The sequence below is a fragment of the Vitis riparia genome, chromosome 6 (assembly GCF_004353265.1).
Source record: "Vitis riparia cultivar Riparia Gloire de Montpellier isolate 1030 chromosome 6, EGFV_Vit.rip_1.0, whole genome shotgun sequence".
In the NCBI taxonomy this organism is placed as follows: Eukaryota; Viridiplantae; Streptophyta; class Magnoliopsida; order Vitales; family Vitaceae; genus Vitis; species Vitis riparia.
Window position 1 is genome coordinate 988,831 of NC_048436.1, and position 71,600 is coordinate 1,060,430.

Here is a 71,600-nt window from a genome sequence, read left to right on the forward strand (position 1 = left end):
TAAAACTTGTAGAAATTTAGATTTATAGTTTAAGGTGCTTTATCTTAAATCTAGATGTTCCCAAATCAAATTTTGTTAGAGAAGATGTATCATATGCATGGTAGATCTTGCAAACCAATAACTTTCCACCTGATGACTTTCTATTTGAATCTTGATATACTTTACAATGAGATTTTTTTATCTACCCAAAGCTAACTTTTGAGTTTGAAAGGAGCCAAAAAACATCAGTGCTCTTACACGAGCATGGTTATTGATATCGGTCTAACTTGGTTCTTACATTAGGAATTCAAATAAGAAACAATTTTCATAACTTATTCTTGATGAAAATATTATACATTTATGTATAATATAAATTTAAAAAAAATATTTTTCATCTCTTTAATTATTTCTTTTAACATTCTATAAAAAATACGTAAAAGTACTTCAAATTGATTCCACAAAAAAGTCATTTTCAGTCTAATTATCAAAAGATGCATCTCCGAATATGTCATAATTTCTTATTTCAACTTTTAAATGGCATATCAAAACAAAACAAATGGACTCGATGTGGGATTAAGTCCAGCTCCATGTTACATTAGATCTAATAAAAAAGGCGATTCACTGTTTAAACCGACCACATATAGAATTTAGAGGCCTACAAACGTTGTGATCTAAGTAAATTTTCTCATATTAGTAGATTCCCCGCTACCACCGGATTCCCCCATGGAATCTCAAAATTTGAAGAGGAGGCGGCTCAAAAACTAAATCTTATGTCGGCACACAGAAAAAGGGGGTGATATCCCATATCTGATATGATCCACGTTTTCTTTGATATTATAATTTATATAAAGTAAATTTTAATGTTTGTTACCAGTCGCTAATTATTTTTTTATATATTTTTATATTTTATATATATATATATATATATATATATATATATATATATTTTATTTTTTTTTATTTTTTTTCGGGCTATTGACTTTCTTCTGGAAAGTGGAAAGTGGGTTGAAGTTATCCAGTTTGGGGATATTATTTTAATGAAAGGTGACAAAATATAATATTGGATTTGGGAGGGGGGGAGGGCCCACCGGAGTAGTCGGCCCAAAAGTTTGAAAAGCAGTCCAACTTCCAACTTTGATTTTGGATAAGGTTTACCTTGTCAGCCTCCCCTCCATCTCCGTGATGCCATCTCTCTTCGTTCCTTTTATTTTTTTTCATTTATAGGAGGAATATGCTAAAACAAAGGATATGTGTCAAAATATATGCTTTTCATCACAAATATATATATATATTTAAGAATTGCTTTTAACAATGGGAATTAGAGTAAAATTTTAATTAAAAATAATTACCACCCTTACTTTCAATCTAATTCGGTAAAGCAGAATTCAGAACTACTAGTAAGCTAATATGGAATCTACCCACTTTGTTGAACCATAGGACAAACGGAAAACAAACTGGAAATCAGTTTGATTTTTTTTTTTTTTTCTTCTTTTGGATTTTAATCTTCTTGCAAGCCAATTTTTAAATGGCAAATTTCATATTAGTGGTTCAATATGTTAACGTTGAATTTATCTTTTTAAAGGACGGGTTTTACATAAAAATTTCAATTTGCTTTGGATATTGAAATTATTTATTGAAAAGGGACAAATTCTTTGTTAAAAAAAACCCAATGTTAAGGCTCACTATTTTAGAGGATAATTTTACCCTTAAATATATTTTCTATATTATTTATAAATAAATTGAGATTGTCAATGATGTGGGACCCATACATGATGATAAGTACATGTTGATAAATGATGTGAGACTCATTCATGATGATAAGTATAGGTTGATAGGTAATCAACGATACATTTCTCAACTAATTGTTGTCACTTTTGAATAATTGACTGTTTAAAAATTTGCTATTTTTTTTTTCAAAAAAATTGAGATTTTTTAAAGAACTTTGTAAAAAAAATAATTTTTAATATCTCATAAATAAAAATCATATCCTAAAGTTATTATATCGTTTTATATATAAAAGATACAATTAAAAACTTTGTTATCATAATATAATGAATAATTATTTTTTTAGGAGCACTCGTCAATTGAATAATATATAAATATTCAATTGACTAACACACACCTATTAAATGGAATAACCCACAATTATTTATTGGGTAATATAGTACGTGAAAAAATTAAATAAAAATAAATTAAATTATGTTGTAATATATTGTAATGATAGTATATTTATATTGTAAGTATAATGCATTTATGTCGTATTTTTAATTACAAAAGTAATAATTCTAAAAATATTTATTCATACCCTATTGGTATTAACACATCGTATTAATATATTAACAACATTTATTTAGTGTTTTGAAATTATTTAATAATTTTTGTATATATATATAATCTACATGAATTTAAATTAGTATTTCATTTTATTTCAGAAATTATTTATGATACAGGTTTGTTGTGAAATATGATATAATCATACAAAATTACGATTTTAATAAAAAATTTCATAAATTTCTTAATTAGGTTTTATTGTAATGTAAGTGTATTTATATTGTAATTATAACATATTTTTGTTATGCCTGTATTTTATAATAAAAGTAATAATCTTGAGGATCACCAATTATATCTTATTAATATTCAACATATCAAATATATTAACATCATCCACTCGATGCATTGAGAAAAAAAAATTTATATGAAAATTAAAAAAAAAAATACTATGCAAAGGAAAAAAAGTTAATATAAAATTTTTAAAATTATTTTATTATAAAAATAAAAAATGATTAAACATTATCTATCATTTTCTTATTCTTTTTAGATAATCTGAATGAAAAATTAAACATTTTATCTTCCTTAAATTTAATACAAAAACATAATTTATCAATTTAAAATTAATATATATATATATATATATATATATATATATATATGAGAAAATCATCATTTTTATTATATAATTATAAAACTTATTTTTTTCTTCATAAAATTAAAAATTAGAATAAAAATAAAAAAAAGGTAAAAAAACAATAAATGATATTTTGAAAATATTTTTTAAAAGTATTTTTGTTTTAAATAACAAATTATATATAATTGTAAAGGTTAAACCCAAAATTTTGATTTAAAATTTAATTATCAATAATTACAATAAATATGGGACCCATGTACCATAAATGTATTGACAAATCAAGTGAAGTGCTTTAAATGCTTTGAATTTTAAAAGTTTTAGTTAAAGGGTAGTTTTGGTATATTAAGTCTATTAAAGTCCTCTTCAAGAATTATTAAAAGATACCACCATTTCTAGTAATTGTTCTGCCCTGTCCACCCTTTTGGGTAATTTTCCCAAAAATAAGTTGAATTTTTTTTACATGAAACTTGTCTTTTTAAAAGATGAATTTAACATTAAGATTTTAAACTATTTCTTACAATAAATTCATCTTTTCAAAAGATAAATTTTATAAAGTTTTTAATATTTTGAAAGTTACTATATTTATAAATAAATAAATAATCTTTTTTTTTACACCAATGAGCACAAAAATGTCAACATATAAAAGATGTACAATTTACAATCTCACAAACTATATTCATATAAAAATGTTTATAATTGAAAAAAAAAATATTATTTTGACTTGTTGCCATAAATTATTTTTAATTTTAAAAGATAATTTAGATTATTTTACTAAATATACTTAAAATTAGAAAAACAATCATTGTCCCCATTTGTAAAAGTTTTCTCGTACTATTGTATTTGTCAAAAAACTAATTAATAATAAAAATATCGAATGTTGCATTTGTAAACATTCGTCTAATCATAGACAATTATTATTATTATTATTATATTTTATTTTGGAAGTACCATTATATACATATAAAAGTTAAAAAATTATATAAAAGATATATCCTCATCTCCTTTTATTCTTTCTTCCTTCACCGTTAAAAAAATACATTTTTTTTATACAAAAAGTTCAAAACATCATGTTGAACTAAAAGGTAAAAGGAATAGACAACAATAAATAAAAAATCTCTCAATTGAATAGAAAATAAGAGTAAGTACAAAGTGTGATATTCTTATCTGAATATACGGTACGATACACTACCTGAAACAACCCGATCTTTTGGGTTGTTTTAGGTTTTGGGAGACAATCTATAATGTTGTTATGTTGACGCATCGCCCTAACCCCTCATGGTGACCTCTCGTGTTAGCTCACTTGGTCTGTCATACCAATGCACTTGACCTATTTAAATATTAATTTTTTGATTTTTTTCACTTTTTTCTCTTTATCTTTTTCATATAATTTGTTGAAATATTGAATAAAAGAATTATATTTTCTCTATTTCATTTTTTTTTTATATTCCAATATTTTAAGTTTATTGTTATTTGATAAAAAATATTCAAATATGATTTTTTTTTCCTATTTTTACAAAATAAAATTTTAAAACGTTTATAAATTACAATTACAAACTTGATAAATATAAAAAATAAAAAACATAATTATTTAAAATATTTGAAGTAACAAAAAAGAAATTATAAGACCAAATAATTTGAAAAATCAAATTAAATATTAACAAAGTAAGTAGCCCATCAACATGATTCATTGGTAGGAATGACCTACATGTTTATAAATCATATTATGCCACTTTTTTGGTTTACATGAGTATGACTTCATGAAGAAACTTTTACAAACAACACAAAATTTCAACAAATCCAACAAACCCCATAAGAGAATGGCCAAAAATTCAAAATTTCAACAAATCTAAGCCATCCCCATAAGAGAAATGGTAGAAAGGATATCGTTTGGGTCTTCTCTTTGTTTTTTTTCTTTTTTTTTACCCGGGGGAACATAGAAATAGGAGGGACCATGTCGATGATGTCTCCTAGTCTTTGGCAAAAAAGGCTAAAAAATAACATAATTCTATAATGTTGTTATGTTGACCCATCGCCCTAACCCCATGGCAACCTCTCATATTGGCTCATTTATTCTGTCATGCCAACACATTTGACCTATTCAAATATTCATTTTTTGATTTTTTTTTTTTTCACTTTTTTCTCTTTATCTTTTTCATATAATTTATAGAAATATTGAATAAAAGAATTATATTTTTTCTATTTCATTTTTTTTTATATTTCAATATTTTAAGGTTATTGTTATTTGATAAAAAAATATATTCAAATATGATTTTTTTTTTCCTATTTTTAGAAACAAAAAGTTAAAACATTTATAAATTACAATTACAAATTTGATAAATATAAAAAAAATAAAAACCATAATTATTTAAAATATTTGAAGTAACAAAAAGAAAAAATTATAAGACCAAATGATTTGAAAAATCAAATTAAATATTAACAAAGTAAGTAGCCCATCAACATGATTTATTGATATTAATGACCTACGGGTTTATAAATCATATTGTGCCACTTATTTGGTTTACATAAGTATGACTTCATGAAGAAACTTTTACAAATAGTACAAAATTTCAACAAATCCAACAAACCCCGTGAGAGAATGGCCAAAAATTCAAAATTTCAACAAATCTAAGCCATCCCCGTAAGAGAAATGGTAGAAAGTATATCGCTTGGGTCTTCTCTTTGTTTTTTTTCTTTTTTTTCCCGGGGGAACATAGAAATAGGAGGGACCATGTTGTCGATGATGTCTCCTAGTCTTGGGCAAAAAAGGCTAAAAAATAACATAATTCTATAATGTTGTTATGTTGACCCATCGCCCTAACCCCATGGCAACCTCTTATGTTGGCTCATTTATTCTGTCATGCCAACACATTTGACCTATTCAAATATTCATTTTTTGATTTTTTTTTTCACTTTTTTCTCTTTATCTTTTTCATATAATTTATAGAAATATTGAATAAAAGAATTATATTTTTTCTATTTCATTTTTTTTATATTTCAATATTTTAAGGTTATTGTTATTTGATAAAAAAATATATTCAAATACGATTTTTTTTTCCTATTTTTAGAAACAAAAACTTTAAACATTTATAAATTACAATTACAAATTTGATAAATATAAAAAAAATAAAAAACATAATTATTTAAAATATTTGAAGTAACAAAAAAAAAAAATTATAAGACCAAATGATTTGAAAAATCAAATTAAATATTAACAAAGTAAGTAGCCCATCAACATGATTCATTGATATGAATGACCTACGGGTTTATAAATCATATTGTTGTGCCACTTATTTGATTTAAATAAGTATGACTTTATGAAGAAACTTTTACAAACAGGACAAAATTTCAACAAATCCAACAAACCGAATGGCCAAAAATTCAAAATTTCAACAAATCTAAGCAATCCCATAAGAGAAATGGTAGAAAGTATAACGCTTGTGTCTTCTCTTTGTTTTTTTTTTTTTGTTTGGAACACACAAGAACATAGACATAGGAGGGACCATGTCGGTGATGTCTCCTGGTCTTGGGCAAAAGAGGCTAAAAAACAAGGAAAGAGAAGGACGCGTGTCCCATTGTGTTGGGGCATGATGAACAAAGGACACTGTACCCTGAAGTTCTCCTGTCTTCCGTGCAAAATGCTACGTGGAAAAATGTCAAAAAAAAAAAAAAAAAACAACCATTCAGGGGGAAAAATGGCGAAGTCTCTGGAAGGACGGTGTGAACCGTACATTTGAAGTTCCAATTTTCATGTTATCCCATAAATCAAAGTAATTCCTTTTGTTATTTTAATATGTGTTTTTTGAAAGTGTTTTTAAAGAGAATCTCCTATTAAAAATGTTCTAGGCAATATTTTTACTTGAACATTTTTTAGGACATCAATTATAAATGTTTTTAAAAAAAACACCGTAATGATTTTCTAGATTTTAAAGCATGTTTTCCTACATTTTGTCAAATATTTAAATTTTTTAAAAATCATTTTAAGATTAAAAATATTTTTTAAAATTATTATAAGTTTTAAGTATTTTATTAATTTTATAATATTATAAATATTATTGATCATTTGATTTTTTTTTAAATACTTTTTAATTTAAAAATATTTTCTAAAATCATTAACACAGAAACTCTAATAATTTGGATGTAAAAAAACAAATATAAAATCAAATCATAATAATAATAACAACAACGTTATGATTTTTATTTTGATTTATTTTTAAAGTTTCTTTTTCCAATAATTATTTTTGTAGGCATTGACTTCCGAATCTTAAGCAAGGAGTAGCAGCATTAAAAAAGTGAAAATATCAAGACTTATAATAAGGTTTGAACTTTGAAATGATGACTTCCACCCAGCGGTTTGTTTGTGATGGTTGTTTCAGAGATGGGCTTATGCAGCATAGCAGAATGGCTCCATAATTGACCTTATTCTCTTAACCAGACACATTGTGGTTCAATGGGGTTCTTAGATTAGTCTTTATCACCATTGATGCTGCCCTCAAAGCTGTGACACCAAACCAAATACAGGGAGATCTGCCTCTGAGCTGCATGAGACCACATTGAAATCAGTGGAAGTAAGAGGATGATGCCCATGGAAGCTCACTCCAATTCACTTCTAGACAACTCTCCACGTTTCTTCTAGTCCCAATTCTTAGCCTTCTGTTACTAACTTAATCTATGGAATGAAAGGAAAAAAAAGGTATAAGGAAAAACTTCTAAAATTTTGAGAGGGCCGGTTTGAGAAAAATACTAATTAGAACGAAAAAAAAAAATCTATTTTTACTTATCACTAAATTAAAATATTTTATTAATTTCAAATTTATTTTTTTATTTTTATTTGCTTTTCTCCCTTTTTTTTCCATTGAATTTTGCTTTCAAGGTTCAAACATAGCATCAGAGAAATGGAGGAGAATTTTTTTTTCCATTTCTTACATTTCTTTTTATGGTGACCAAATATAAATAATTATAATAAAAAAGAAAACCCTATTTTTCTTAGTTAGCATTGATTTTACTTTCTTTGGTACATTAAGCCAAGGAAAATAATTTTACAGGCTATCTAGCTCAAAGTCGCCTTTCCCTACCCTCACAAACTCTGTTTTTCCCCCCCTGCTTTCGGGAATTGAGAAGATGGGTTTGTTTAAAGCCCATCCAGTGGATCCCAATCCCATGGAAAATCGTCGATAGGTGCCGGGTAGGCTTGGAGATGAAGATGGTCTCCTCCTGAACACGAACTTTCAGGTGATGAGCTTGTTCTCTCCATTATTTGAGTATCCTGATCATGATCATGATCATCAGATGACACCGCAGCAGCAGCATGTTGTCGAACTTGCTGGCTGGTTTCTTCTCTCGCCACTGTGCCCAGGGGCCGTCGATCAAATGCTCTGAAGCTCCCGGATACGACATAAACTCGGGAGAGGGTGAACTCATGCCTCAACTGATCAATACAAAGCAAGAGAGAAAGGAAATGAGAATTCGCAATACTCAGAGAGAGAGGGGGAGAGAAACAGAGGAATTCCATACCTTTGGAATCGCAGTAGTACTGTTAAGGGTGGTTGTATCTGTTTCAATGGCTCTGTACTCATGCATCTTCCACTTGGTTTTTCTGCCAGCAGGAGCTTTGCCGTTGTAGAAAACCATGGTCTTCTTCACTCCAATCACCCGATTGTCTGAAGAGTAGACGTAGCTGGGAGAGCCCGTGGCCTTCCAGTACCCTGACACAGTCGTCCTACTAGGCCTTCCTCCCCGGGCCTCCCTCTCTTGTCGCGGAGTAAAGAAGAACCATTGCTCAGTGTCCGCTTTACACACCTCCCCTGCATGCTCTGCAACACCATTTCACATTGTAAGTCACCCAAAAAAAACAGGGGATGAGAAATTACGAGAGCCATAAAGAAGAGGAATAGGCATTAACTTGGAAGATGACTTGGCTCCAGCTCATAAATGTCGATATCCGGGATGACCCGGCTGATCTCCTGCAGCCTCTTACCCTGGAGCTTCATGCGGAGGTAGAAGGAGACAAGTTCTTCTTCAGTTGGGTAGAAGCGAAAGCCCGGTGGGAGGTCCTCCATTGCTGTCGATTAACCAGTTACTTTGCCTTTTTGGGTTGTTGGGTGAATGCTGTCATCTTCAGATTCATATTCGTATGCATATATATAGAGAGGGATTTGAAGGGCGAGAGACTAAAAGAATTTGCCGAGTGAATGGAGAAAAGTAAGGAGTTCTGGAGATTGGGTAGCCACTTCCACGCGTTTTTATGTAGAGAATGTGATGGTGAGATAATGGGGCTTTTGGGATGTTGTCACAAAGTTCCAACGCATGCATAATCACTCTGTTTTGAACCAGTCAAGCCCCCTTTCTCTTCTTCCATGTGCCGCCACCCCACCCTTTCTTCTCTGCACCCTTCCTACTTTTCTCATCAAACTCCCTTTTCATTTCTCTCTCCATCAACGTACCATGTGTTGACTGTTGAGTGGTGAGAGCCGAGCCGTTTGTGGCGACCCGTTGGAAAAAGGTTTTTAATTATTTTAAGAATTAAATTTTTCTTCCAAACTCAAATATGAAAAATAGTCTTGATTCTTCTTCATGACTTCCAACGTTTTCAAAAAAATTCTTCCGCTGTGTTTGTTCCCATAAAATTTGAAAGAAAATATAATGAAAAGAAAATACAAAGGAAAAGTAAAAGGAAAGAAAAAGTGAAGGAAAATAAAAAAAATAGATTAAAAATGAATAAATTAATTTTTTTGTTACTTCAAACTCATTTTATTTATTTTAACTCGTCAATATAAAGATTAAATAATTTAAAAATATATAAGTTTTTAATTAGTTTTAATCATATTTGATTTTCTTTGAAATTTTTCATAGAACAACCAAACATAAAAAAATCATTTTTCTTTAGATTTTTTTCTTTCTTTAGTATTTTTCGGGAACCAAACATAACCTTCATAATTTCATTTGTTGTATCCAAACAACACCTTACATTTATTTTAAAAACCAACATACTTTCCTAATAAATTCTTAAAAACATGTTTTTAATAAAAGATTTATAAATATGTTTTTTAAAACAAAAAGGGTATCCAAACACATTTATATAAATTTATAATTAAAAAAATTATTTTCTTTAATATTTTATTTTCCTTTAATGCTTTTTCAACCTAACATAACCTTGGATTTCTCTTCCCTATCATTCTTCCTTAAAAACCACTGTACAGCGTGTCCTCTTAAAAGTGGCATTTTAATTTTATGGAGTAAATCTGAGGCATAATAAGGGAATAAGACATTTTCAATCTTTCTCACACGGTCTTCACACGGCAATACCACGTAAGAGGGCGATGATTTGAATTGGCATTTCTCATCATTTAATTATTCTGATTCACCATGGTGGAATTCCCACCTGGCGCCCTCGTGGCCTTACCTACCAAAGCATTGGCTCGCTCTGTTCCGTACAACTTGGAAAACTCCATGCTAATATATGACATATTATTTATTTATCATATTCTAAAATTTTAATTACTATGCTATATGCTTTGGTAAGTCATAAATTATAATCAAGGTTTTTGTTTGGTAATATTTTTGGAAACATCGATAAAAAAACCGATTTCGAGAATATTTCTTAAAAACAATTCTGAACGAATTTAAATATGAAAAATAGTTTTTAAAACTTATCTTCCATGAATTTTTACTCGAAAATTAATTTTTATTAAAATTTTATCAATATATTTTTAAAATTTAAAACTAGTGTTAATTTAAGAAAAAAGGAAAAAAAATTAAAGGAGTTCCCAAACAAACCCTAGGCTACTTCACTACTTAATTATTGGGTGGGACCAAGTGCAATTAAAGTAGAGAGTGTGATGATTAACCACTATCCAATTATAAATCGTTGTGATTGGTTGAGAAAAGTCCCAAAAAAATACATTTCAAAAGTGCAGTGAAAATGATTTTATGTAGACTTTCTTCATTTCTTATAATGAATTTAACGCACTACTCCATTAATGGATTCTGTTCTTAGTTTGGAAATGTCTGGCAGTAGGATGAATTTCGCTTTCCATGCCATCATACTTGCACTTCATTCAAGAAACTAGACTAATGGTATTTGACTATTTTTGGGCTTCAAGAAATTTCTAAAAAAAATATTTTTCTCATATTTTGATTTTATTTTAATGTTTAATTTAAGATAATCGGTTTTATGAACCTTTACAGCTTCCATTTCATACTTTAAAAATAGATTTTCTATATTTTAAAGTAAAGAGGAAGGTCATTTATAATAAATAAATAAATAAAAATGATTAAAAATAACAATTACATTTCAAAAAGTTGTAAGTGAGTCCCTTTTTTGAAATTGTAAAATTATTGTCATGTATATGGTAAAAAATAATTAAAATTTAAGGATTTGTTTGAGGACTGTTTTTAAAAATAATTTTTTATTCTTTAGAACAGAAAAATATTATTAGAAAAATTAGATTAATCCAATATAAGGTAATCGCCCTAAAAGGGAGGGTGAATAGGATAATGGTCTTTTTTTGCAAATTCAAACTATGTGAATGTAAGAAATAATTATATGCAAGTATATAATAAAATAATATAAAAACAATTACATATAAAGTAAAAGAGTAGGGAAGAGAGAATGCAAGTACAAGATTTTATAATGGTTCAACGCAATCTAGCCTACATCCACTATCCTCTAACTTCAATTTCAAGCTTAAGGTTTCACTAATTCAAGGCTTCCAAATCAAGCCTTTAAGCAATACAATTGGATTATGGTTTTAATCCACTCTCTTGGACTTTTGGGTCCAAACACCCTTTACACTTCTTAAGAGATACCACTTTTAAACAACCACTCAAGTGATACCCCACACTTGAGAATCCCTAAGTGATACCTCACATTTAGATTCTTCATTTCAAAGATTTACAAATAAATGATCTCATAAAATCATAGTACAAAAACTTTAAGCTCAAATGATACAAGAAAATTAGGATTGAAAGGTGCACTAATGATATGCAAGTTTTAGAACAATGGTGCACTAAAAAAATACTCTCCCAAGGCTCAAATATATTCAATAAAGATTTAGGAAGGTTAAACTCTTAAAACAATGAAGATTGAAACATTTTTATAGAAAAAAAAAAGTCAAACTAGCTATTGGGGGTTTGACCGGTCGAGTTGGGGGTCGACTGATTGAGTAGTCGTTAACATTTAATACTTGACAGGTGACTGTTGGACTTCGACCACCCATTGATCAGACCTTGATCGACTGAGGTGGGGGTCGACCGATTGAGGTAGGATTGATCAGTTGAACAACCGTTTTGGAAGAAAGAGAAGGTTTTTTGCACCCTCAATTGGTTGAGCTAGGGGTCGACCTGCTCCTTGATCGGTTCAACTGGTTGAGTCGTTTTTGGCTCAACAACTATTATTTTTAACAAGTTTGGAAAACATTTGACATAAGGTTTTAGTTTAAAACATGAAATCATCTAATTTTAAATGATTTAAAACGAAATAACTCTTGAATGATTTTGGTATATAAGTAAAAAATGTAATGCATGAAAATCCTAGTGCACCAACAATCTTACAAAGAGATCTTATAAAGTCTAGGTCTTGAAAAACACTTCTTTTTGAGATCTTCTTCTTTTTCATGATTTCTCTTTGACTTGATTTGTTTTTGTGATTACCACTTTGCAAATCGTTTTACCTAAACATACTTGCAATATAATCATTAGTTTTAAACCTTGTTTTGTTATCATCAAAACTAAGACTAACCAAACTTTGGTTTCACAAATATAAAAAATATGCTTGATAATCAGAAATTATTTTTTATTTTCTATTCTTAAGAAAAAAAAATATAGTGTTTTCAGAATATATATATATACTTATTATTTTTGTTTGTTTTTTAATTATTATTTTAAGAAATAACTATATAAACATATAAAATGATTAAAAATAAAATATTAAATATAAAAATTATTCTTAAAACATATTTAAAATAGATTAAAAACATTTTAATTTTTCAAATAAACTTTTATTCTATAAAAATCTAAGAATAGGTTTCAAAAACTATTCTAAAAAATTAAATTATTTTTCAAAATTGTTTTCGAAAATAGTTACCAAATAGGCCTTAAGATTATTTATTAATTTAATTTAAAAATTAAACCTAATTAAATATTTCTAAATATCCATTTAAATAAATCCTATTTATAAAGAGTGAATTGTGACCGTTTTTTTTTTTTTTTTTAAGAACTCTATTTGGCTTATCTTAAATAGATAATAACTTTTAAAAGTTATTTTTAAAAAAATTAAATCATGACATCAATGTATAAAATAAGGAGATCAAAATAAAGTAGTAAATCACCTTTAAAATATAAAGCAAAGAAACCTAGAATGACATAGTAATGACATGTAGATGAGACAAAGGTGACACGTATGACCGACATTAAATTCCAATATTTTTCTATATTGTACCAAAGATGTACCGCTGGATGCCATGGATTATTCCAAAAGATAATATTGAAGAAGTCAATGGAATGTTGGCATGGAGGTCAGACCCCATCCAGAAAAGTAAAAAGAAAAGAAGAGTAAAACCATGAAAAGTAAAGGTCGAGTGAGACATGAGGCTGGGAATTCAAAATACATGCCACTTTCTGAATTCCACGTAAGCACAATTCCAATAGTTTTTTGTGTTTCTGAGGCCCGGCCACGTGCACACGTAGGACCAGGAATGGCGAGAGTCGTGCGCTTGCTCCCTCCCTCTCTCGGTATCATGGAGACCCAGTCCTGGCTTGTAGTTTTCAAAGTGGAAGAAAATTAAAATCCGCCTTGAAATTTAGTTTTCAAAGAATCCAAGATTCAGGATGGGAAATTATTTTCTGGGTGTTTACTTCTTCTTCTCCGCGTAAAAGTTGATAAAATTGTCATCAATGATGTGATCTTAACTGAAAAAGGGTCATAATCAGCCAGTTGGATGAGTGGCTTCAGGGGCTTCTTGACTCCACCTTTCTTGCTCTCTATGGCCCTCACGTCAACACTAGATCTTGCCTGCTTTATCTTCTTGTTGTTTGGATTGATATAACTGGACAGTGATGTATACTGTACCATGAATTTTTTAGAGTGAATTATGCAGAAATTACAATTAGAAAAACTGTACATCTTCCCTTTCATTACATGTGTGTTCACATTGTTTCACGTTATATATATTTTACCCCATGCCTAACAAGACATGATAATCCCTACCTCTTTATATTCATATGCTTGGTTTCCACCCAAAAGAAACGTGACATGGGATGACTAGTGGCCATGCAATATGGAAAGTATGGCGATTAATGGGAAGTACGGACGGGCCTAATTTTATGTCCGGCTAAAGCGAATAATAAGGACCAAGATATATGGACATTCTGCATCTAATCGTATAAATATTATTTCCTTTGGGTTCAAAGAAGTTCTCACGACTCTAAAACGCATCCACTTGATTATGAGTTCACGCGTTCACTTGATTAAGAAGGACATATCCTTATATGGTGTCAAAAACTTTCAATCATATTTAATGAGAAATATCATAAATAATATATTATTGTGGGGCCAAATAGACAAACGTCCCTCACAGGGTCAAACAAATTTTTACACTGGGGTCAGGAATCGACTTTAATACCATTTGTAATAACTCACACCTAACTGTGTATATATATTATTCACTTTAAATCTAATTAAAAGAACCCTCACGACTTTAAAAATACATCTATTTTGTTAGAAGGGATCCATACTTATATAATATCAGAAACTTTCTTCTCTATTCGGTATGAGATATATATATCATACTACAATCTTACATTTGCATTTTTTATATCCACCTCTACTTGAGACTCCTTTTTATTTGAAAAAAACTTGGGATCACTACTCATTTTATTTTTAAAGGAAAAAAATGAAATAAAAAATAAATTAAAACACTAATTGACTCTGGAAAATTAAGGCACTGATAGTAAAACCTAGATGTTGTCGGTGGGTAAGGTGACATAAGATAAATAGATTGGGGAATCCAGCGCACATGAGACTTTTCACTCAATAAAGAAATATCTAGTTTTTAATCCCGTCTGTCAAAAAAAAATATCTAGTTTTTAATCCCAGAGATCAATCCAAATCTTGATGTGAATCAGCCCATATTTTAAGGCAAAGACCAGTCCATATTTTTAAACCCAAAACAACCCACATTTCATTTTGGACCGGCCCCAATTTCGACGGCGAATTAGTCCGGATTCTAAAGAAAAAAAATCAGGGATGTGAAGTTAGCCCACATTGTTAAACCTAAACCAATCCATAATTTTAAACCCAAAACAGCCCGCCTTTTATTCTCACTTCAGCCCAAGTCTCCGCTGCATATTAGCCCAGATTTCAAAGAAAAAATCAGAACAGGTTTCCAAGCGAAGTCAGTCTACATCTTTAATGGTGAGCCAATACACATTTTGAAACCCAAAGGCATTAAGTTTTCAAGAGTCTCGATCATGTTGGAGAATTGGATCTCATTCATCAATAATCAAAGTGTACAAGCCATATACACATCTATATTCATTCCGTGTTTGGTGCTGGATAAAGGGTGGAAATTGTACCCAATACACGTCGGCTCCTCTTCGGAAGATAATCTTGCTGCCAAGAAAAAGAGGTTCTCTCTTTTGATAAAAAAAACGAAATTCTGATTATCTTTACTTGCTGCCAGAAAATTCCTGCTTCCCTTTCACGTTTCTGTAAAATTCCCTTTTTCCTTGTCTCCCTGCTAGGAGAGCAGGGAGACAACCACGAGTTTATCTCTTAAACTTAATTATTAAAATATGAGCCACTGAATGAAAATATGATATTTTCCCACTTGGCTCACATTTTATATTAATCAAGAAACAAACTTGAAGTATCAAATAAAATTGAAAGTCGAATATTTTATGCTAAACTTCTAACTTGAAAAATATTTATGTGGTTATAATACCACATGGTTGATACTTGGAATAACAAACCTTTCCCCTTATAAGATTATTTATTTATTTATTTATTTTTAATGTCATTCCTAATACATAAGAGATCCAATTAACTTCATTTAAGAGTTATTGATCATTTAGTTGCTACTTACTAATTTTAACCTTCATTAATAGTAAGCCACATTTTAGAAGTTATAAAGTCAAAGACAACTTTATTATAACTCCTTAGATAACCATATTTCATGGTACTGGTCACTCCCCTTGATATAAACATTCTTAATGAATCACAACATTATCAATTTCAACAATCGCTCATGATACTTTGATTTGGATTGTAAATCTTATACCTTTGGGGTAGTAAGAGATACTTGACATACTCCTAACCGAGTAGCATTGAATTACAATTATACTTGATATAACATAAGTATCAAGTGCATAAAGAGTTTAATAACAATCGTAACATTTAACACCTTAAAACATAATCGTCTAACTTCATACTTTGATTCTATTTGTTTTTTGAATCTCATCAAAAGGAAAACTTTAATGAAATATGATTTAAATCATATAAAAGAACAAAACTTAATTGTTCTTTTAAATCATATTTTACAATTTATGCAATTCTTCAACCATTCATAATTTTCCAATAAAGTGATACTCAACATTTTGAGTTTCCTTTTATGATTCTTGATAATTTCATAAGAATCATCTCTTTAATTGGTTCATTCATAATTCTTGTAGAATTCAATCATTGACCTCTTATAAGTTTCATAAATCTTCAAGGGGAATGGATTTTCATCAAGTAGTCTTGTTTCCTTTCAAAGAAATATGATGACCAATTAAATTAAGGAGAACTAATGTGGATACAACCCCTCAAGAGTTTTTCTGATTGTCCAAGAATGAGTATATATTGACAAACACCAATTAACAAAGAGGGTGCATCCCTACAGCAAGAGCATTAAAAGGCCATCAAAATAGGCTATGGTTGTTCTGCTTGTAAAATATGGCTAGAAATGAATAATGAAAAGTTACATAATATAGTGCTCTAGCAACCAGAGGGATAAATACTTTTGCTTGTCAACATTGGTCTCATACTTGCTCTCTCCCATGGAAAGGATTACAACTTAAATTTTCTTTAATCAATAACTCTTATTCTTCTATATTTTTATAGAATAACTCCTAATGTTTAAAATTTTTTATAATTTCCATATAATTCTGTTTAAAAAATCTAATAACATTCTCATCGAAAAATATATTTATTTAAATATTTCTTAATTTATCTATATATATAACAAATTTATTTATAATCAGTTGTAAAATTACATCTCATATATATAAAAAATAAATTTGTTTATTCATTATACATTAAAGTCTCATTTATTATTGATTATAAACATTAAAATGGAATTCATTTTTGACATTATTGTTTTATTAATTAGTATAAGGGTTACGGTTTTTGAACCATAATTAATTCAGAGACGTTACTGCAATGAATATCAGTCGGAATCGGAAGAGGTTAAAAAGAAGTAAAGAGGCATCATCTTCACGAAATCTTATAATGGCTCGGACTGCAACAATACATCTTCCAAATTGCTTACGCAAATCATGAATAGAGAAGGAAGAAAGAAACAGCAAGGAAAAAAAAATGGTTAGGAAAAAAAAATGGTTTTAGTAGCCACAGTTAAAGGAGTGTTACTTTTGTTAAACCTTAAATCTAAATCACTAAACCTCTAAAACATCCAAACCACTAGAAAATGTGATAAGAGTTTTTTCTCTATTCCCAACCAAGAACTGAAAACAACTAGACTTTACAATCTACTATAGTAATTGGCTTCACATTATAATACCTAAATCTATTCACGCCATTCCAAATCCATAGCAAACCAAATCCATTCTAACCTAGAATCGCTTCATCCCAACGAATGAAGAGTCTAACACAGCTGATTAAACATTAAAGAAAGGCAAACACAAGGAGAATCGACACAAGAAACAAAAAAAGGGTACCTTCTACTCCGAACAACAACAAGATTGTGATTTATCCTGGTAACAATGGTTAAGAATTTGAGAGAATGAGGGTTTCTCACTTCCTTCCTTCTCACCAACACGATATCAACACTATAACGAACCTCAGGCACAGATGGAGCAATGGGTAGGCCAACCTCTTGAACACGTTAGGGTTAGGGCTCCACCACAGAAGACCTTTTGTCTGGGTTAGAGCTCCACTAGAGAAATCTAAGTGGTTGGGTTTAATTGCTCATTTAAAATTTTATTTTAATGTATGTTAATTTAGGCTAGGAGAACTATGTATGTTTAAACCGAGGTTTGGTTTAACATGTATTCTTTTAATTTAAAAGAGTAATTATGTTTGAGAGAATGAGGGTTTCTCACTTCCTTCTTTCTCACCAACACGATATCAACACTATAGTGAACCTCAAGCACAGATGGAGCAATGGGCAGGCCAACCTCTTGAACACACTAGGGTTAGGGCTCCACTAGAGAAATCTAAGTGGTTGGGTTTAATTGTTCATTTAAATTTTCATTTTAATGTATGTTTAATTTAGGCTAGGAGAATTATGTATGTTTAAATCGAGGTTTGGTTTAATATGTATTCTTTTAATTTAAAAGAGTAATTATGTTTGAGAGAATGAGGGTTTCTCACTTCCTTCCTTCTCACCAACATGATATCAACACTGTAGCGAACCTCAGGCATAGATGGAGCAATGGGTAGGCCAACCTCTTGAACACGTTAGGGTTAGGGCTCCACCACAGAAGACCTTTTGTTTGGGTTAGGGCTCCACTAGAGAAATCTAAGTGATTGGGTTTAATTACTCATTTAAAATTTCATTTTAATGTATACTTAATTTAGGCTAGGAGAATTATGTATGTTTAAACTGAAGTTTAGTTTAACATGTATTCTTTTAATTTAAATGAGTAATTATGTTTGAATAAGTTTTTAATCTAATGATTGGGTAATTATTTTTCAGCAAATGAAGGAGACTGACGTGGTGGGGGCATGACCTTGTTGGCTAGTGTGGGTGGCAACCAAAAAGGCACCATAAGGGCATTTTCGGCCAATGTGGGGAGGGCACTCTTCATGAAACAAGGATTTTTTTTTGGGCAAAAATGCACTACCCATGAAAGAGTTTTTTTTGGGTTTTGTTTTCTTCTTTAATTCCTAAATGCTGCATTTTTTTACATAATTTCCCATTTATAATATATGTGCATATAAAATATATACATCTTAATTTGTGTTTACTAAACCAACAACATTAATTTTATGTCCATGCAAAAAATGAAATATTAAAAATAAAACTTTAGTAAATATATAAATTTTATATATCTTATTTTCAAATTCTATTAAACTAGTTATTAAAGATATAAAAAGTATCATGATGATTTTCTCAAGGAGTTCTTTTTGTTGGGAAAATTGCAATACCAAAACGTAGAATGAAAAACAAAACAAAAACAAATTAGAGAAGATAAAAGATTTACTTGGTTTAGTGTAATTATGTGTGTCCACAAGAAAGTGAAGTCATTAATAAACTTAAAAAATACACCCGTCAAACTCTCTCAACCTTTCTCTACTCAAATCTCAATACATTTTTTTCCTATTTCTTTCACTTTTTGTTCCCTTGACCCTTTTCTCTAAAATCTTATATGAAACCACATATTTATAGAGTTTTATGGGTTAACTCTAAACTAATAGTTTCCTAATTGTAGTTAGACTTAAAAGGGTATTTTACTAAGATACAAACTCTATAAATATTGAGTTTCCTAAAAATAAAAAATAAAAATTTTGAGTCAAATTCCAACAATCTCTACCTTGACTCAAATTATCTCAATCTTACATAGTTAATGAGGATAAACATTTGTCAAGTTCAAACTCTCATCAGGTTTGACTCTAGAAACTATTTTTGTTTTCTTCAAAACTTCATTGCTTTTATAATTAATCTCATCCTTGTGCAAAAGAGTACTTTTAGTCAAAAACAGAGTTTGGATATCACATTCATCTACTTTGACAACATGTTTAACACTAGCAAAAGACTTTACATGGTGTGGTTTCGCCTTCATCTTCGTCCAATCAAGGTGTATAATTTTTTTCACCTTTTTTCTATTTCATAACTATCAAAATACATTTTTTAATATCCATTATATCATTCTTTTTAGAAAGAACATAACTTGAAGTATCCAAAATCCCATAGATATTAAACTCCTCCTTGACTTAATTAGGAACATGTTTAACATTAGTTAATGTTCTGACAACACCACTAAACATTTTTCACTTTTACGGTACCAATCATAATGCCTTTAGAGCTTGAATCATTGCCCATTCAAGTAGTACTAGCATCACATTTCTTGTAGGTATCAAACCATTCCTTATATGAGCATATATGAAAAGAACATCAAGAATCCAAGATCTAAGATTCAACATGAAGAACATTATCTTTCTTATCAAACTTTTTATCAACAATATTTGTAAAATCTAAAGTCTCTTTGGATTTAATATTTTCCTTACTTTGAGGTGCTTTGTCAATTATTCATAGTATCTTCTAGTATGTCCTTTTTTGTGGTAATAATAACACTCTATATAATTTTAGAAGTGTAATTAAGAATGGTTATCACTCCTATCATAGTACCTTCCTTGCAATTTACTTCTTCCATGATGTGATTAAGAATTTATCACTTTAGTATGAGATGAATTACTTGGTTGCTTAATATTTTTTTTGGCTTTAAAAGAGTAGATGATATCTCATCCACAAAAAATATTGTCTTTCTAATTAAAATCATAGTCACCATTGTATTATATGATTCTAGTAGAGATGCCAACAAAGTAATACTTTGATTTTCCTTATCAATCTTAACCTTTACGCTCAATAATTGGGGTTGCACTTATTAAATTGATTTATATGATTTCTAATATCCATTCCTTCATCCATATTTAACTCAAATGGTTACTCCAAATATAGTCTATTTATTAGGGACTTTGATATATAAATTTTTTATAACTTCTCCTATAAATTAGAAGGAGATTTCTCATTCAAAACACTATACTTTATTTCAAGAGTTTGACTTAAAAAAATGATACTTATTGCTCTTACTTTTCATTCTTCTCATTCTTTATTTATTATTTTCTCTTATTTCTTGCCTTGTAAAGATTAAAAAGTCCTTGTAACAGTAAAACATCCTTAACAGTACCTTGTCAATTACTAAAAATTTTCCTTTCCATCAAAGGACTCAATATCTAACATCATTACATCACATCACTACTCTAATACCACTTATTGGGAAAATCACAATATTAAAATACAACACGAAAAACAAAATAAATTGGAGAAGACAAAATAATTATGTGGCTTAGTGTAATTACCTACATCCATGGAAAAGAGAGATCATTAATAAACCTTAAAAGCACGCACTTCAAACTCTCTCAACCTTATTCTACCCAAAATCCAATATATCCTTTATCTACCTCTCTTTAGGATTTACAAACTTTTTCCTTCTCTCTTAAAATCTTACATAAAGTCACATATTTATAGATTCTTATGGGTTAACTCCTAAACCAATAGTTTCAGAATCCTAGTCAAACTTAAAAAGGTAATTTGCCAAAAATAAATAAACTATATAAATATTTATTTTTCTAAAAATAAAAATAAATAATTTGAATCAAATCTTAACACTTTTATTTTATGTATTTTACAATAATTAATAAAAGCACATCCTTGTAAATAAAATTGTAAATATTTTTAAATAAAAATAACTATATATCCATTATCATATCTTGTACATCCTCAAACACATCCAAATTATAGTGTATAATTTTGAAATTAAATGTGTTTTCAAGAGCTATCTATTATATATTGTACTATATAATAGTCAGACCTTTATATGTATATAAAGAGAGAGAGATAACTTGGACATATAAATATATTATTTATTTAATGTTTTTTTAGATTTTTTTTTTCAATATTTTATAAATTTTACTCAAATTTTATTTTATCAATTTTATTTATTTATTCTAGAGTTTTCATATGATATTTCCCTAACGTGAAGGGGACATAACATGGGTCAAGCCTTGTCTACATTCCAACGGTTACAAAATTGTTAGTTTACACATCAATTTAGTTTGGGTGAATAATCGTGAGGTAGCTTGGTCCCCCTTGCGCGCCTTGATCCAATTAATTGTCATTCCTATCTTTTTATAAGGTTTATATTTTTGTCATAAACAATGACAGCCTACTATCACTCTCTGCATTTAATTTTAATCATTGTTAGGGACTACAAGATATAAATTGTCATTGTCATAATTATTTTGGTTCATTTTTAAATATGTAAGAAGTAATTTACCTTCTATCATCTCCCTTTATATCATCTATGCCTATATATATATATATATATATATATATCAATGATTGTTGAAATTTTTAAATACTTAAAAAGCATGTTTCACAATTTTTTTTATTGGTAATTGTCTTTTTAAAAATTTATTCTTAAAATGGGTTATTTTAAAAACAAATATGAGGTGTTTTTAATTTTAATTTTTTGTAAAATATATTGAAAAGCATAAAAAAAATATATAGAAAATATTTTGAAAACTTTTATATGGTACATATGCACAATACCTTAAAAATTAATAAGTTGAGAAAACATATTTTTATATATAAATTTTTAATCAATAATTTGTTTTCTGAAAATTGTTTTCAAAAAATGTTTTAAAAAAATTATATTTGAAAACATTGCTAAACTTTTTTTTTTTTTTTTTTGCGTGTTTAAAATTAGAGGGAAAATAAGGTTTTTGTTTTCAATTCAATTCCTAAAAAGGAGTCTTGGACAACATATAGTATGCAAATGTCCCAATTTGTTAAGATCTTCCTGTTTATTTGAATATTTAAACTAAGAATTGGATGATAAAAACATTGTTTTAAAAATTGGATCCGATCGAATGGTCCGATCGTCCGTCAGTGACCTTTCAGTTCAATCCACCCTTTTGGGTCGATAAGCTATTAAATGGGCTTCAAACCGTCAGAACCGATAGTCGGACCGGCTAACCAAGTGAGCCAACTGATTTGTAGTGAATTGAAAGGTTCACAACATGTCTTTTTTTTTTTTTTTCCCATGAGAGAAAGATAGAGATGATGGGAATGGGACGATTGTTGGTCGGCATGGGTATGGTGAGAGAGGGAAAGAAAGAAAAGAAAAGGGAGAAGAGGAGGAGGAGAAGAAGAAGAGAAGAAGAAATGGAGAAGAAGAAAACAAAGGGGGGGAAATTTGGAGGAGAGGGGGTGGGGGTGATGGTACGGCTGTTGATGAGTGAGAGAGAGAGAAAGAAAAAAAAAAAAAAAAAGAGAAAGGAGGGAAAAGGGTCGTAGTGGTGGGGGAAGAGAGGGTTTTAGGGTTTTGTTTTTTTAAATGAATGGTGGAGATTAAATATGAAAATGGAGGGTCCAGATGAGTTCTTTGAAAAATGATTGAATTATCTAAAATGGGTATAAATAAGTTTAAAATTTGGGTTTTTTCAAATTATATTTATTTATATCATTTAATTTGATATATTAAATATAAAAATGAAACATTATTAAAAAAAATTAATTATACATGTATATTTAATTCTTATAAATATTTTAAATTTTAATAATATATAAGTTATATATTTATAATATTATAAGTTCAACCACGATTTAACCATCGGCCAATCAGTGAACTATGAATCAATGATTTTTTCGGTTCAATAACCAATCCGATTATGAAAACATTGGAGAAAAGGTAGCAATCCTCGACCATAATTTACTCTTGGACAGAAGTTAAAAAAAGATATGATTTGGGCACATTTTAACGTGTTGGAGTAAACACCAAGTCCCTTGGGCTAAAGAGCTATTGATTTGCTTCAACTGATGGGGGCGGAGTGACAGGAAGAGTGAAAATTCTACAGATGCATGGGCATTCTACGTATGATGTTGTCTTTGCAAAGTAATTTAGTCACAAGCACTATAAACTATCATTGATCACCCAAAAAAGAAAAAGTAACAAGAGAAGAACAGGCAAAATTGATACTTGAAAAAACTGTTGGACATCCTAACCAAGTATACATGCATTTATGCCTTGGACTTCTGAGTGCACACACGATACACAATGCTTCCGTTCTTAGCACATGTAGCACTTCTAAGTTTTAACTTCCACTTATACAAAAGCCAACCACTTCATATACATATAGATATAGAACATATATAGAAACAAAGAAATACTTAGACTTCACTACATTTTCCACACAAAGATCACATGATAGAGCAAGACTTTTATATTTATATATATTTTAGTAATCACTTCTTGATCTGCTCATTATGCTGCAATAGTTAAGGTATACCGATGATGGGGAAGAAAGGAATATAGTAGCTAGATGGTGCTAGTCCCCACTCCGGCGGTAGAGGTAGATCAACGGTCTTGGATGACCCAAACTCCCCATATTTCGCACCTTTTACAGATGAAGGGCAAGTGGTGGAAAAGGAAAGGGGAGTGGAGATCGTGTAAGAACTATCGTCTCGGGCCTTCACAATCTTGGAGACCGTGTTTTTCCTGAAGGCATAGAGCTGGTTCGGGCCACCAAGAAGTTTAGCAAGGCAGTTCAAAGAAGGAGAAGAGGTTTGAGTGTCTGAGGGAAGATTGGTCTTAAAGGAGCCATCAGCTTCTGTGGTTGCCATAGCCAGCTTTTTCACCCGGTCACACTTCACTAAAACCTTAATACCTGTAACAAAATTTTAAGAGAAATGCAGTGAGAATTATTGGAGTCAGAATGTTTCAGCAACATATAATTAGCATAGGCTTCCTAACAAAAAGGATGAGCCCAACGGTATAATGAAATAGGCTGATTTTTTTTTTAAGGGCTTTACCCTTTCAAATCAAGGAAAATTTTTAAGTTAGGGCAAACCTGAGAAGTCGTGATGGCGGTGGCAGTCCAGGCAAGTGACGGAGCCCTTCATAACATGGCAAGTCGAGAGGTCAATCGTTGCAAGAACCAGTGCAAAGAAGAGTGGTGCAATCACACGATTAAGTGCCATGGGAGCTGGGTAGCTAGCAAAGGGTGTGAGGATGGATGAGAAGAAGGTATAACATGGAGCACATAAATATATGAAGGATGAACAATACCGCATTCAATGAAGGGTCCCAAGCCTGATTTTGGTAGTTGGTGTTAGTGAAGGAGTCTTAGGTACATAATTTTAGTTGATGATATTGACGGTATAGCTCCAAGAGCACTATATGTAAATTCAAAATCTCATTTGAAAAACAATATCATGCTAAGACCTTCTGACACTTGAAGCAATGGCCTTCATCCTCTGGAATTTACCATCGACACTTACCCCACATACAAAACAATTTCTTTACATTTCCTGGTGTGGGACGTCACTGGTTCAACAAACAACAGTACTCCTTCAACACCGTCAATTAACTTCAATTTGCCATGTTAAGTATCTTATCTTTTACACAACTGAGCACAAACCAAGAAATTTGATCCTATGGTCCTAGTAATGAAGTTGATTTATCGTAATGTTGTCTAATGAATCAAAAATAGAGCAGAAGGGACTAATTTGATCTTGTTCTTGGGTGAAATTATCCTGATACTTTCCATCCTTATGGTACATTGTACGAACTTTTGTGCCAGTATGGTCTACTTTTCTTGGGACAAAAACTTTAATGGTTACCCTAAAACCAACCTCTCTAGAAATGATAATTAATTCTTGCCCCAGGATCACCATAATGTATGTTGGGGCCTTCTATGGGGTACCCCTTACGTGAAGCCTCAAATAGAAGAAGATAACCACGAATCCATAGACACTTCAATTGGGTCATTGATGACAGGGTTGAACAATATGTGACATCTTTTAGGCATTCAATACACCGTAGAATAGTAGGTGAGGGTCCTTTTTTTTTTTTTTTATGCCATTATACATACTCTCCAAGACAGATCAAGTTGATGAAAATGAGAAAACTAATACCAAGAATACACGGACACAACTTCCCTCACGGCAAAGGCTAAATTGTAATGGTCTGTCTGCTGAAAATGTGGTTGATGACAGATCCAGCTGGCCTCTGAAATTAATTAAAGCTGTGTAGTGTAACTCCAGAACTACCCCTGCAGCACCACCACATTAATGATTCATCGTTCTTCCATTTTCCCGCTCTTCTACATGCTTACACACTACACTGACTGAGAATTATACTTCTCAATACACAACCTGTATGTACTTGATGCTCTTGATCAACTCAGAGAAGGAAGAAAAAGCATCCAACTTTGTTGGAAATTAACCAGTTCAATTCATTTAGAGTTGTTTCATGCAGAGAGAGTAGTTTGACTATGCAACAAGGACAAATAAGCAAGAGGGGTCACTGCAAATATTTGGATAATAATTGGGTCCTTAGGAGTTAGTAAGCTTTAATTTGTTTGGTACATATGAAAGAAGACAAGGAGAAAAGAAAAAAAACATTAAGTTTACGCATTCATGGTTGAGAGAAGCGCGCTCCTCATTATGTATAACAATTGAAGCTTGCAAAAAATTTCATCTACTTCCCTTTAAAGAGCAGTTTTACCTTCCATTGGACACTGCAATTTCCTATTCACCTTTTGTGTCCCTTTTATGTCCACCCATGTATTTGTCCGAGCTTCCTTTGCTCCCAAGAACATGGAGCAAGATACCCTACCCTAACGCTCTTCCCTTTAGTCCAGTTAGGGATGAAGACTTGTGAGGAACTTCTGGAAAATCGATCCCTCCTTTAGTCTAGTTAGAGAATTGTTGACTTGAATGAGCTAATGTCCTTGATTTGTGAAAAATGTTGGAAACATCATAGCTGCGTGTTTCATGCATCTGCCTCCTCCAATTCAAGTTTTATATATCCAAGTAGATTTACATTATTATGTTAGATCAAGTAGAGAGAAGTGATCATCTTCTTGGCAGTAGAAGGTAGAAGTTGGGAATTAAATGAGGCCGTTAGACTAGGGGGAGGAAATTAAAGAAGGCACAGCTTTGTTGTTGCTGGTGTCAGTGGAAAATTTACTAGGAGAGTGAGGGCCCTCTTTCTTTCTTTCCTTTCATTGATGATACCCACAGGTCAGTTTTTGGTAAAGGATTGGATTATGCGTTCAGTAGAACAGTACTACTAGTTCTTGAGCCCCATCTTTCCTTTCATTTAAGCCTCCACACAATTTTATTTTTACTATAAAGCATCAAAATTTCTTCTTCTTCTTCTTCTTCTTCTTCTTCTTCTTTTTCTTCTTTTTCTTTTCCTGATTTTAGTGGAATTGAATCCTAAATGACAAAAAGATACACCATTTTGAATATGCCCATCGGATGAAGAAGCTGTCGTTAAGGTAACAAAAAACATCTTACCAACAAACCAAGTGCATTATCTTCTCAATAATACCACACCCACCACCTCAAGACTTTAAATTGAATACACCATGCATGCATCCTCTAGGATTGAGGTTGACAACAACAACTGAAGGCATTAATTAGAACGAAGCTCAACCATAGTTTTGACTCCTTCATCATACATATTTGTCAAGGATTGGGAGGGCAGCCGGATGCTGTGGCCCAATTCCATTTGTTTCATAATGCTTTAAACCTCTTAACTCAACCAAAAATTTAGGCGCTTCTATCAAATGCTGTCTAGGGCTATAGCTTTCTCATTAGACTCATTTGCCATATATGTCTCTGCTGGAAGTTGACAACGATTAAAAATGGTACCAATATGAATTCTTGTATCACCATCTCACCATCAATGCAACTCTATGTATATCGACTGTAATGGACTCAACGGCAGGTCTAAAAGGTGTAGTTTCGTGACCTTTCCTAAAGCAAAAAGGCGATAAAAGAGGAGTTTTTTAATATTTATAACGGACTTTTCATTTACATCATAACATATAGTATCAGAGTTAATCCCCAATCGAAAACTCTCGATGAAAGTGAAAATAAAGAAATTTGACAACCTATGAATTGAAATTGCAATTACACAAAAGGGGAAAGCTAGACATCATTAATCTAATTATATGTTGCAAATTACAAGTTAGTAATTTCTTTAGAAAAAAGAAAAAAGAAAAAAGAAAAAAACTAAAAGTACGGTTGTAGATGAATATTTGAATGATATTAAACATGAAGGGGGAAGAAGAGGAAGGGGAGAGGACTTGAGATGGGGACAACCGGACAAGGAATGGATAGGCCGGGATTGCTTTTATGCAAAGGCATCTAATGGGTACCATTTTGCATGGTCAGCTTCAAGGTTGCCCCACCTGCATGGGCTCTATTCACCTTTCTTGATCGTATTTAGTAGGTGTGCCAGCGTGGGGACTCGAATACTCTCATCAATGCACCCTTCAATCAAATTAAATGCTTTGCCTTCACATTTTTCCCTTTTTCCATCTTTTTCCTTCTGCGTATCTCTTCTCGATTGCAAGTCAATTATAGATCATCATTTTAAGCTATTTATGCTTAATTCCCCGTAAAAAGTATTAGTGATAAAAACCTTATAAACTAAAAGCACTTTTTAGGTCAATTACTTAAACTACAACATGATTATAGTTAAATCACATGCATTATAAGATTAATAAGTAGGGACAATTTATTTTTGAAGTACTTTTGAGCTTGCATAGTCTATTTTGTCGTTATTCTAATCATTTAAAAATTATGTTTTTAATTTAACCATGACACACGCAACAAGAAACTAAGGTGGTGTTTGTTTTTTTTATTTTTTGCTGAAAATAATTTGTTTTCAGAATTTAAGTTGTTTGTTTTTTTTATTTTTTCATGACTTATTATAAACTTTTTACTAAATTGAAAAAGTTAAAATATGTAGCTTTTTTTAAATAGAAAAAATAACATATTGGTTTTTCTTTACTTTTTAATACTTAATAGAAATAAAATACTACAAAAACAAACAACTTAATATTTAATATTATTAAGCATTAAGGTTGTATTTAGAATTAAGTAAAAAAACAAACACCACCTAAGTCTTTAGTTATAGCCAAGACCTGTAGCTTAAAGCAAATTAAATTGTAACCATATGATACAAGGGCGTGCACCATGGGTCGTGCCATAGCATGGCAGGGCATAAAGAAATCATGTAACTGCAACAAAGTTTGATTGTGTGATTATACTTTGAATCAATGGTTGCAACCACATTTTTCTACAACTAAAATTTGTATGGCTGCGAAAGCTAATGTTGCAACCATAAGGATCATATTGTGAGGGCACTTTTCCTTATATATATATATATATATATATATATATATATATATATATATATATTTAAAAATCATTTCCATTAATAAAATTAAATTGAATTTTAATATTTTTGCAAATAAAAAGCTAAAAATCTTGTCTTTTAATTAATAAAAAATAGTTTGCTTGAAAATAAAATAAAATTGAATTTTTTTGTAAAGAGACATTTATAAAAAAAATATTTTTTAAAATAAATAATTTATAAAAAACACTTTTTTTGAATAAAATCAAATTGAAATACTTTTATAAATAAAGTTATAAAAAATCATTCTTTTTCTAATAAATGCAAGTAAAAATCATTTTTAATATTTTATTGCCCAATTGAAATTTTTTTTTAAATAATTTCTTTTGATAAAATAAGTGCAAATAACTTTTTTGAAAATAAAATGAAATAAAATTGAAGCAAATAATTTGTTGAAAATAAATTGAAACTTTTTTTCATAAATAAATAAATTGAAATCATTAACTCAATTTTTTTATACAAATAAATTCTTTCAAATTTTCTTAAATTGCGTCGAAACAATTAAATATTTTTTAAATTAACTTAATAAATCAATTCATGTATTTCTCTCTTTATTTATTTTGTTTGTTTTTGTAATTGGATTTTTACCATGATTTGTACATACCCATTTGTATGATTCTTATTCTTGGCATTAATAATTAATTAATTAATTGTTATAATTCCCTTCATTGGTTTAATAAAGATAATATATATACAGGTTTAAAGAAGTGTTATAGTTTATTATCGTATCTTCCTGATAAGTAATTTAACCTACAAATTTAGAATCAATTTTTTTTTTACAGATTTCTCTTTTTCAAATAAGGAGTTACATTTCTTATTTTGTCCTCCCTTTTAAAAATAAATAACAACTCCAATTTTTTTTTAAAAAAAATCAATTTTTCATAAATAAAAAAAGTGATTGTCGCGCACATAAAAAATGCCCACACTATTATTACAATAAAATTAATTAACAATACATAAAAATAATATCTATTGCTTTAGTCATATTATTATTGTAAGTATATAATTTTTTTTTTTGATAAAATAATTGATGTTTCGTATTTTCCAAATAGATATGCAATTTATTATCATTTTATTAAAAAACATAGGAAATCATTTATGAAGAGTATTTTGATCCATACTATATCTTTTCTTATACACTTAGAACTTTTGTAACAATGTTTTATTGTTCCTTAAAATGCAGTGATACGATTTTTATATTTATGGGTTTGGTAGATGTGACCTCCTTATTTTTTCAATTTTTTTACCATTTACATCTAACAAATAAATAAATAAAAATTTTATCATACAAATAACTATTATTTTATATCAAATTGAATAATTATTTTTCTTAACTTAATTGTGTATTGAAATTTAATTTGTATCAATTAATTATGAAATAAGAAAATAATTTATTTTTTGATATTTTATATTCTTTTCACTAAAAAATGGTTTTCAAATTATAATTAAAATCGTTAGACTTTAAGAGCATGTTTGGTGTAGTTTTTTTTTAAAAAAAAATAAAAAACTCATAACATTATTTGGTTATTATTCTCTGTTTTCAGTTTTTAAAAACAAAGTAAAATAAATAACAATTTTTAGAAAATAATTAAAAGTTGTTAAAATATAATAGAAAAATAAGAGAAATCTATTAAAAGTTATTTCACCGGTTTTTAAAAATAATAGAAAAACACACATACTTTATTATTTCTCTACTAAAATATAATCATTATTTTTCTCTCTTTTTTTCATTAGGCAAATTAACTTCAAATTAAATAAGACTTATTAACAAATCTATTAAAATTTTAAAATAATTTAAAACTTGAATAATAAACTTATTAATACCAAAAATTTATGAATAAAAATTAGTTTAAAACAACTCTATTATTTCTCTTCTATATAAAATTATTTTTTAATTTCTTTTTACCAGGCAAATGAAGTCCAAATTAAATAAGAGTTAATGTGTTGGATTCATTAACAAGTCTAATAATTCTTATGAATAATTTAAAACTCAAATAATACCATAAATTTATGAATAAAAATTGGTTTATAATGACTCTATGATTTCTTTTTTGCATGTAATTAAACTTTTACAAATTTTTCCACTAGAAAAATTAATTTCAAATCAAGTGACACTTTTTATTGAATTCATTAATGAATTTAATCATTTTTAAAAATAATTTGGAACTCAAAAATAAATCTAAGCATTAAAAAGAAAAAAAGAAAGAGGAAAACCTATATACCATGAGTCATGACTTTACTATTTATCCTATACACAACTATTTAAAGAAAAAATTACTAAATAAATAGATTATAAATTAAGTAAAACATAATTAATACTTTAAAATTTTTAATAAATTCTTTAAGTTTTACAAATAATTTGCAATAAAAAATCAATCTAATTAATTATAGATTAAATCAAAACATTCTAGAATATTATGTTTAAAATTGAGTACTACTAAATGTGTGCATATATAATAAAAAAACTTGACTCATTTATATATTAAAAAAATAAAACTTTATTCATTATTCATTTTAAATAAAATATTATTGGTAATTAGTATTTTTCTTTTTCTTTTTTTAAATGCAAAGATATCCTTATATTTCTAACATACGGATATGAGATCCATTTAAACACCTCACAACCTAGACGAAAGGGGCCAATCGACGGAACTTTAGGGCCCACCACCAACAACCTAGAAGGTAAAGGGGTCGCACACTGCACAATCTAGAAAGGCAGATGCCCAAACCCCGCTTTCTGGAGCTTCTGTCTCCTGTCCTCACTTAAGGAATGAAAAGCTTCTGTGCGTGAAATAACTAGGCCCAAATGAGGCACTGTTTAGGTGATAATCAGGAACCGGAAAAGGGACCAGACTGAGAAACTCGTCATGAGTCGATCCCAGTCCACCTAAAGCCACTCTCGTCCTCAAAACCTTGACTAGGTTTGGCAATCAATATATATATATAACCGATGAACCTTCCATGAGCAAATCATCACATTTAGTCATTACTTCTAAAAAGAGTATTAATGATTTAATACCATCAAGCTAACCTTTGCATTGTTTGAGAACAAACTTCTTAGCCCCTCCACAACTGCAGTAGATGGGCGCAGCCATTATGATCCAACAGATGACACATGGTCAAGTGGCCAGCACCAAAATTGAAATTTCTCTGAGAGCCTTCTAAATCTTAGAATCCCATCAAGCAAATGCTGTCAAAATCAGCAGTAAAAGGATACTCTTCGGGCAGCATTCCAAACTGCAGCAACAGATCAAGCTAATTTGGGGCTGTAAATGTTCTTTAACCACCAGTTTCCACAGCCAGCAGTGAAATTAGGCACACAGTACCAGCAGCCCTCACTATAATGCAAGTAGCATAACACATTGCAGATGCCAGATTGAACTATGGGAAATGCTTAATAGCAGAGTACAGGAAATGTTTAATCTCGACGATTAAGAAGATGCTAACAAAGAACAACTTTTATTACACATATATACCATGTTAGACAAGATAATTATTACCATTATTACACAAAATCAGTATTATTTTTAGATATTTAATATAACTCAAAGAAAGCATTATGACCTTAGACCATGGTTTCCATGGATTTTGAAATATAGTTCTTCATCACAACAATACCCATTCAACATATAATCCTTCAATGAAATTTTAGTGATTAATTCTGAGTCCTGTCAAACTGAACACACTTATATTGTATACTATATTGAAATTACTTGAAAGCTCAAAAAAGTTGTCAGCATCAAATATTTACAGTCTGAAAAGATAAAATGTGCAGCCTTGGCCAATGTTCTCTCCAATTTAACTAATGATAAGAATATTATATAGGAGCTTCATGGTTCTGTAAACATTTTTGAAGTTTGATTGTAGAATGGTAGTTTCCAAAGAATTTAAAATCATCACGGTAATCAAACTGTAAGGGTAATCAAACTAAGGACAAACAGCAAATAGTGCATTTTATCACCATCTCTCATTAATAAATTCAAGTCATCGAAAATAAACTTAGCAAAAGAGGATAAAGAGGGAAAGATCCACTATTTCCATAATTAATCCAAGTCCAATTGCATCAGCTCAGATAACAAAGACTAACAAAGACTTTGGTTGTTTGCATTTAAGTCAAAATTTAGCTAGTAACTTCCATACATGATTAACAACCATTGCAAAGCATAGAAACACAGATACCTGAGTTAGGTGGTAATGCCCTCAGCAGTCCATATCATCTGGGCCCATGAGGTGTTATGTCTAAGTAGATTGAGATATAAGTATAACTCGTGTCATGGTTCAAAGTTGCAATCTTGATCATTGACATGGAAGGTTTTGAGGCACATTGGTCTCGGACACCTTGGCTTGGTATCAAGACTGCAACTTTGAACCATGGTTGGCACCTCACACAATTTTAGTTTAGAAACCTGCTGCACTCTTAATTAGAAGCAAATAGCCAACCAAGTCTCCATTTTACTGGAAATCTCAAATATCATATTGATAAAAGTCTCTGAGTCCACTCAGCTGATCCTGCCTATGAGACTCTAGTGACAACCAAACATAAGATCATGTAATGGATTGCTTTTTATGACAATGACTATGAATTCCATACTTTTTTACCAAAACAAATGAAAGGAAAATGCTCCATTTTCAGAAAAATATCTTTTTGTACAAGTACTCCAAAACATACAGAAATGCACCATTTTCACACAATATCTTTTCCCAAAATTTTCTGTAGAGAATATAGCCTCACACAAAATTGGAGAGAAATAAACGAGACTCAATGAGTTCTTATTTTTTCTAAGATGATCCTCAACTACAAAGAAAAGGCTTTTGCTTATTTATTTATTTATTTTCAGGGCGTATTCTCATTTGTTTTCCAAAATAAAAAAATAAAAAAAAAATTGAGAGAAAAATGTTTCATTTTCAGAAAATATCCTTTTCTAAAAATAATTCAGCAGAGGATATGTAGTCTCACCAGCAGCACAATAATGGAAAAATGGATGTCATCTTGAGACACTTGACAAGTTCCTATTGATTCAAGATGACACTCAACCACCATAATACTGGTAATGGAAGAGTTCATTTAATCCGATTGGAAGATCAATCAAATCCATCATGTCAAAATCTCATTAGGAAAACCTAATTAATTATTAACGTTCCCAGGCTCATCAAAATCACCAATAAAGTTGGGTGTAAGGAAGCATCCACAGGTATCATCTAGAAGCTTTCTAATGATTCTGCAAGTAACTTCAATATATGCATGTTAAAGAACTGTTACTTTGAGACATCAGAAGAATAGAATATAGCAATGATGGTGACAGGCCAGGCAGGATCAATGATGTAACACAAAGCAAAAGGAATGCAAATCTTAACAGCTAGGTAGCTAGTAATACACAGGTGTCAAAGGCTAATACAGAAGGCAAAAGGTTAACATATCTCTAATCTCTAAAAGAACAAAAAGAATGAAAATCTTGAAAAGGTAGGTAACAAGGGCATACACAGATATCAAAAACTAATACTAAAGGTAATAAATTAACATATCTCCAAAAGAACAAAAAGAAGCAAAATCTTAAAAAGGAAGTAACAAGGGCATACACAGGTGTCAAAGGCTAATACAGAAGAATCTCTGACACATAGAATAAGGCAAAAAATTAACATATCTCCAAAAGCAAGCCAATAAAAATTCCTTGAAGCTATTTACATAGGATCCATATATAAATTAATGTAGTTTAGTTTAAAAAGTAAGGAACCTTTGCCAAATTTATCTTTAGATTGCATAAGAATCCCAGCAACTTGCTTCATTTTCTAAATCCCATCTATCATACAAAAAGCATCTCCATACCTTCTGGAACGGAAACGAAGGAACTACACGACGAGACTAGACCACTTCAAATAGTACAAACTATAAGAATCCTTATTCTACAAAATTTGCCAGTTTAAACCACCAAGAAAAAAAAAAAGGAATACCTGAGCTTTTTGATTTCATAAAAAACAGGAAAACAATAAGATATTGCAGAAAAAATGCCATTGCTATCTGCAAGGTGAGATGGTAATTAGAAGCATCTCATGATGTATGCTTTCTGCAGTTCATCTTTCCAAAAACTGTTAGAATTATATTTTTTATCTCATTTCCTAAAATTGCCTCAAGATAGATAAACAATTTATAATAGCATAAGAAAAGTGGGAAAATGCTAGCCGTGACCTACTAAATTTACACCCAAAAACCTTGCCAATTTTGAAGCACCTCCATAAGCTACATTTCTGACATTGAAAGAGAATGCATCCCCGGAGAATCTAACCAGATAAACATCAAAAACTTACCACATGATATGTGAAACCAATAGCAAAGAAATTCTCATCAATTGCTATAGTATCTCAATGGTGAACAAGCAAACCCTTCCCCATAACATGAAACTTGCATAGCAATTTTTCTCAAAATGTAAACTGCCGTCATTCCCATGTCACCATTTGAATTTATTGCTTTTTCAGTACGAAGAAAATAAAAAACTCTTCTTATCTTAACTAAAATTCCACATTATGCACGGTTGTCGTTGAATGCAGGTTTTTGTTTGGTCAAGCCCCAAACAACAAAAATTTTGAATTTCCTTCTTTTTCCCAATTTTCTTGGCTACTCCAAACAGAAAAGAGAAAGAGAACGAAATTAGCATCATTCTAATCAGCATGTACTCAAATTTACCACTAAAAGCTTGAGAAAACTAAACACGCATACTTAAAGAGTTACATACAAAGCTAATGACCAGAAACACCATTCCAGTCAATCAACAGCGAAATTGAAATCGTCAATCAAGAAAACCTGTTTGCCGCCACACCGCATTGCGAACCTGACGCAGATCTCTCCCCTTCAACGTCCTCCCCACGCCTTCAAGAACCGAGCAGGACAGTCCGGGCGAGTGCTCAGAGCCCCTCGCCACGATCTCGTGCGGCGGCAACATCTCCCCCTCCGCTCCATCATCGATGTCGTCAGCTTTGAACTCGTGCGCCCTTCGTACCGCCTTCGACCGCACTGGAACGTTCACCGGCGCTGACTGGTGATACTTCGCGGATACTGGCACATGGCGCTCCACTGTCGGCTTCGGAATCGCCGGAATCATCCGGGAAGACGACGCCTTCTGGTTGAACATAGGACGGCCATAGGCACCTGGGCTCCGTTCTGATTCCGGCAATGCTGCAAGGATGCCAGAGGTCCCCTGGGCGCCGCAGCGCCTGGAGAGGGGGTTCCGAGCAGGGGCAGTGTTGGGAGGGTCATCAAAGCCTCCGATCCAGAAGATTTCGTCTTCGTGGAGCTCGTCGCCGGCCTCGGGATTGGTAGGTCCAGGAAGGGAGGAGCGTGGTAGGGGATGGGAGAAGACGTCAAGAAACCTGTCGGAGGAAGGAGTTCTGCGGTAGCGAAGACGGGTGGGTGCGGTGGCGCTCATGTAGAAGTGGAGTAGTAGTATTTCAGAGATAGGGTGCCCATGGGAGTGACAGAGTCATTGAGACTTGAGACTTGAGAGTGACGGTGAGACGGCTGGCGGAGGGTGACGTGGCGCAGAACGTGTAGGGGATATGGGAGGTGTGCAACGGCTTAAACATGGGAATTGGATTCACCACGAAGACTGGCGAGATCGTCGGCCATTTCAGAAATGGGCTCTACACCCTTTCTCGAAGCCCCCTGTCTCTTGGGCCTGGCCCAAATTCATGTACATAGAGTCTATGGTAATTGCTATCTCTAATAGTGCATTCTCTTATATTTCTTTTAAATCCAGGAAATTTAAATTTGATGCACTTTATTATTGTCTTTAAATCTAAATAATTATCGTAACATTTTTAAAATCATAATTTTAAATGGATAAATATAAATATTATAAATATATTATGGAATATAACATGAATTTATGAATAAGTGAAAAATGGATCTTATGATAAGTAATATTTTTCTAGTTTCTATATTAAAATTTTCTAATTAAAAAAATTTCCTTAATAATTTTATCAAAATATGTGCAAAACCTCTTAGAATCCAAAACTTTTTATAAACTCAATAAAAACTTTTAAAATTATTTGATTAAGTGGATGTTTGATAAAACAACTTAATAACTTAAAAAGTGGTTTAATAACTTAATTTAAGTTATTAAATATGTTTGATAAAATAACTTAATAGTATGACCTAAAGTCAATTTTAATAATTAAGGTAAAAAAATAAGTAATAACTTAAAAATAATTTAACTTAAAGTCAATTTATGTTATTAAATAATAAATATTAAATTTTATTGAATATTATGTAAGAGAGTGTTTTTTAACTTAATGACTTAATATGATTTAATAACTTAATTTAAGTCATTAAATAAATAAAACATGTTTAATAAATAACTGAATATTACAACTTAAAGTTATTTTTAGCTTTAAGTAATAAGTTAAAATAGTTAAATTAATAGTTATCTTATATATTTATAATACTTTAAATATGAATGTTTAAAATTAACGAAAATAAATATGAGTTAAAGTCAATGAGAATAAAATATTAGTTAAAATTAATGAGGGTAAATATTTCAATTTGACGATTTAAACTAAATTTAAAATTATCTTTACCAAGCAACCTTAATACTTAAAGTAACCTTTTTTTTTTAACTTAAATCAATGTAGAATTCTATTTAACTTGACTCTAAATATAACTTAATAGTGTTAAGTATTAAGTTGTTTATTATTTTATTATTTTATTTTTATTAAGTATGAAATATTAATAAAGTGAATGCTGTTGAGATTGTATTTTGATTGTTTCAAAAAGTTGTTTTTAGTGTTCATATCTAAAGTATAAAAGCGTTAAGTTAAAAAAATAAACACCATCTAAGTAATAAATTTTAAATTAACAAATATCGATATGAGCAAATAAAAAACAAGACTTACCACTTTGTTTTGGATAGTTTTCTATTTTAACTTTAGCTAGAAGCTAAAATTTAAGAAGGAGTTTGTTTTTTAAAACTTTTTTACTTAAAAACAATTTGTTTTCAAACTTTATAATGTTTATTTTTTATATTTTCATGACTTATTATAAATTTTTTATCGAATATAAAAAATTAAGGATAAAAAATTAAAGGGTGTTTGTTTTTTTAACTTTTTACTAAAAGTAATTTGTTTTCAAACTTAAGTTGTTTGTTTGTTTATTTTTTTTTTCATGACTTATTATAAATTTTTTGTTGAATAGAAAAAACCACAATATTTGATTTTTTTTAAATAGAAAAAGTAACATAATCATGTTTTTTAATGTTTAATATAAATAAAATATTATAAAAACAAACAATTTAATACTTAACATTATTAAATACTATTTAATTTTAAGTTCTATTTAGAATTAAGTAAAAAAACAAATACTACTTAAAATATTTGATTTTTTCTAAATGGAAAATGTAATATATTGATTTTTTAATGATTAATAAAAATAAAATATTATAAAAACAAATAACCTAATACTTAACACCATTAAGCAATATTTAGTTTTATTTTCTATTTAAAATTAAGTGAAAAAACAAACACACTCAAGTCAAATTCATAAAATTTAAAAGTCAATATTAATATTATAAAAGTTATATAAACAAGAAAGAATTTATTGTATAAACCAAAATAGAAAAAACAGGATTTTCCTCATTCGGATTTTTTTTTTCAATCATAAACTCTTTAAACAAAAGAATAAAAAAAAATTTACATAACCAGGAATAAAAACTTTATTGAGTTTAAAAAAAAGTTTTTAACTTATCCAAAGTTAATCCTAAAAAAGTTGCTGGTGATTTGTGGTTTATTTAGTAATTATTTTTTAGAACAATTTTTTATTTTTAGAATAAAAAAATAAGAAAACACGTTTGATGATTAAAAAAAAATTGTTTTCTATTTTTTTTTTTGGATTATTTCCAAAATTAATTATGCAAATATATAGAATGATTAAAAATAAAACATTAGGCATGAAAATTATTTTTAAAATATATTTAAATTATTAAAAACATTTTAAGTTTTCAAATAAAATTTTGTTTTATAAAACATCAGACAACAATTTTCAAAAACTACTCTTAAAAATTATGTTTAAGAATTGTTTTTTAAAACAATTACCAAATAGACCCTTACATTTCCAAGGCATATTTATAATATAAAATGCTCCATATTTATAATATAATATCCTATATGATTATTTCAAATTCATCCTTAAAGAATCTATGAAGGAAGAATTAGACTTCTTTTCCATGCCATGCGGCATAGTATTATAGCCTCTACATGCACTACAGGGATTGAACTTGAGCCTTAACATTTGGAACGGTGGAACGTATGAGAAAACTCAATAGAGAAAAGAATTTCTCATTACCCAAAATGAACGATTATAGAAAGGTATATAAATACACTTCTTAGTCAGCTAACTGACTCTGTTTTATTCTAACAAAACATCCAACTAATTCTATTTTATTCTAACTAAGCTATACACGTGGACAACAACCATTAACCACTATTCCTAACATCTCCCTTCAAACTCAAAGTTGTAAGGTCTTCCACTTTGAGTTTGTTCCTCATTTGATTAAATTGTCCACTGGAGATTGCTTTAGTTAGAACATCTGTCACTTGTTCATTTGCTGGTACATGTCTTATATCTATGTCTTTCTTCAAAACTTTTTCCCTTACAAAATAAAGATCCAATTCTATGTGCTTTGTTCGAGCATGAAGAATGGGATTGGCAGATAACAACACTGTGCTGAGATTATCACACCACATAACCGATATTCTAGGTGTCTTGCACTGCAATTCAAATAGTAAGGATTGAATCCTGGTTACTTCAGCAACTAGTTCAGCCAAACTTCTATATTTTGCCTCTGTACTGGAACGGGAAATTGTTTATTATTTTCTGGAATGCCAAGACACAATATTATTGCCAAAAAAGACACAGTGACCTGAAACCGATCGTCTATCATTAGGGTCTGAACCCCAATCAATATTAGAAAATCCAATTAAACTCAACTCAGCAGCTTTCTTTAAATGAATGCCATAATCCATGATTGCTCTTAAGTACCTTAGAATGCGTTTTACAGCCTTCCAATGCTCATCTGTAGGCCTTTGCATAAATTAACAAACTTTATTGACACTATATGCCACTTCAGGTCTAGTTACAGTAACATATTGTAAAGCTCCTTTTGTACTTCTGTATAGTTGAGCATTTTCAATTGGAACTCCATCTTGGGAACTAATCTTTAAGCCACTAGTCATGGGAGTGGGAAGACCCTTGGCCTGCAACATTTTAGTTTTCACCAAAAGATTCCTTATAAACTTCTGTTGAGAGAGATGAAATCCATTCACTATATGAGTAACTCGAATGTCCAGAAAATAGGTTATTTCTCCTAGATCTTTCAAAGAGAACTCAACATCCAATTGTTTAATAAGAGTAGTTACTACCTCTGTATTGCTTCCAGTTACCAAAATATCATCTACATGGACAAGAATGTAGGTGGTATGAGTTGATGTAATCCTGAAAAAGAGAGATTGATCTGCCTTGGAAGAGACAAATCCAAACTACAGAAATGCTTTGTGAAGTCTCTCAAACCAGGCTCATGGTGCCTGTTTGAGTCCATAGAGAGCTTTATGCAGTCTACAAACATATTCGTGGTGTTTCTCATCCAAAAAGCCTTGAGGTTGTGACATAAACACTTCATCTTGTAAAATACCATTCAAAAAGGCATTATTTATATCCAATTGCCTAACACTCCAACCTCTAGATAAGGTAATGGTGAGTACAATCATGATAGTTGTTGGTTTCACAATTGGGCTAAAAGTCTCATTAAAATCAAATCTAGCTTGTTGATGGAAGCCCTTGGCTACTAACCTAGCTTTGTATTTTCCGACACTACCATAAGAATTTTCTTTGACCTTATAAACCCATCTACAACCAATAGGTATTATTCCTTCAGGCAAGGGTACTAAAGACCGAGTGTTGTTTCTTTGCAAAGCTTCAAACTCAGATATCATGGCTTGTTTCCACTCATCCTTTTGTAATGCCAACTCAACTGTCTTTGGTTCCTTTACTGCTATAATATACACTTTAGGTTTGGCAATGCCATTTTTGCTTCTTGTTGTCATGACATGAGTGTTCCCTTGAACTCTTGGTTGACCTGTCATTCTATTCAAATTAGATACCAGAAGAAATAATATTATGCACAACAACATCAATTATTGGAGAAATAAAATGTACATTAGGAATAGAAGGTAAACCAACCTCATTGATTGGCCTGTCAATGGAAGTAACAACAGGACATGAGTGTGAAATAGGATGAGAATGAGTTTGAGAGGGGACTGTGAGAATAGGTGGACTAGCAGATGGGGTAGAATTGGACAATGAAGAGGAATCATGGATAGAATAGGAAGATTGATCAGTTTGAGCAAATGGAAATGTTGTTTCATCAAATATAACATTTCTAGAAATATACAGCTTTCCATTTGAATCCAAGCACTTATATCCCTTGTGGTTTAAGTTGTATCCCATAAAAGTGCAAATAGTGCTCCTAAATTGCAATTTATGTTTGTTAAAAGGACGAGTGTTGGGATAACATACACAACCAAACACTTTTAGAAAGGAATAGTTGGTTTTGGTTTTGAAGAGAAGTTCTAAAGGACATTTTTGTTTCAGGATAGGAGTTGGAAGTCTGTTATGAAGAAACACAACAGTTCTGAAAGCTTCATCCCAATATTTGAGAGGAATTGAAGATTTAGCTAACAAGGCTAAACTATTTTCAACGATGTGGCGATGTTTTCTTTCAGCCACTCCATTTTGTTCTTGAGTATGAGGGCAAGACACTCTATGAATGATACCATGTTGAGTAAGGAATGACTGAAAAGATCTAAATTCACCACCCTAATCAGATTGAAAAGCTTTTATTTGGAGTCAAGTTGAAGCTCAACTTGAGTTTTGAAATTGATAAAGGTTTGGATGACATCAGATTTATTTTTAAGAAGATATAACTAGGTGAATTTAGAATAGGCATCCACAAAATGAACATAGTATCTATAACCACTACTTGAAGGGATAGGAGTTGGACCCTATAGATCAGAATGAATCAATTGTAGAGGAACGGTATAAACTGATTCAAATATGGAAAATGGAAATTTATGAATTTTGCTTAAACAACATGATGAACAAAATGAAGGTGTTATTTTATTGATATTAGGGACATTACACTGTGAAAGAATTGTTTTTACAACTTTAATAAAAGGATGACCTAATCTGGCATGCCAAAGATCAAAGACATTTAGCTTTATTGAATCACAAGGCTTTGAAACAGTACAGGTTTGAACATTGCAACTTTTTACAGCAGAGGATGATTGAAAAATGTTGAAGGCAGCTTATGGATGAGCAAGACACAAATTTGATGAATCAAATGAGTATAGACCATCTTTAACTTTCTCGGTAAGAAGAACAACCTGAGAATCCTGATCCTTAACAAAACAAGCGTCAAAATGGAATTCAAAGAAGACATTATTGTCTTTTGCAAATTTGGAAACACTAAGAAGATTCTTTGTAATAGAAGGAACCAAAAGCATATGATTTAAGGAGAGCACTTTAGGAGTAAGAGAGGAAAGTAAAGAAGAATGACCAATTCGTGAAATTGATAAACCTGAACCATCACCAATGCGTATTTCGTCTTGACCAATAAATTCAGTGTTGTGTTGAAGATTATTAGCATTTGGAGTGACATGATTTGAAGCACCAAAATCAGGGTACCAAGAGTTATCATTGAACACCTCAAGTGTTGTAAACAAAGTTGAGGAATGAGGAGATGCTTGGCTGAAATAAGCACGAGGACCACCACTATTTTGAGAAGAGGAGGTTGGACTAACAAAACTTGGATCAAACCTATAGTAACACCTCTCAACTTCATGTCCAAACCTTCAACAAAGCTGACATTGAGGTTTGCCAATATTATTCCAGTTGTTATTCCAGCCAGATCTGCCACCATTTCCTTTGCCTCCATTAAAATTTCTGTCTCTACCAAAGTTTCCAGCATTGAAATGACCTCCATTACCTTGACCAATACCTCGACCTCTTCCAGGACCAAAGTTGGTAGAGAAATTGCTTCTGCCACGACCTTTAAAACCATTATTAGTAGAAGACGAGCCAGAATTGACACTTTGTGCAGAATCAAGAGATTTAGCATTCTTTTCAATTCTAGCTTCTTATGCCATAATCAAAGACTCAACTTCTTCTACCGTATAGGATTAAGATCTAGTAAGGATGGAGGTGATGAAAGCATCATACTCATCAGTGAGGCCATCTAGAATCGCATCAATATGGTCCTTATTTGTAAGTATGTGACCAACTGAGGCTAAAGAATCAACACAACTCTTGATTTTGGACAGATATTCAACAACATTCAAAGATCTCTTTTTCGTAGTCATAAGCTGATCCTTAAACTGTCCAATTTTAGCCTTAGTTTGAGATGCAAAATATTGCTCTAATTTCACCCAAACTTGACAAGAGGTTTCACATCCAACTAACCTCGGAAGAACTTTCTCAGAGATCGACGAGAGCAACCATGAAAGAAGCAATTGGTCTTGTTGTTCCCACTCAACAAAGGCTTTGTTCACATTTTCGGCTTGTGCATCTTCTTTCAATAGAAAACATGGAGGAATTGCAGACTCAAAGAAGACAAATCTTTGTAATCTATAACCTTTGATTGCAGAGACCACTTGTTGTTTCTAGATGAGAAAATTGTTGTTATCAAGTTTCATAGAAAAAGAATGTGTGAATCTTGAGCAATGGTTTGAATCAGAGCCTCCATTAAAGGTATTTATGGATCAAGACTCCATATTTAAGAGTAAATGATGCCTTTTTAGTCTCTGAAATTTTCAGCAAACATAATCAAGACTGCCTTAGCTTTGAACATGTTCTAGTTTCGAATCTAAACGCCGATTTGTCGGAAATTATTGGTAAGGGAAGTTGTGGTATGAAAACTCCAGGAAGCTTGATGTCGATGGAGAAAGCTTACTCTGATATCATATGAGAAAACTCAATAAAGAAAAGAATTTCTCATTACCCAAAATGAATGATTACAACAAGGTATATAAATACACTTCTTAGTTAGCTAACTGACTCTGTTTTATTCTAACAAAACAACCAACTAATTCTGTTTTATTCTAACTAAACTATACACATGGACAACAACCATTAACCACTATTCCTAACAGAACGAAACTTTACCACACTATAGCAAGCTATTGTTGAAGAATCCAATTATTAAGTATTTAAAACCTTTATTTTTCAAATTCCTAATATTATTATTTTTTTATGAGTTTTAATCTATTTTAATTTTATTAATATTTTTATTTTTATTTTTTAATATTTTCATAAAATCTATTTACTAATATTTTCTTAATTTATGATGTTTTAATTCTTCCACTTCTCTTTGTAAATAATAAAATAATATAAGATAAAAATTAATCTGCACACAAACCCAAACCTAAGACTCAAGTCAAGTCACCCAAAAGGGAATCAATGGATTTGGGATGGACATCCTATCTCATTCCCGTCCCAAAATATAAAATTATTTTTTATTTTTGTCTCAAACTCATTAGGGTTTTAGAAAATAAACTTAAATCTGTCTCATCCTAATTAGTATACTTTCATTCCCGTCCTAATAAAAGCAGAGTGGGTAATTCGAAAAACTGTGAATTTGCCATCCCTCGTCACCCATCCTATTGCCAGCCAAAGTCCAAGCAAGCCTCCCATTTTAAAGCTCTAGAAAGTCAAGGTGTAGTAAAATATTTTAAGTAAATTCCAAGGATCTTTTCGTAAATTCGAAAAACTTCCCCCTAAAACCCTAGACCTCTCTTGATATAAAATTGAAACTAAAATCCCGAAAGTCACTGCTCTCTTCTTCCTCCTAATCTCTGAGCATTCCGAATTTGATCCGCTTGAAGCCATGGTAAGCAAGTCCAACCTCCTCTTATTTTCACCTTTACAGCCATCGATTCTTGGCTGCCTAGCAGAGTATGTAAAACCTGTGATTGGTTGCTTCCACAAGGAACCCTAGATTTTTTATTTTATTTTATTGATTTAATGTTTAGATCTAGAAATTTTGTAATCGAGGCTCGATATTCTTTTGGGTTAAGCCTGATTTTCCGTTTGGTTGCGGAGAAAATGTGGGAGATACATTTTTGAATATTGGGTTTTTGGACTTCGAGAAACTAAAATTTCTTAAGGCCCGAGACTATAAAATCTTAGATTTAAAATTTTAATTTATTTTATTTTTCTCTGTTTTCTCTGGGACCGTATAGAGGACGATCTCTGGTTTTGTTTCACATGTGGAATTTAGTGTTTAATTTATGCTTAGATGCGGTTTTCATTTTCTTAGTTACCACACCATGGAAACTACGGAGTTTCGATTTTCCTTACTTTCATCTTGCTTCTCAGTGACCAAATGGGGCATTTGTTTATTTGAACGCTAGATTGATGGGCCAAAGCCATGCTTTCTGTATTTTCTTAATGCTTCTGTTTTTGGTTTCCTTCTTTCAAGAGCCACTGCTGAAATTGCTAAATGTTTCTTTCTGAGGAGCTATATTTTATTGTTCAATTTTGTGTCCAAAGGTTTCTAAGAAAGCCGTATACATATTATTGCAGGATTGAACTTACTAACTTCTTTGAAGCATAGAATGTTTAAACCCCAAATTTCTCTGGTAGAATGGTTATTATCACTTTTATGTTGACATTTAGACTGTGATTACTTGTAGTTGATCCGTTGATTAAAATCAATGATGTTTGAAAAGTAACCTTGTGTTTGGTTTGTTGTATCCATGGCGTAACTGATATGCTGTATGGAGTTATGCTGTATGGAATTATGCTTATAATATATGACATGGATACTGATGCTGCATTGCATGCCTGATGATAAGTTCATGTATTTGATAATCATGACTTGCAAAGGAGATTTGAAAGTAACTTTTGAAATTTTCATCTCTTTTTGGATGGGGGCCTTATAGTCGAGGAGGAAGGTCAGGGAACCAAAGGAAGAAAATGTAACCCTTGGACCAACTGTAAGGGATGGAGAACATGTTTTTGGTGTGGCTCACATTTTTGCTTCCTTCAATGACACATTCATTGTAAGTACAGTGTTGATTCTTTTGACTGTTTTGTCTCTCTAGATTTTGCCCTATCTTTTCAGTAAGCTGGGAGTCCAATATTGATGGTTTTTCTTTTTTGCAATTGCAGCATGTGACTGATTTGTCTGGCAGAGAGACCTTGGTTCGCATCACTGGTACATATTTTACATTATCTTAATTTTGTTGGATGCTTAATATCTGGTCAGTTTGGTATGTTTCAGTATGTTGACCGTTGGTTTACTGTTTATGTTTTTCTTTGCTTGTGTGTTAATGCTCTGGATTTTATTTTTCTAGTTTCTTTTGCTGGAAAAGTGTCTGTGCGACTGGCCTTTTTTTAGGAATTATGATACTGGATCAGTCAGTCTGACACAATATATGGTAGCCATTAGATCTTGATTGATGAAGTTAATTAGCATGGTTTCTTCTGTTATTTTATGTGTTATTTGTAAAACATTTCATCTGTTATTCTTAGTAATACCAAGCTTTTGAATAGTTTGTTGTTGATTACCGTGCTCCACAATTCTTGTTGGTGGGATTTCATGTGAACTAAGGCCGCACAGCAGATCATTATTGTAAGGCATAGGCTAATTTGGAGTGGTAGGGAGGTTTAATCATTAGATGAAGATGCAGCTCTGCCTCTACTCTGTGTACATTCTCTAGATATGATGTAACTGAGGTAATTTAATCTGGGCCTTGATTGAGAATGAATTTGGTCAAACTCAGGTGAAAATAAATATGTATGATCCTAACTAATTCAGTTTAATTGGTCTCAAAATAGATGCCTTTTTATTTTATTTTATTTTTATTGGATGTCTGAAATAAGGAGTGAATGGATGATCTTTTCTTTCATTTATTTTTTTATTTTTTATTTTTTTCCTTAATACATTATGCTTTAATTTAAGTTAGATGCTTTTCCCTTAGTTGGATGTATGAGCATGAGTTTAGATAAAAGTCTCCAAAACACATTGAAACCCCTAATTATTAAACAGTTAGTAAGTATCTTTCCATTTGTGAATTACAGGTGGCATGAAGGTGAAAGCTGACAGGGATGAGTCTTCACCATATGCAGCCATGCTTGCGGCCCAAGATGTTTCACAAAGATGCAAGGTTCTTTTCCTGATCTCTGTGATTGGACGTGCTTAAAAAATGCTGATCTTGTCTGATTTAAAACCTAGTTTTGGTCATTAGATAGTCATAATCTTTATTTCTAAGCAACTCATGTTGAGATGATGTCCAATCTGACAAATTTTACTCCTAATGCTGATCAGGAACTTGGAGTTACTGCTCTTCATATCAAGCTCCGTGCCACTGGAGGAAATAAGACCAAGACACCTGGTCCTGGTGCCCAGTCTGCTCTCCGAGCCCTTGCTCGTTCTGGAATGAGAATTGGTCGCATAGGTGGGGTTCTTATATTTGCAACAGTTTTTTGGAACACTTAACTTTGAGGAGTTCCTAATATAATTGGTTTCAGTATTGCATATCAAGTGGGTTAATGTTTGAGGCACACTCAAACTTGGGTAGCAAACCCCAATTCATGAGAAATTGGGCCTCGCAATATAAATAATTTTGGGATTTTTGACAGGTAAAACTTCAAGGAGCTTTTGCCTGATGTTTGTCTTAGTCCAAAAGCCTAGCTAGAAGAGTGATCATTCATAATTTCATAACCAGGTCATCTTAAATTGAGGACCAGCATTCTCACTCATTATGGTTGACATGCTATGTTATAGTCTCATGATTTTATTATATCTAGATTTGATAGTGCTTGAAAGTGCTCTTGTTTTTATGGTAGTTGTGGTTGCTCGACTGTAGAAAATTTCTTTTGATGGCAAGATCCTGGGAGTGAGAATTTGTCAGCAGTTTGAGAAACTGATTAGTAATGCATGTTCTACCATTTGTCATCATTTCCCAGGCAGTGCTTTCATTTGTTTATTGTTTTTTAATTAAAACTCCTCCCTCTTTTTTCACTATCTGCATCCAAGTGTAATTTGGAGATTTATTTGTTTGCCCTACATGTTAATGAGCAAACTAGTCAGACACATTCTGTCATAGGGATAAAGAAATTATAATGTTACTCCTCTTGCAACTTGTTCAATATAATCCATCCCTGGTTTTATCATCTTAATCTCTCTGAGTGTTGTTAATGTTATTCATTCATTAATTTTTGGTTGTTGGTGGGAGTGTTCGCTTGGGATAACTTCTTGTTTTATGTCTGGTTAGAAGTTGAAGTGAAGTCGTGATCTCAAAATATCACTCTTGGTGCTGTGAAAGTGTTTCATTAAGCAGAACAACTTCCAGCATAAGATCAAAAAGGCCTTTCACAAGGAGCAATATTGTTCTTGCTTCTGTGTTATGCTCTTTTTTGGGCTATAAAAGAGGCCCAAAATAGTATCCCAATGTAATTAGTATTGATTCTAATTGGTACTTATGATTCTTGTTTTGTTGTGTCTAATCTTTCAGAGGATGTTACCCCAATCCCCACTGACAGCACTCGAAGAAAGGGTGGAAGAAGAGGGAGAAGACTGTGAGCTGGCTCTTATTATTTCATCAAACTATCCTTGCATTTGGGTGTTTTGTTTTCTGTGGTGGTTCCTTGAAGCTTCAGCTAGAAAATGATTTTTTTAGTTGAAACATTTTTGTAGTTTTGACAATGGCTTGGTTGACTTAAGATTTATATGGAGTATTTTGTGAAATGGAACCATTTGACTTTAACTAGGGCATTTACTTCCCTCTTTTTCAATATGGAATCGTATGATTATAAGTTATAACTTCTGATGTTTTACGGTGTATCTTCACGAGTCTCTGGGAAGCAGGCATCACTAGACACCAGAATGGTTTTTACTTCTTAGAACATAATGGACTTTGGAGGAGGTGCTTTTTATTTACATTCCAAGGTAAAGGGTAGCCAAGGTCTGTGATTAAAGTTATGAAGCCATGCCATTTTAAAACTAGAGGATTTTTAGAATCTCACTAAATGATCATTGGAAGGTGGTAATGATGGTAACAACATCAAATGTGAAATTAGATTTTCTCATTCATTTTTTTTTTGGTTGTTTTGTCAAAGATTGTCTTGTGGCAATTTTGCTGGGATGATCAACCAAACATCAGTTGGGAGATACCATGGGATAGATGGTGAACAAAAAAATCTATGTTTGCTAGTGTAGTCTTGTATCAATTTAGAAGATGCTATAGGATGGAATAAAGTGATTTGTAAGCTTATTCTCATTGAAATGAAATCATGTTTCTTCTATAGCTTAAAGCTTGTGATCTGATGTAGCTTGTTAGGGCAGGCCTGAATTTAATTTTATTGTTTTCCCTTTCTGGCAGGGCTGGGGATATTAACCTCAGGTTATTGGTATCAGGCGCTTCTTACCTTGATTATTAGAAACTTTTATTAAGTGAACATAGAAACGATCCATTGTTGACATGCTTCCTTTCAAAAAAGTCTTTTGGTCACCTGCAACTTGATTTCATTCTTGTATGAGGTGTAAGGTTTTTTCTCATAAAGTCTTGACTTTTTGAACACAAAAAGGTGACCATGCTTGTTAAAGAACAAAAAAAAAAAAAAAAAAAAAAAAAAAAAAAAAAAAAAAAAAAAAAAAAAAACAAAAAAAAACAAAAATAAAGAAATGAGAACCGTGGAAGTAACTAGTGGTAATGAGCTCTATTCTCAGGGCTTAATTTGAATGTGAAGGGTATTTATTCCAGTATAGAAAGAAGGGAAGAACTGAAAAAAAAAAAAGTTCGTAAGAACAGAGGATAATGTTAAAGTAACTAGTGTTAATGACCTCTATTCTCAGGGCTTGGGTGCAAGACCAGCCTTGATAGCTTGAATGGTGGCGACATCAGTTTTGAAGGACTTAGCCAAGATGTTGTCATCAATGCCAGTGGCAAACACAGTGTTGGGGAGTGAAACGGTTCCTGGATTTGCACTGCCAAAAGCGGAGACGGCAACAGCAGAATTCTTTGCATCGACATTGTACTGAAAATGAACAAGTCCCTTAGGAAACACAAACATGTCCCCTGCTTGAAGTGTTTGGGTGAAGAGCTTGTTGGTTGTGTCCACAAACCCCACTTGCAGTGAACCATCAAGGAGGAAAAGCAGCTCTGCAGAGCGAGGATGGGTGTGAGGTGGATTGACGGAATCAGCTGGGAACTCAAGCACAGCAGTAGAAACACTCTGGCCATTCAGAGCCGGGAATTCCGCCAGGCTCGCTTTTGTAACCTTGAAGGTTGTGGGCTCAGGTGCCCCCACAAGAGCCCGTATGCCAGTAAATGTGAAGAAGTTACCATCCACAGCACTCATGTTGGGCGGGATTATGAAGTCGGAGACAATGTCTGGATCCCCTGCAATCGCTATTTGGACAATGGCAAATGAAGCTACTAATAGTGAAAAAAGAAGGCTGATAATCCTTGAAGCCATGGTAGAGAGCTTGAAATGTAGTGGAGTACCTTGTAGGGGTATTTCTATGATACTTAAAAACCCGAATGAGGTGTTTGGACTTGGACGAGAGCACTATTTATGGAGAGTGGAGGCTCAAGGACAGGCAATAAGGTTTGTACTTGCCCTTGTCCACAGGCCGGTTTAATGACAACAAGAGATGGAAATTACAATGTCATTGTTTTGCACTTGCTTGGTTTTTATCAATTTGGTAGTACAATATGCTAACAATTGGTGATCTGAATTTATGTATGGCCAGTTAGACGGACAATATGTATGGTATACCAAAATGGCCCTATCCTGTTCTCATTTTTACATTAGACTGACACATATGGAAAACCAAGGCCATAAAAGAAGGGATATAACAAAAAATGTAGCCATCACCATAGTTGATGGTAGTAAATAAAAAGTGAGTTGCTATTCAATAAAATCAAACTACACTATGATAAGAACGTGGCTCTGTTTTCTGCAATGCCTTTGTTGAAGAGAGATTTCACAAGAGAATGGATCTGGTTTATAAGACGGAAGAATCATAATTCTTCCAACTTAGCTTTTTGGTAAGGAGTGATAAACGAGGAGGCGGCAGCATGAGAACATAAAATGCAGCCGGCCATTACAATGCTGAAACCTCACACCATATAAATAGATGGTTGAAGGCAAGACAGTAGTCATCCAACATTCTCATACGGTCAAGTCGTCTAAGCATCACTAAATGGCCTCGACCATGCTCAGACATGTTCTTTTCTTCACTATAGCTGTCTTCGCCACTTCTTGGATTGCCCAAGCAAGCGATCCAGATATCTTGTCAGACTTCATAGTCCCGGCAAATTCTAATGCCATTGATGGCAGTTTCTTTACCTTCACTGGAATGCGTGGGGTATTTGACTCCGCAGTCCCACCAAACTTTAAGGTAACAAAAGCTGGTCTAGCTGAGTTTCCGGCTCTAAATGGTCAGAGTGTCTCTTTCGCTGTTCTCCAGTATCCCGCAGGGGGTGTGAACCCACCTCACACCCATCCCCATTCCGCAGAGCATCTGTTTGTTGTGGAAGGTACTCTCGTGGTTGGTTTCATTGATACCGCCAACAAACTCTATACTCAGACGCTCCAACTTGGGGACATGTGTGTGTTCCCCAAGGGACTAGTGCACTTCCAATACAACGCTGATGCTAAAGAGCCGGCCACCGCCCTCTCTGCCTTTGGCAGTGCTAATGCTGGAACCGTCTCGGTTCCTCCCTCTGTATTTGCTACTGGCATTGATGATGGAATCCTTGCCAAGTCTTTCAAAACCGATGTTGCCACCATTCAGAAGATCAAGGCAGGACTTGGGGGTAGGGCTTAGGTTGCAGTAGCACCGAGTTTTTCATTGAGATTCAATGCCTTTCACCATACTTCCAATTCATTTTGTGTTATCTTTTCTTTTGAATTTGATGTTGAACATTACTTTTAGGCTGCTTCTGTGGAAGAACTGATATTTCATTTTTTGGGCATTACTATTTTGTTCATTACAATAATTTATTACATTTAACCTATTTTTTTTTATTTATTCTTCCTCACTTTTTCTTTCATTCAAATTTTCTTCCCCTCATTTTCCACAAATTTTCCCAGAACTTATACATATAAAGTTTTTTGGATTGGGGATGGTATGTATCAAAATCTGGCCATACCTCTATAGCCAATTTACTTATATGAACCTCTAAATTGCCTCACCACCCCTGGATGTTTGTTAACTCACTAGCACTAAGATATTAGGATTCCCATTGAAGTTGAGCTCGGGATGACCCTAGGCCAATCCTGTTGATCTTGTCACCCTGATAATTAATGAGAAATATTTGTTTAGTGGACATAAAAAGCACAAGATATGAAAACACCATTGTTTTTTTGTGATGAATTTGTATTTAGTTTTTTTTCCTCTTTTCTTTATTTGGTCTGACTGAGTTTTCTGCCCATAATCTTGCCAGATCTTCTATTCTTGCTATTTTCTTATCCTAACCCTGCAGAAGTGATTGTTGTACTGAGCATATAGTTGGTGAAATTTTGAGTGAGTAGAAAGGAAAGAAAATTAGGAAAGCTGAACCATTACATACCCCTTCTAAAGGGAGAAGAGTAATTATTCAAGTGCGAAGGAAAAGGAAAAAAATTTAAAAGTATCATGCCAAAGAACAAATTAGCAATGATGGAATAACTCTATTCTCAGGGCTTGGGTGCAAGACCAGCCTTGATTGCTTGAATGGTGGCAACGTCTGTTTTGAAGGACTTAGCCAAGATGTTGTCATCAATGCCGGTGGTGAATACACTGTTGGGCACTGAAACGGTTCCGGCGTTTGCACTGCCAAAGGCGGAAACGGCTACAGCAGAACTCTTTGAATCAACATTGTACTGGAAGTGAACGAGCCCCTTAGGAAACACGAACATATCACCTGCTTGAAGTGTCTGGGTATAGAGCTTGTTAGTTGTGTCAACGAACCCCACTTGAAGTGAACCAAAAACGAGGTACAGGAGCTCAGCAGAGCGAGGATGGGTGTGAGGTGGGTTGACTGCGTCAGCTGGGAATAGAAGCACGGCAGTAGCAACACTCTGGCCATTCAGAGCTGGGAATTCAGCCAAGCTTGCTTTCAAAACCTTGAAGCTTGTGGGATCAGGTGCCCCGATCAGAACCCGCATACCAGTAAATGTGAAGAAGCTACCATCCACAACCGATTGGTTGGCTGGTAGTATGAAGTCGGAGAGGATGTTTGGGTCTCCTGCCATTGCTATTTGGACAACGGCAAATGACGCTACCACCAGTGAAAATAAAAAGCTGAAGGTCCTGGAGGCCATCTTAGAGAGCTTGAAAAGTATGAGAGTGGCTTGTGGGGTATTTGTATGATACTTCAAACTGGAATGAAGTGCTTGGGCTTCTAGGAAGCACTATTTATAGAGTGGAGGACCAAGGAAAAGTGATGAGGTTACTACTTGTCTGCAGGCCTGAATAACATGAGATGACAATCACAATGTAATTGTTTTGAAAGTCAGCTTGGTTTTATCACTCAGGTCGACAGTGACAATGTATTTGGTAAATCCAAAATGCCTAGGCTGCGTTGAAATATTTGCACTCACTGGACAAAAGCATATGCACAAGAAATCCCATTAATACTCTAGAATGGAGCCATCATTCAACTGGTAGTGAAAGAAAAAACTGAAATATAGCCATGCATTCTATGAACCCCAACCTACAATATTTTTCAAGTGTAATGGTGGCTCTGTTATCTGCAATGGGCCAATGGTTTCACTAAAGAGACTGATTGAAAATATGAATGATATAGTTTCTTAAGGCCTAAATCATAGTTTTTACGGGAAAATTTTGGTGAGGTTACTCGAGTTCTTAGCTGGCTCTAAGCCTGCCCTAGGTTTCTCATACCTGACGGCACTTGACAACCATTTCCAGCTGTAGCATATCCTATGTTTGTCCATGATTCTGGAGTGGTCAAAGGAGGGGTAACCGAGGCACAAGCCTTGTGAACATCTAACCCCAGCCGGCCACCAACAGAAAATTGGCTTATTAGAAACACAATTAAAAAATCACACTCTATAAATTGACAAGGGAAGTCAAGATGATCATCAACCAAACATTCTCATACATTATAGTCTCTTAAGTATATCTCGATGGCCTCAACCATGCTCAAACACCTTCTTTTCTTCACTGTAGCTGTCTTCGCTACTTCTTGGATTGCCCAAGCAAGCGATCCAGATATCTTGTCCGACTTCATATTCCCCGCAGATTCTAATGCCATTAATGGCAGTTTCTTCACCTTTACTGGAATGCGAGGAGTGCTTGATTCCTCAGTCCCACCAAACTTTAAGGTGACCAAAGCTAGCATGGCTGAGTTCCCGGCTCTAAATGGTCAGAGTGTCTCTTTCGCTGTTCTCCAGTTCCCTGCAGAGGGTGTAAACCCGCTTCACACCCACCCCCGTTCTGCAGAGCATCTGTTTGTCGTGGAAGGTGCCCTTGTGGTTGGTTTTGTTGACACCACCAACAAACTCTACACTCAGACTCTCGAACTCGGGGACATGTTTGTGTTTCCTAAGGGACTAGTGCACTTTCAGTACAATGCTAATGCCCAAGAACCGGCCGTCGCTATCTCTGCCTTTGGCAGTGCAAATGCTGGAACTGTTTCAGTTCCCCTCTCTGTGTTCACTACTGGCATCGATGATGGAATCCTGGCCAAGTCTTTCAAAACCGATGTTGCTACCATTCAGAAGATCAAGGCAGGACTTGGGGGCAAGGCCTAAGTTGGAATGGCACTCCGTTCTTCATCTACATTCAGTGCATACCTTTTACCATTACCTTCATTTCATTTTAAAATGTTTTCTTCCTTTGAAATAGATGATCACTAATAAGTCGATCTAAAGCAAAGGTGCTATAGAAAAACTGATATTTCATGTTGCATTGATAAGATCAGTGTATTGATGTAATGGAACTCTTTTCTTTTGTACCCCTTATGAAAACCAAGTTGACTGCAAAACTGTTTGTGATTTAATTCTAAAGCATATTTAATTTTCTTCCATCAATGTGCCATCTTAAAAACTTGTGTTTATATACATACATAACTTGTTTGCTCTACTCTTCAATACCAATTTGTTTTGCCATCAAAGTTCTAGGCAAATCAGAATTACATAAAAGGCAACACCACATTACATGCACAAATCCGAAACTTTATCTTATTGTCTTGGATTGAAAAATAATAGAGATGATTATTCCATACTAGTAGTTCAATTCAAAGCAAATGACAAGCTCCAATGGTGCACAACTTCAATGAAAGAAAAAGAATGAAAAACTAGGAAAAAAAAAAAAAAACACAGACCATAAAGGTAGAAGGAAAAGCAAGTAGAAAATTTCTCCTCAGTCACTGGTGATTAAAAATTAGTGGCTCGGCATGATTTCCTTATTTCTCCTTGAGCATCAGTGAGGACTTCAACCGCACCCAGCTTAACCATGGCCTGTTGAAACTTGGTAAGGAAGTAGTCATTTGGTGCAAAGGCTACTGTGTTCACTGTGTCTTTGGTCAGCTGATGCAACGCCAGTGCTTGATCAATTTGAAGAACTGCTCTATGGAACACTATTTGCTTGTAGAAGGAATTGTCGACGATGTTTGAAGTCGGTTCGCCTAGTAGATCTGCTGAGCTTCCACCTTGGTCAAGATTGACTGTGTTGTCAACTGTTGAACTCTGAGGGCATCTTAATCTGAGGAAGAAAGCTAGCGAAGGTTGCATGGTTGGGTCAGGTCTCCCAGTGTTATTGAAATTGTACAAACGATCTTTGAAGAGAGAACAATGCGTCACTCCAACAGTGTGACCACCTATATCAAGAAGCAAAATCAATCCATCAATCCATTAATCCATCAGTTGGCATCTTCCATGATCAGTTTAATGCACTTAAAAGTAAAGAAAAAACTAGGGGAGGTAAATGTAAACTATACCAAGAAGGTAAACCATGTCTTCAGTGCTAATTCCTTTGCTGTTGAATATTGCAGTGGAATTCTCCACTGAGACTGAAGGGCCAGGGAGATTCACATTTTTAGCCAGAGATACCAAGCCATCTCTTCTACCTGTTTGAACACTGTACCACCCTCCTTTACTCTGCATGATCACACACGTATTACCATAAGCTCAAAACAGTCAGTATTAGTATTTGATAAACTAAACCCCATTTTATGAACATTCCTTGGAATTGATTTATGAAACATATGTTGCTTCTATTTAAATTGTTGTGGTCATACCAAACCCTCCTAATGTATAGATCAATACTAAAAGATTATCCAATTCAATGTATTTGACAAAAAATGGGAATATTATTTACTGCAGCAACAGCATCTCTCGTTGCCATGACAATGACATCAGCGCAAGATACCACTCCAGGGCACATTTTCTCAATAGCAGTCTTGACTAAATCGATAACATCGTATCCCCTCACGCTTAGGTTCGGTGGTGCAGTTTTCTCGCTCGAGCTCCCATCTAGTAGGATTGATGCATCACATCCCTTTTCATAGAAAACATTATATATTAGCTCGAAGATTTGCTGGTCTTCTTTCTAATAGCATTGGCATGGAATCTACTAATTACACATATCAGAAGATAAGAGTTAACCTTGACAAAGCAATCATGAAACTGCATGCGCAAGAGAGCTGGTGTGATCCACGGTTTCTGACCAACTAGTGGGGTGATGATATCGGACACTATCTTCTCAACATCTACGTTACATTTTCCCTTGTAGAATCCCTCCTGCAGTGCGCCATGGCACTGGTTGGCGAAGCTTGCAAGAACAAGGGCGAAAGCGAGAGCAACTGCTGCCGCAGACATCTTCATTTTCTTGTAGGGTTGGATGGAGATTGAAGACAGAATGGCTCTATTTATAGGGGTGAAATGCAGGGAATACATGAGAAATATGAACATCACCTTCCATGTCTATACCAAGCTTAATGCTCTGCACGACTATGCCACTTCCAAGCGTATGTAGGTCTTGAAATGTTAGTTTTGTAAAGGAACGTGCACTCTTGCATGTTCAAATAAAGAATAATTAATCAGAAAGGTTTGACTGGTATTATTGGTACCACGTACTGTTTTGGAAGTTGACGGGTCAATCTAATCGACGTGGGTTAGTGAGCTTGTAAGAACAATTCCTTTACAACTGGCATCTGCTTCTCCTTGCCTATGCCATCCAGTCAAATGTGAAGAGACTCGAAACCAAGACATTTTTTTTATTAACTGGAATCAAATTGAAGAGTCATCATTTAGAAAATTTATTAGATTTAGATTTGATTTTATTTCCCTTCTCGCTTTTTGTTATAATTTTGTTATTTTCTTTCTTTATTTCCTACTCTCATTTCCTCTCAAACTTTTCATGATTCAAATGGAGTCCCAGTGAAAAGGCAAATAGTTTCCAAAATTTTAGAAATTGCATGCTTATCGTGTTCAGTTAATTTGCAGCTTTGTACTATCATGAGTTAATTAATTGTTTTATTTAAGTAGTTCCCAGTGCTGTTTGAATACATTTTTTAGTTTTTGTTTTTAAAAAATAAAAATAATAATAAATTTTATGTAAAGGTAGAATTTCTTTAAAAAAATTAAAGATTTATATTTAAAAATCATTTTAAAATTTAAAATAATAATTTTTTTATATCCTAATTTAATGAACCAAAATAGATATATAAAACTTACCTTGTAACATTGTGATAAAAATCACCTTATGTAGATTGTTTACAATATTGATTCACTTTGGCAATACCTTGTATCTGTTGAATCACATCTTATATCTTCCCTCTTATTATTCTCTCACACTTGATGCTTAAATAAAAAATGATGAGAATCCTCACAAACTTAGGATGAGTGGAGAGAGGGACCAAAAACCTTTTTATATCATTTCAAGTGAACGTTCATCAAGAGTCACACATGAGCACTTCCTTCTAGATATGTGAATCCTCATAATATAAGTACATGACTTTGGTCTTATACCTTGTACACAACTTGGTAGGTTCATGACTTTGGTCATAATACCTTGTATTTTTCCATGTACCATACGTTTAATTTTCCCACATACAAATATCGAAAAGATTGTGAAAGTGCCATCCTTTCAATCGGTGAAAAGAATTTCTTTCCTAGTGACAAATTGTGAAAAAAAAAAGAGTTAAAAATGCTTATACACCATATAGTAATTTTACTTTATATATATATATATATATATATATATATATATATATATATATATATCTATATATATAATGAAATAACAAAATTAACATATAAAAATTAAAAATTATTATGCAATCATTAGACCATTGTTTACATGACAAATGATTGAAAAAAAATGAAAATAAAAATAAAAATCCCTATTGATAATATTTAAAGAAATGTTATTTTATTGTTTGTGATAGGAAATTCGTTAATTTATTTGTCATCAAATTAATTATATTAATAAAACATGAATTATAATCATTCAATAGAGGAGAGGAGAGGAGAGGAGATCTCATACATATATTTTTCTTTAAAACACTTTAGTTCACCTTTTCTCTTTTAACCTAACTTTTTTACAACAATTCTGTATATATTTTTTTTAATTTTCCCAATTATTTTAATTCTCTAAATTATATAATGATATTAATCTAAAAATTTAAAATATTAGAAAACTGATAAAAATTATTTCATACAATAAAATATTTAAAAAAGAAAAACTTTGATCCAAAGGGTGAAGGAGAAAAGTTTTTAACACTTTATATAAACTTCTATTAATTATACAAATACATTTTCAATATTTATACGAGATAATTAAGAGAGAATACATTGTTACAAAAATTTCGAAAAAAAATTGTCAATATAAGAATTGCAAAGAATCAAACTTAGAAAATAAAGTTAGGCTAAGTCATGCATAATTGTCTTGTATTAATGGTCATGCACTTAAACATTTATGCTAATAATTTTATTGGTAATTTTGATGCAGCTTAGAAAGTAAATTTAACTAGTATTGTTATTTCACCGTCAGCCAAGGGTCTTATGGAAGAACATGCTCCAATTACTATTTTGAATACTCTAGCATCTTATGAGGAAAAAGGTTTTTATCATTAGAGCACATGATACCCCAGGAAAATTCCCTTGGTAAAGATTTGGATAATTAGCACCTTTGAAATTTGAAACCTAAATCTGCGATATTATTTATAGATTCTGGAATTTGGACTTCTGGAAATTATGATCGGTTATCCTAGCTGAGGAATTCATTCTGTCCATACAAGCATCAAAACCAAGAGGACTGTTGATTAGTTAAATGAAGTCCAGAAAAACCTGGCCTGTTGCTACCGTTTTAAGTTGCTGTGCTAATAAAAGCTTTAATGCAAATGGTATTAAATAAAAAATATAAAGATAAAACAATCGAGATGTACACATGGTTTTCAAGTGGTTCTGTCAACTATGTCTACATCTACGGATAAGGGATAATTATTCAATTATATTATAAAAAATATTAAAAATGACAAAACTAAATATAATTATTGAGTTTCCGAAACATCTTATGTTTCCTCACTCCTTGTATCCATATCTTGAACCATAAGCCTCATTGTTCCACCTTATGTTTTCCATTTTTTTTCATATCTCCATCCATCTCATACGGTCTTTACAAATCCATTTCTTATCTCATTAGCTTATCTAGAATATTTATAAAGATATTCCTAATAATTTTCTTTATTTTATAAGAAAATATAATATTACAGTAATATATCATTTAGACAATATTCTATAAACGAATCTTTATTAATTAGAAATTCGGGACACTTCTAAAAAAGCTATGAAAAAAGAAAAAGGAAAAATACATATTAACATCAATGTTTGATCATATTTAGTGTAATGCTTGGGAATATGAATAAAAGTGAGGGTGAGTCACCCACGGTACCTTTTAGAAATAGTTAGAGAAAAAGATGAATTGAAATTTTGGTAAGGATAGGCATTTGCTTCGACAAGAATAAATCTTTTTTTTCTTTTTTTTTCTCTTTTTCTTTCTTTTTTACTTTATTCTCATTTTTGATAAACAATGCAAATGTTTCCCACACATGTGGTATTGAGCGAGAGAGAACACGTAGATGAATTAAATGCGAAGAAATTCTTAAACCCTTCTTTAAACCTCTTCACGAATTTCTTATGTCGGCTACAAAGCAAATGGGGAACCAAAACCTCTTGCCATAAGTGGTATAATATCAAATGAAGGACGCAAATGGGGAATCAAAATCCCTTTCCAGAAGTGACAGAATATAATAGCCTAGTAGTATAAAAATGAAGGTGAAGAAACTCTCATATACGAGAGAACCAAAAAGAGTGAGATGGGATCGAGAAGATTGGAATTTCTTCTCCTGCTTTTCTTCTTCCTTCTTTCATCTTCAAATACTTTGCAATATCTTTTTGCTTCAGGTAGGTGCAATCTCATTCCTTAACTGCTATATTTTGATTTTTCTTCTTGTTTCATGATCGGATATACTTCATAATTTGAACTACATATCATTCCATGCCCTTGTCTGCCTTTTTCCTTGTAACATTTGTTTGGCATACATTTGTTTGAAAAAGTAATTCATGAAACATATTTGCAATCAATATTATGAAACGATTAATTGCTTGTTTGATTTTTCATATCAATACTATATTCTCCCATATTATAAATCAACAGTCGATAATCACCCACTTATGTAAATGAGTTGTAATTATAGATAAATATTATTTATAATAAATTATTAAAATTCAGAATAATGCTGTGGAGTAATATTCTTTTTCTTATGATTGTGAAATTGATCCCATATTCCAATAAGCACTGAAGAAATAAAGAAAAAGGAACGACAAAGAACAATCACCATATACCTTTCTTGCCGCCCTAAAAAAGTTGATATCTTTTCAAGTGTCTATCCAACATAGAGAAGCATGGATGGAAATCTCACAAATTTCTAGTTTCGAGCTAACGGTTATTATTTCTCAAAATGTCTGCATTCATGCTTTGGAATGTCGGATTATCTCGATAAATTATGTGTTGTTGTTAAGTTTAAGTGAATTTAAACCTGTAAATAAAATTATAGACATTTTCAAAAAGGTGGTATAGAAAATAAAAAATAATAATGTACATATCATTATTAATTTTTCAACACCCTTTATTAAGAGTTTGTTTCGGTAATGATTTCAAAAAACGTTTCTACTCATTTTTCAAGGTACTTGAAAATCATTGCCAAACAAACTCTAAATATATTAAAAAATATTATCATTTTAATATTAAATGTAACACAACGAGTTTCTAAGGGTTGAAATTCAGTCAAAACATATTTCAATCTTACATGAAAGTAATCTACATGCATGCCTTCTATTTGTACCACTTTTTTTTTCTTTTTCTTTTTTCCATTAAAAATAGAAGGAAATAAGTATAATTTCCCATCTTTGATAACTAATTTACAATATTATTGTCTTATTATGGTCAACTTGGACAAGTTTAATAAGTCTCATTTTTTACTTGGCCATCCAATGTTCTATGTTCACTTTCATGATGAATTCAAGAATAGTTGACATCTATCATTTTAGAGAAGCTCTCAAGATGATACTATTACTAAAGTCAACCCAAAGAATATTATTTTATCTATTTATTTATTTTAGGTGGTGTTTTTTTTTTTATTAAATAGAAAAATATAAAATATTTAATTTTTTCTATTTAGTTAAAAGTAATTTACTGATATCAATCAATATAATTAAAGTGAATTTGTCATTAATGAATTCAATTTACTTATATTGATTGATATCAATAAGTTATTTTTAACTAAGTAAAAAAAACAAAATATTTTAACTTTTTTTATTTAGTAAAAATACAAACACCGCTTTATAGTCTGGAATTAATGCACGATTTCCTTTTTTTTTTTTCTTAAACTTAGAGAGAGCCTGGCTAGTCACCGGGTAAAAAGATCACAAAGAAAGGTGGAAAAGAAAGATGGGTAGTAAAAAAAAAAAAAATAGCATGATACCCGTATGCATAAGAAAGGTATATATTTTTAATATAGTGTGACTCTTTCAGCTTTGAATGAAGAGCAAAATGTTAGAAACAGAGAGATATGGGAGAATCATTCAACCAAAACAAGATTGGTAGGAGAGATAATAGTGGATCGTCGGGGAGCTACTGGCGCTGGAGGGTCTCGCGGAGGTACCTATAGTTCCAGCAGTGCCATGAACCATGGCAACAACAACGACAACAAACCATCTCACCGTAATTCTGGTGGTTGCACCATCAGCCATCTTGGCTTCACTCGCTTGGGTTTTCTACTATTATCGTCATTTTTGCTTATCTAGCTTAAACACATGTATATGCTGAATCGAAATGAGGCTTGAGAAATGAGATACTGGTATGATGTAAAGTGGGTATAACTTAAGTGTATCAATCATATCACATAATGTACTTTCCTTTCATGCGAGTTAATGATATTTTCGAAGTGTACTATCAATCATTTGGTATGCGAGTTAATATATATATAAATAAGGATGAAAATATCAGGATTAATGGATATATCGGTAATTCAATTTTATAGATATATTGAAAAATATTAATGGATATTTTGATAAAAAATATCGATTAAACGAAAATTGATCATGAAAACTCATGAAAATGTTAGGACAAATATAATAAATGATAGAAAAGTAATAATGGTCATTTTGAAATTGTTCTACTTAAAAAATTGATATATGTATGATATAATTTATTATATTTAATAATAATATTACGTGCGTCGATAACCATATGAATTTTGTAAGTGTACATTCATTATTAAGTTACATTAAATATTATTCGACAACAATATTATGACATTGATAATAGTATGTATAACTTGAAAATATATTTAATATTAAAACCATAATTTATTTAATTCAAATATATTCAATGAAATAAAATAAACGATGATACACATATAATTTTTTTTTTTAATATTTATATTCTTTATATTTAATTATCATATAAATGATATAAAAAAAAGACTATTAAGAAAATTATAAAGGTGATTTTATATTTTTGGTAATCAATTAAATGAAATTTAAAATAAAATAATTAGAATTAATTAATTAATTAATTAATTCAAATATTCTTTTAATATTAAAACTATAATATATTTAATATAGTAATGTCTCCCAATGCTTAGCTTGCTAGGCTAAGATGCTCACGACTTGGAGGCTTTGGAAAGCGTAGTAGACGACTCTTGAAGAATGGAAGCTTTTATTACTCAACGGGAGCTTTACAAGTGCTTAAAGGGACTCACTTGCTTGGTTGGTTAGGTTCTTGGGTGGTTTTTGGGTGGTGCCTTACCAAATGAGGCCCTCACCTATTTATAGGCACTATTGGAACTCTTTGGAACCTTGGAGGGTTCCTTACAAATCAAGAAGATTCTAGAACACCCTACATAGTTCTATGTACAAACCTATGTATAAAAATATACAAGAGATTCCTAGAATTCTCTAGAAAGCCTTGGACTTCTCTCATGCTTTCCACCATAGTGTAGAGATATGTGGACATCTCCAGGCATCTCTAGAACCTTCTACACTTTTCCTATGAATGGCTTAGTGTAGATGGCTCTAGGAGTCTCCGAAAGCTTCCTGGGCTCTATATAAGCCCATGGGAAGGCTCATTTGAAGCAGCCTATGGCATTCTCCCCCACCTATGCTGTCGACGTCCCCGTCGTTGCCTTTTCTTGAAACCTTTCGATGTGTTTCCAGAACCTTCTCAAGGAATTCGCATGTTTCCAGCTTGCCTGCCTCTTGGGTAGTCATTTCCATCGGACTAGATACTCTATCATAGGAGGGACCTCTTGTCTCCTGGTAACCCGTTCAGCTAGGATATTTTTCACCTCTTTTTCCCATGAGGCCTTGGATGGATGTAGATTCCTGCACTTTCGATGCTTGGAGTGCTGCTTCCTCTTACCCATCGAGTTCACCTTTCCCTTGGTAACCTTGTCAATGTGTGTGCAAGCTACCTCAACTCGCTTCTCTTTTGCCTCATTTACTTGCACCCCTGATAGTAAGGAGGTTTTAGGTGTACTAGGCTTTGGGTTGACTTGGAGGGCACCTAGCAGCTGCATTGAGCTCATATGTGCTTTATGTTCCTGCTTCCTCTCCTCGATCATGGCATTGAGTGTCTTCCTCTTTGGACAATCCCGTGCCCAATGTGGACCATTACATAGAAAGCATTTGATTTTAGGCGTAAACTCCTTTCTTTCCACTTTACCCCTTCCTTCTCGGACGTTAGGCGTCTTGCCTAATCCCATTCTAGGAGCATTGTGGTCCCTTCAAACTTTGTCTCCCCTACCCGTGGCGTGGCTATTCTCCAAAGAATCAACCTTGGAGGAGTCTCCCCTCTTGTAATCCGTTAAAGACTATGTTATTTCCATAGCAATGGCTAAGTCTTGAATGCCTCGATGCCTTAATTCCTACTCGGCCCATCCTTGCAGGTTATTCATGAAGTTGAATAACAACTCCTTCTCAGTCATGTTAGGAATCTCAAGCATAAGCGAAGAGAATTCCTTGACATAGTCGCGTATTGAGCCTGTGTGCTTGAGACGCCTCATGTTTTTCTTATCCAGGTAAGCCACGTCCTCGGGGTAGAATTGCCTCTTGATCTTCCTCTTGAAGTCCTCCCACGTCTCTATGGTGCAAATGCCTTTCTCCATATTAGAAAACCTCTGACGCCACCATAGAGTAGCTGTGTCAGTAAGGTAGAGGATTACAGTTCTTACCTTAGCCACCTCATTAGTTAGTGCGATAGCCTCAAAGTATCGCTCCATATGCCATAAGAAGTTGTCTAACTCCTTGGCATCCCATTTGCCACTAAACCCTTGTGGTTTTGACACCTCCACCCTAGATGCCTCCTAAGTGGCCATGACTCGTGCTAACACAGTAGCCTTGTAGATGGCCAACTCTTGCCTAACCTCTTAGTCTCGGGACTCCATTGGAGTGGCCAAGGCCTCCACCCTTAACTCCATGCTAGCGAACATGCTCATGACCTTGTCTTGGAAGGACATGAACTCCTTGTGTGACATCGACTAAACTTGTGAGCCAAGCATCCCTTCACGAAGGTCTTGGATCTGCTCCTTTAGATCCTCTAAGCCTTTCTCCATGCCTTGCTCAATCAAGTCCACCCCTTCCCAGGTGTCTGCCATGGCTAGCTCCACCTTGGCTAGCCTTGCCTCCATATTGGCTATGGCATCACGAGATTTATCCTTCTGGCCCTTGGCCTACGCAGTAGGCTCGATCTCACTCCCTCGGGTTTGCTCTCTAGTCTTCTCTATGTTGGAGCCTGACATGTTTCCTTTACTATGCCCACTTCGTAGCCACGCTCTGATACCACTTGTCATGGACTTAGTCTTTTCCTAAACTCGTGTGACACTTAGACAAGTCAAGACACTTGATCTTGCTAAGTCAGCCTTACTCCCAATGCTTAGCTTGCTAGGCTAAGATGCTCATGATTCGGAAGCTTTAGAAGGCGTAATAGGCGACTTTTGAAGAATGGAAGCTTTTATTGCTGAAAGGAAGCTTTACAAGTGCTTTAGGGACTCACTTGCTTGGTTGGTTAGGTTCTTGGGTGGTTTTGGGTGGTGCCTTACCAAATAAGGCCCTCACCTATTTATAGACACTGTTGAAACTCTCTGGAACCTTGGAGGGTTCCTTACAAATCAAGAAGATTCTAGAACACCCTACACAATTCTATGTACAAACCTATGTACAAGAATATACAAGAGATTCCTAGAATTCTCTAGAAAGCCTTGGACTCCTCTCATGCCTTCCACCATAGTGTAGAGATGTGTGGACATCTCTAGACATTTCTAGAACCTTCCACACTCTTCCCACCAATGGCTTAGTGTAGATGGCTCTAGGAGTCTCCGAAAGTTTCCTAGGCTCTATATAAGCCCATGGGGAGGCTCATTTGAAGCAACTTGTGACATGAGGCTGCAAAGGAATCATTATGGCTTACAGGTTTGGTTAAGGAGTTGGGTATTCAGCAAAGTGAAGTTCAATTATTTTGTGACAGTCATAATGCCATTTATTTGGAAAAGAACCAGGTGTATCATGCAAGGACCAAACACATCGATGTGAGGTTTCACAAGATTAGGGGATTGGTTTCTTCTGGTGAATTGTTACTTGAGAAGGTTCACACCTCTAAGAATGCAGCAGACATGTTGACAAAGCTTGATACCATAGAAAAGTTCAAGCATTTCTTGAACTTGATTAATGTCTCTAGATGTTAGATAGGAGATGCCCCAACCTATTGTCCTAGGTGGAGTTACAAGCTATGTTTCTCGTTTCCTAAGGGGGGTGACTATTTGCCAAGGTGGAGATTATTGTAGTATGTGGCTCATATTGAGTGAAAGACATATGGAGAAAAAATGGCAAATGCCGGAGTGGAGAGGAGTGACGACATTTTCCATTCAAGCTTGTATTTTTATTGTTGAGGGCGAACGATAGGTTGGGAGGCTGCCCCCCCTCCTCCCTCCCCCTGTGATACGGTTAATGAGTATTTTTGGAATTTCATTACTTGAGGGTTAGTATAAATACCATTTTATGTAACCCCAATTTAAGATATAGTGAAAGTCTTCTTCCTTGTTCCCATGGACGTATGCAATCTGCCAAACCACGTTAAATTTGTGTGTTTTTCTTTTTGTTTTTCTCTAATTTTTCACTAGGAATCGTTGCACGAAAATCAATAGACATGAAATGCATTTTGAAAATGAAAAAGTTCATTAGGTTATGAAAGAACTTAGAGCTAACATGTGAGATGGTTAGATTCTTACTATTGTTAATATTAATTGCATTTTTTCCTTGATAGGGTTGTAAGTTGGAAAGAGTTTCTTCACTATGTGCAAGATAGTGAGTAACACTGGTATCAAGAAACCATGAGTCATTGATGTTTAAGGATGGAGTGGCCAACATAGCTTGAACATTGTTCTTGGTTGTTGTGGAGAATGAGGGTTTTGGTGGAGGTAAGGAATTTGGGTCTTGAAAATGGATGTCAAATATGTGATAATATGAAATCATAGTGTGGCCATGTTTGCTACATAATTGGCATTGTGGCCGATTGCTATTTTGTTGTGGTTAATGGTTCTGTCCATGACCACCATGTCGATATTGTCATTGGAGTCCATTTTAATTGTATCCTACAGTGGTAGGTTTTCCATGTTAATGCTTTCTTGGACTTACAAAATGACTTTGGGTAGCTATATTTGTTGAGATAATTTCATATTTTGTTACAGTGTTTTGAAACTGAAGTCTTTGTTCATGGGTGAGCTGGAAGTTATGTATAGAGTGAAGGTTTGTATCATCTTCTCAGGATGTTAAAAAGGCTATAATAGGGTTATAATTTGGTCCAAGGCTGCCAAGAAGTTTCAAGATTTGATTTGTTCAAAAACCGGTTCTCTAATGGTTGCAAAACTGTTAGTTAGTGTCTTAATTTAAGGATATACTCCATCATAGACAAGAAACCTTCTTAGGTGGTTTGAAAAGCTAGCCTTAACTGCATTATTCTTGCCTTTGATGAGGTTGAGAAAATTTTCTCAAGAGCAATCCATGCTGTATTAGAAGTTTGATGCCCAACTATTTGTTGCATAATTTCAGGAGTCAAGGATGAATAGATTTAACTCATGATCATGCCATCAAAGCATCTCAAATTTAGGAATTCTACATTGATTTCTTCATTTTTGTTTGTCTTGGAAGGACAGGTACCTTTGATGTGTTCTTTGAAGCCATTGGCATAGATGACATTTTTCATTTGAGCTTTCCGTAGAATGTAGTTTCTCTATCCAACATAATAGGTAGTGAATGATTCAACATATGCAGTGATTGAGATGGGTTTGGATGTTGCGATATGGAGTATTATGTAGTGGTGGTCATATGTTGGTTGGTTGTTCTTTATGAACAAAGATGTCTATGGTTGAAATAGTGAGTGTTGGTCTAAGATTTAAACACTTATGCAGAATATATATTTTGAGTTGCTGGAACACACGTTTTATTGATGAAGAGTGCTGAATTTATACATGAGTTTGTAACTGAAATGACATTAGAATAGCAGAAAATCAAGCTACTAGATAATGAGCAACCACTTCCTATAAAATAGAAACCAAATAATCAAATCTTGACCAAATAAAAAACAAGAAAATATTTGGATGTTGCAGATTTTGTTAAGGACTCCAGCTGCAATATTTAACTTCAAAATTCAAATTCCAACAGATACTAAGTCAAAATTCAACACTCCTCCTTGACTTAGTAGTTGCAAACTCCAAGTCTTCCACGTAGAAACTCAAACCAAACTTCGAAAGGGGTCTGTTTCTTTAATGCTTTTGTTGGAAATTTGTTCAGCAAATATACTATTGTACTTGTAGCTTCAACCCAAAATTTTTTAGGTAGATCTTTTTCATGCAAAAGACATCTTGTCATCTCTAAAATCGTTCTATTTTTCCTCTCCATGACTCCATTTTGTTGTGGATTATATGGTGCAGTGAGCTGGTGAACGATGTCTGCATTCCCTTTCAAGGATGGCATCTTTTGAGGTCTACCAACATCAGTATGCACCATTTTCAATTTTTAGGTTGCTCTCTAGGATGTTTTTTTTTGGAAAGGAAAGTTTAGTTTGCTTTCCATATTGACAAGTAGCACTTATAGGAAGATCATTTTCTAAGTCAGAAAGTCTTTCAACTATTTGATTTTTCTTCATGTAGAGCACAACATCATGATGAAAGTGCCCGAGCCTTCTATGCCAAAGCATTGTTGTGCTATCTTGTTGTAAAATAACAACATGCTCATCTTCCAATAAATTCAAGGCAAAACTCTTGCCCTTCATTTTTATGTTAAACACCTCTTTGCCTTCAACATCCTTGATAATGCAATTCCTATCTTCAAAATAAACTTTGAATCATTTCTCAACAAACTGTCCAACACTAAGTAAGTTTTGGTCAATGTTAGGCACAAACAAAACATCATAAATGAGTTTCAAACCTGTTTGGCTTTCGATAGCAACTGTTCCTTTGCCCTTCACTGGAATATACTCACCATTTCCAATTCTGACTTTGGAAATAGTTGTTTTATAAAATTCTCTAAAGAAGTCTTGATTATTTGTCATGTGGTTTGTACAACCACTATCTACAAGACAGCTTTCAAAGGTCCTTTTATTAGCAAAACATGTTGCTACAAATAATTGCTCCTCCTGACAATAGTCAACTGTTGTACTAGTTTCTTTCTGCTGTTGATTTTTGCAAATCCTCTCCACATGTCCTTGTTTACCACACTTGTTGCATTTCACATCTGGTCTCCACCAACATTTTTGTGGAGAATGATTTGTCTTCTTGCAATGAGGACAAGGTGGAAAAACTCCATTTTTTTGGTTGTTGTTGCTTGGCTTGTTGTTGTTCATCTTGCCATTTTTATGGTATGCATTTTTCAGCATTCTTGCTTGAAATGCTCCTTCTACAATATCTCCTTGTCTCATGAGTCTTCTTTGTTCTGCAGCCTCTAAGGAATGTAATAATTCTATCAAGCTAATAGTTGACAAATCCTTTGAATTCTCTAAAGAGGAAATTGTAGCTTCATATTTCTCAGGAAGTGTAACCAATATCTTTTGAACAATCTTCTCATTGGAAAATTCTTTTCCAAGCAGCCTAACTTTGTCTACTATTGACAGAAGTTGTGCACCATAGTCTTTAACAACATCAGACTCCTTCATTTTCTTCATTTCAAATTATCGAATCAAGTTTATCACCTTCATGTTCTTGATTCTTTCATCTCCTTTGTATTCATCCTTGACATACTCCCAAATTTCTGCAGCTGAATCAATTTTCATGATTTTTATGAGAATTGATGGTGAAACTGCAGCAAACAAGCAAGCCTTCGCTTTAGCCTTTCTTGTCTTTCTTTCTTTATACAACTTCATTTGAGCCACAATTGGATTGGCTTCTAGGGGAGGAACTTCATAATTTTCTTCCATTGCTTCCCAAACATCAAGTGCTTGTAGATGAATCGTCATTCTAACAGCCCAAGTTTCATAATTGTCTCCATCAAGAATTGATGGTGCAGCTGTGAGACTTGACTCCTCCATTGCTAGATGATTTAGAAGGTGTTTGGGTTCACTCGTGGTGTTTTAGGTTCACTCACCTCACGGGTTTTTAGGTGTTTAGGCACTCTCAAGGTATTCAGGCTTATTCAACTCACTGGCCACTCAAGATAACTTCAACTCTGATACCACAATGGTGGTCTAAGATTTAAACACTTATGTAGAATATATATTTTGGGTTGCTGGAACACACGTTTTATTGATGAAGAGTGCTGAATTTATTCATGAGTTTGTAACTAAAATGACATTAGAATAGCAGAAAATCAAGCTACTAGATAATGAGCAACTACTTTCTATAAAATATAAACCAAATAACCAAATAACCAAATCTTGACCAAATAAAAAACAAGAAAATATTTAGATGTTGCAGATTTTGTTAAGGACTCCAGCTACAATATTTAACTTCAAAATTCAAATTCCAGCAAATACTAAGTCAAAATTCAACAGTGAGGCTTAAGGAAAATGGAATGTGGGGTCTATGAGGATGAGAGTGAATGGATCTAATACCATAAAGGAATTTCTTATTCTCTTGCATTATCGTGTTTCTTTATGTACAATATTTATACATTGACTATAACAGATTCTTGAACAAAATATCAATTATGTGATTTTACAATAGTCTTGAAGATTCTTTTGGTGTAGCCGTTTCTTCTATTGAAGGTAAGTTATTGTGACTTGAGGTTGTTGCAATATAGTGAGTGTTATCAGCTAATCAAATCACTAGGGAGACAATCTAACTCTTATGCTTAGTTGTCAGTTGACTATGATCAATTCAGGATTAAGAGTCAAATCTAAAACTTAATTGTGAAACTGATTTTAAAAAGAGATTTTAAGGCAATCGAACTTTGAGAAATTGTAATAGGAAATAATTATTAAGTGAACATGAAATAGTCATCTAATTAAGTGCTATGTTGATTTGACTCAAAGCAAAAGCAAAATCAACCCACCATCACATATATTTACTGTGTGCATACATATCACCTATACTTTCTTTACAAATCGTAGTTGTTAGTACACGTAGACCTTATGATCTCTAGCTCAACTTTCCTTTATTCTGATTTTCACCTGTAATATTATTTATGTTGTCAACGCAACCCCTATATTCTGTGCACAATTTTCAACCTATGTTCTCTCGCTCTGCTTTTCTTTGTTCTAGTTCTCGCCAACTAAGCTTTTTGTTTTGGGTTTTTTTTTTTTTTTTTTCCAGTTTATTTGTTCAATTTTCCCATACAAGTGAATGATCTATTTTAAATTGAGAAAGTTTTAAAAATGGCTTACTTATGATCAAGGATGAAAATATCGGTAATCACGGATATATCGGCAGATATTCTAGAAAAAAATATCGGTAGGCTTAAAAT

General features: G+C 32.6%; 10 protein-coding genes across 10 annotated transcripts; 4 read left to right on the forward strand and 6 right to left on the reverse strand.

Moving 5' to 3' along the window:
- Positions 1-7,835: 7,835 nt before the first annotated feature.
- LOC117916539 (NAC domain-containing protein 90) lies at positions 7,836-9,067 on the reverse strand. Its single transcript, XM_034832622.1, has 3 exons — positions 8,784-9,067; positions 8,396-8,694; positions 7,836-8,309 (listed from the first exon to the last, which is right to left on the reverse strand). Exons 1-3 carry the CDS (start codon positions 8,938-8,940, stop codon positions 8,013-8,015), a joined length of 753 nt encoding a protein of 250 aa, XP_034688513.1. The 5' UTR covers positions 8,941-9,067; the 3' UTR covers positions 7,836-8,012.
- Positions 9,068-23,827: 14,760 nt separating this feature from the next.
- On the reverse strand, positions 23,828-24,898 carry LOC117915755. The gene is made up of 2 exons (XM_034831434.1): positions 24,729-24,898; positions 23,828-24,545 (listed from the first exon to the last, which is right to left on the reverse strand). Exons 1-2 carry the CDS (start codon positions 24,856-24,858, stop codon positions 24,157-24,159), a joined length of 519 nt encoding a protein of 172 aa, XP_034687325.1. The 5' UTR covers positions 24,859-24,898; the 3' UTR covers positions 23,828-24,156.
- Positions 24,899-35,714: 10,816 nt separating this feature from the next.
- LOC117915814 lies at positions 35,715-36,652 on the reverse strand. Its single transcript, XM_034831507.1, has one exon. It carries the CDS (start codon positions 36,508-36,510, stop codon positions 35,875-35,877), a length of 636 nt encoding a protein of 211 aa, XP_034687398.1. The 5' UTR covers positions 36,511-36,652; the 3' UTR covers positions 35,715-35,874.
- An 8,257-nt stretch (positions 36,653-44,909) lies between these two features.
- LOC117916723 (40S ribosomal protein S14-like) lies at positions 44,910-48,958 on the forward strand. The gene is made up of 6 exons (XM_034832872.1): positions 44,910-45,015; positions 46,070-46,189; positions 46,299-46,344; positions 47,211-47,296; positions 47,458-47,587; positions 48,647-48,958. The coding sequence occupies exons 1-6, from the start codon at positions 45,013-45,015 to the stop codon at positions 48,712-48,714; spliced, it is 453 nt and encodes a 150-aa protein (XP_034688763.1). The 5' UTR covers positions 44,910-45,012; the 3' UTR covers positions 48,715-48,958.
- Positions 48,959-49,816: 858 nt separating this feature from the next.
- On the forward strand, positions 49,817-52,067 carry LOC117916720 (germin-like protein 9-3). The gene has a single exon (XM_034832870.1). It carries the CDS (start codon positions 51,340-51,342, stop codon positions 51,964-51,966), a length of 627 nt encoding a protein of 208 aa, XP_034688761.1. The 5' UTR covers positions 49,817-51,339; the 3' UTR covers positions 51,967-52,067.
- On the reverse strand, positions 49,983-50,609 carry LOC117916722 (putative germin-like protein 9-2). Its single transcript, XM_034832871.1, has one exon. It carries the CDS (start codon positions 50,607-50,609, stop codon positions 49,983-49,985), a length of 627 nt encoding a protein of 208 aa, XP_034688762.1.
- A 687-nt stretch (positions 52,068-52,754) lies between the features above and the next one.
- Positions 52,755-53,444, reverse strand: LOC117916269 (putative germin-like protein 9-2). Its single transcript, XM_034832220.1, has one exon. It carries the CDS (start codon positions 53,442-53,444, stop codon positions 52,818-52,820), a length of 627 nt encoding a protein of 208 aa, XP_034688111.1. The 3' UTR covers positions 52,755-52,817.
- A 226-nt stretch (positions 53,445-53,670) lies between these two features.
- Positions 53,671-55,092, forward strand: LOC117916270 (germin-like protein 9-3). The gene is made up of 2 exons (XM_034832221.1): positions 53,671-53,679; positions 54,252-55,092. Exons 1-2 carry the CDS (start codon positions 53,671-53,673, stop codon positions 54,894-54,896), a joined length of 654 nt encoding a protein of 217 aa, XP_034688112.1. The 3' UTR covers positions 54,897-55,092.
- A 217-nt stretch (positions 55,093-55,309) lies between these two features.
- Positions 55,310-56,968, reverse strand: LOC117916719 (peroxidase 60-like). The gene is made up of 4 exons (XM_034832869.1): positions 56,751-56,968; positions 56,464-56,643; positions 56,084-56,243; positions 55,310-55,963 (listed from the first exon to the last, which is right to left on the reverse strand). The coding sequence occupies exons 1-4, from the start codon at positions 56,961-56,963 to the stop codon at positions 55,521-55,523; spliced, it is 996 nt and encodes a 331-aa protein (XP_034688760.1). The 5' UTR covers positions 56,964-56,968; the 3' UTR covers positions 55,310-55,520.
- A 3,465-nt stretch (positions 56,969-60,433) lies between these two features.
- Positions 60,434-62,608, forward strand: LOC117916702. The gene is made up of 2 exons (XM_034832849.1): positions 60,434-60,551; positions 62,182-62,608. Exons 1-2 carry the CDS (start codon positions 60,464-60,466, stop codon positions 62,451-62,453), a joined length of 360 nt encoding a protein of 119 aa, XP_034688740.1. The 5' UTR covers positions 60,434-60,463; the 3' UTR covers positions 62,454-62,608.
- The last annotated feature ends 8,992 nt before the right edge of the window (positions 62,609-71,600 follow it).

Coding starts and splice junctions, on each gene's coding strand:
- LOC117916539 (XM_034832622.1), bottom strand. CDS start 8,940: ATGGAGGACCTCCCACCGGGCTTTCGCTTCTACCCAACTGAAGAAGAA. Junction 8,695..8,783: donor GGAGCCAAGTCATCTTCCAA/GTTAATGCCTAT, acceptor ATGGTGTTGCAG/AGCATGCAGGGGAGGTGTGT. Junction 8,310..8,395: donor GTACTACTGCGATTCCAAAG/GTATGGAATTCC, acceptor TGTATTGATCAG/TTGAGGCATGAGTTCACCCT.
- LOC117915755 (XM_034831434.1), bottom strand. CDS start 24,858: ATGGCACTTAATCGTGTGATTGCACCACTCTTCTTTGCACTGGTTCTT. Junction 24,546..24,728: donor CCGCCATCACGACTTCTCAG/GTTTGCCCTAAC, acceptor ATTTTGTTACAG/GTATTAAGGTTTTAGTGAAG.
- LOC117915814 (XM_034831507.1), bottom strand. CDS start 36,510: ATGAGCGCCACCGCACCCACCCGTCTTCGCTACCGCAGAACTCCTTCC.
- LOC117916723 (XM_034832872.1), top strand. Junction 46,190..46,298: donor CCTTCAATGACACATTCATT/GTAAGTACAGTG, acceptor TTGCAATTGCAG/CATGTGACTGATTTGTCTGG. Junction 47,297..47,457: donor ATGTTTCACAAAGATGCAAG/GTTCTTTTCCTG, acceptor AATGCTGATCAG/GAACTTGGAGTTACTGCTCT.
- LOC117916722 (XM_034832871.1), bottom strand. CDS start 50,609: ATGGCTTCAAGGATTATCAGCCTTCTTTTTTCACTATTAGTAGCTTCA.
- LOC117916720 (XM_034832870.1), top strand. CDS start 51,340: ATGGCCTCGACCATGCTCAGACATGTTCTTTTCTTCACTATAGCTGTC.
- LOC117916269 (XM_034832220.1), bottom strand. CDS start 53,444: ATGGCCTCCAGGACCTTCAGCTTTTTATTTTCACTGGTGGTAGCGTCA.
- LOC117916719 (XM_034832869.1), bottom strand. CDS start 56,963: ATGTCTGCGGCAGCAGTTGCTCTCGCTTTCGCCCTTGTTCTTGCAAGC. Junction 56,644..56,750: donor TTCATGATTGCTTTGTCAAG/GTTAACTCTTAT, acceptor TTCTATGAAAAG/GGATGTGATGCATCAATCCT. Junction 56,244..56,463: donor CGAGAGATGCTGTTGCTGCA/GTAAATAATATT, acceptor GTGATCATGCAG/AGTAAAGGAGGGTGGTACAG.
- LOC117916702 (XM_034832849.1), top strand. CDS start 60,464: ATGGGATCGAGAAGATTGGAATTTCTTCTCCTGCTTTTCTTCTTCCTT. Junction 60,552..62,181: donor GCAATATCTTTTTGCTTCAG/GTAGGTGCAATC, acceptor TGACTCTTTCAG/CTTTGAATGAAGAGCAAAAT.